The sequence below is a fragment of the Diadema setosum genome, chromosome 2, assembly GCF_964275005.1.
Source record: "Diadema setosum chromosome 2, eeDiaSeto1, whole genome shotgun sequence".
NCBI lineage: Eukaryota > Metazoa > Echinodermata > Echinoidea > Diadematoida > Diadematidae > Diadema > Diadema setosum.
In genome coordinates this window covers 7,736,574-7,808,662 of record NC_092686.1, presented here as the reverse complement: position 1 = coordinate 7,808,662, position 72,089 = coordinate 7,736,574, and the positions used below count along the sequence as shown (strand labels likewise).

Genomic DNA, 72,089 nt, shown 5'->3' with positions numbered 1-72,089 from the left:
TTTGCAAAATCACATTCAGGTTAAAGGGCAAGTTCACCTTCATTAACATAAGGATTGAGAGAATGCAGCAATATTAGTAGAACACATCAGTGAAAGTTTGAGGAAAATTGGACAATCGATGCAAAAGTTATGAATATTTAAAACTTTTGTGTTGGAACCGCTGGATGAGGAGACTACTAAGGCTTGTGATGTCATATGAGTACAACAGTATAAAGAAAATGTAAAGAAAATTCACAGTTTTTCATGTTTTTCACATAATAAAAGAGCACTTGACTTGCCTCTTTCTAAAGGCAATGAGAATAATATTACCCATAACATATGTCAGTAACGAGTCAAAGGAATGTGTACTTTTTTCAAAAGATGAAATTTTGTGAAATTCTCTTTATATTTTCCTTATATTGTTGTACGCATGTGACATCATACACTGCAGTAGTCTTTTCATCCAGCGATGACTGCACAAAAACTTCAAAAATTCATAAGTTTTGAACGGATTGTGCGATTTTTCCTCAAACTTTCAATGATGTGTTCTACTAATATTGGTACATTCTCTCAATCCTTATGTTAATGAAGGTGAACTTGTCCTTTAAGATTCAGAGACACAGACACATGCACACACACATACACACATGAAGAAAATAAAAATGCAGATGAAAAAAAAATCCAAACTTGGGCAACTGCTGCCTGTCTGTGAATGTGGTGGCAGCCAGCCATAATGGACCACTTCCTCGCTGGTCCCTGGATATCACTTACAATCTCTGGCTGTCCTATTATCATTGGCAAAGTCCTTCAACCCATCTGCCTTTCTCTTCTCATCCCTCACCTTCCTCCCTATTGCTACCCTTCTAACTTTCATATAAATGCATATTTCTTCCCTTTCTCTCTCTCTCTGTCATATATATGCATCATATAAACAAATATATAAATATATGATTGTATATAATATATGTCTTATATATCCATTTTTCTATTCATTGGCATATAAGTTTCTCTCCTTTTTTACTTAGTTATCTTTTTAAAGTTCACATGTTGTCTACATCTGCCAGAAATAGGGTAAGCAGGGATGACATTTTGAATACATCACATATCTAGTCTCTCTCTCTCCCCCCTCTCTGTCTCTCTTTCTCCCAATTTCCTCATCTCTACCTCTCCTACATGCCTATTAAATCAATAAATGTCTGCAACTATCAAGTTATCAATTAAACTATCAAACCACATACACATATATTTCTCTAACCTTTTCAATTCAAATGTGGTCTACGTTATAAAGACATGGGGCTATAAGTCTGAAGGGGTGTATGCTCATCTAATGACCTATGTTATCAATTGACAAAAACGAATGCATCATAAATTACATCTTTATATACATATCTACCCATCTATCCATATTATTATCTCCAACATCTCTACCCACTGATCCATTCTCTCCCATTCTTGTTTCTCTCTTTTTAGATATATCTATCTAGCTACCTTGCTATGTAATATATTTACACTTTCATATACCCTTGATTTTCTTTATATGCTTTGTACAGTTTTCATTTCCTATGAATGGGCGAAGATGTGTGAGAGGTGTGTACACTTATCTAATCCATATGAATGAAAAAACTGACATCACAGATCTCCCCCAGCTTTCCCCGATCTCTACCCCTCCTACTTTTCTGTCCATACATAAAAATATCTCTCTCATTACCTTTCTTTCTTTCTGTATCTATCAATCTACCTGTAATTATACAAATTTATATATTTTCCCTTTCATCTGCTCTCTGCATTTTCAAGACAGGGTAATTTGGAAAACATGACAGTCATGAATTCACCCCATATTTCTCTCCATCTCCCCCCTCAGGCATTTATTCATCAAATATGTCTAGGACTTATCTTTCCAACTGTCTTTTTGTTTCTCTGGATATCTCTGAATCTACATATCTTTGATCACATGTGTTGCAATATGTCACAATACCATGTTTTGTCTAATTTTCTTTCTGTTTTCAAGGATGAGGACAAAGAATGTCCCAAGGATGTAAACTCATCCACAAAACGTGAGCACCTGACACCTATGCACATCAAAAGCAGTTGACAGCCCGATTGTATCAGTTTCCTCCCTCCCTCACCTCTTCCTCCGCTCCTGGCTCTTTCCCTCTCTTGTTTATCAATCAAAGAAATCTGTCCTCCTGTTATCCTGTCCAGCTTTTCTCCCTTTTTATGCTCTCTCTCTCTCTCCTTTCCTCCATTTATCTACTGAAACTCATGCATTTCATGAACCCTCTCTGCTCATATGTTGAACACATTTGCACGAAACAGGGCAAAGAAGAATGACAGGGTTGTGCACTCCAATATGCCAAACGTCAAGTCTAATATTTGGTGGATCATATCACATCCTCTCTCCCTCTCGAACCTGAATGGCACTCTCCCCCCTCCCCCCAACTTTCTCTTTTTTAATCTCTTGTTAATATTTCCAAGACATGGGGTGAATGTGCACCAGACACTGATGAGCTGTTACTCATCATCTTGTTGTTCATACAAGACATTGTACCAATACCTGTGACCCTCTTTTCTTGGAATACTCCCTTCCATATGTTATGCTTATGGCTTTGTTTTTCTTCTACCTCTAAGATTTCTGTCATTTTTTTAATGAATCATTCCTCAATAGTTCCTAACAGACCACAGAAGCGGTACTGAAACGCTCAGCATTTGACACACATCTACATGTAATTTCATCACAACACATGACGGCATCACAAAATGACCTTTACATGATCGCTTTTGATGTTTCTCACAAGTGAGGCCCTTCCTTTCTAAAAACTTTTATTAAACCTGTGATGAGGGATTGAAGGATTACAACAGGTATTGACATTGATCAAAATGATGAAGGCGCAGTTATCAAGAAAACTGAGGCACAATCCCACATATTGTCCATCCTTGGCAACATTTTGTCTACAGAGGGCGCACATACTCTCCCTGACTGGTGCAATACCAAGATAATCATACTGATACTTGCCACAGATATATTCTAAAGCACATATAAGGGGACTACAGCATTATGAAAGTAGTTGAATTCTCATTTTTGGTACCACAATTTCCTTGGCCTAGGTTTGAACTCATGATTCTCCTGTTTGTGTGCAAGCATGTTGGTGATATGAATGGTTACTTTCCCATACATTGTGCACCCATTTGGGAAGTTCGCACATCTTATAATGAGGAGTGAGAAATGCACACCACTTATCCCCACAAAATGAAAGTTTTGCAGGCAGACAAATTCCTACTATTTTTCTGACAGTGCAAATGGGAGAGCAAAGAACAGACCCCTTGTGTTTAAACATTTAGTTTTGTCAATGCTGATGGGTCTATTACTAGATTAATTAATACACTTATTTCTGTTTTCTTTTTAAAGTAGGGGGATGGATGGGTTTGACATTAGTGACTGGAGAGCTAGTCCAGTTTTTCCAGTGAATGATGAAATAAACAATGGATATGCAATCGATATTTGCTGCAGAATGCAATGATAAATAGTTCAAAACTGCTCATAAATTTTGAATATTTTTCTTTTTTTGTTGGCAATAATAGGCTTCAGTTCAGTACCAAAGAAGTGCATTTGGCCTTTGCAGAGTTATGGGCATGGTGCCATTGGAGAAATTGTCTGGAAAATGGAGGCAGTTCAACATTCACATTTGTCCTTCCCAGGATCCTGTGTACACTTGATACATTATTATATATCCGTAAACAAAATAAGAACTATTCCCTTTTATGGAGGAGCAAATTTCATTCAAACAAGGAGCAATTTCCCTGTGTAAAGTGAGCTTCCGAATTCCTGTTTTGGTGCCTTCCTGTTTTGGCATTGTCCTTCATAATTGAGGCATTAGCACATTTAGGCTCCCTATTTTGCCTTGGTTACTATGCAAGGCAGAAAACAAGAGGTATACAACCAGGTTGTTGTTGCTTTTGTTTGTATTTTTCTGTGTTGTTTTGTTTTTCTGTGTTTTGTTTTTTGTTATATCGTCGCTGGGGTGACAAGACCTCGTATCTCAAAAATGTCAATTTTTTTTTTTTTTAGCTTAATGGTCAAATAATGGGTCAAGTGATGTCTTGGCCAAATCCTAACTGTCTTACTCCAAAAATGAAGCCACCATGACATGTCAAAGAGAAGGCTTTCCCATTCACTATAGTGCTTTGGCCGCCATGTTTTTTCGCTCTCCTGAACATTTGACAATTTTGAGATACGAGGTTTTGTCACCCCAGCGACGATATATGGTACTGACCCAAATCTTGCTAGTATGGGCTGATTTACACATCTTTGATATCGGCATCTTCTTACTTGTTGCACAACAACGTTCCCATGTATGTAGGCTCTATGAATATCAGTCAAAAAGAATAATAATAATAATAAAATGACAGCTGTGTCAATGTTATTGCAAGGTATTATTGTGAAATTATGAATTACAATTAAGCTCTACCCATGAAATGATATCTTATCAGCATTCTCAATGTTACATTCATGATTTTCTATTTTTTTCCTGCCATGATTTTGTGTTGATTGTCCTGACAAGTGAGAATAATTAAAATCATTTCCACTTAAGATCTAAGAGGGTTCCACTCTCTTACATCTAGATGTACAAATCTAATTTTGTTTGATGTCACAGAAAATGATAATCCATACAAATGGATCAAATCAGAAAAACAACATCAACAGTGTCTTTTGAATAGATAGTAAAGACACAAAAACTGGCATAAGTGTAATTACCTTTCAAGGAAATGACTTTGAAAATTAACACGTGTCACACTTTCCCATATGACATACGCACATCAGTGACCATGAGAACTGTAACCTCAAGAGCACAAATTTCACAACACTTGTTTGGAGGCCATGTAGCATTTACGTGAGGAATGAAAAAAAAACTTTTTTCCCTTCTCGGAATCGAGGGAAATAAAACAGTTTGCTGAGCAAACATATTGAAATTCCTCACATTCAAGTTGGCATAGAGTGTATTTACACAAAACTGTGAAAAACACTAGCGTTATCAAATTTAAAATTCAGAGAAAATGATAAAAACTAGGTTTTTGATCCTAACGTTATAATAAAAGTGTACTCTTCTTATGCTGCTAAAGCAAAGTGATTCCTTTCCGAAGTACCGTTCCTTCTCAATGTTTTAAGAAACAACACACAAAAATGCCTAGAATTCTTACCTAAAAATTACAAAATTACAATTATACAATGAGAAATGTCATAACCAGTATACGGCATCTGATTGACACAGAGTGTGGAACTTTGACTGCCTTAAAACTAATGCAAATGTAGTTAACTGGAAGTTGCATAAAGATGTCCAGTAAATTCCAAAGACAGAGCTTGACATGTGATTAACCAATTCGCTCTCAGAAGCAGATTTATCCATAGATCTTTCACAGCAGCCACTCAACTATAGTAAGCAAGAGTTTAGACACAGTGCACTTCCTGTTATAACGAACACAGTTTTGATATTTATGAATACATGTGTTTGCTGTCCATGCAGGGCCTCAACAAACAACAGTGATGAACTCACTGATGGAGCCATCCTGTGAAAACAAGACTAATAGATTAAAAAACAATGAATAAACCACGGTTATAATGAAATTCCAGTTACAACAAAGTAAAAATTCAGGTCTAAACATTATCTGCTCCCTATTTTTCACTGTTTATTTGTTTGATTATAACAAAATTTTGATATGACAAAAGAAAACTCAGGTCTCGAGGACTTCATTATACTAGTAATGGGAGTTGACTGTACTAGCATGAACCATTCCACACAATGTCCTTCCAGGATTCATCCATTAAAGGACAAGTTCACCTTCATAACATAAGGATTGAGAGAATGTAGCAATATTAGTAGAACACATCAGTAAAAGTTTGAGGAAAATTGGACAATCGACACAAAAAGTTATGAATTTTTAACATTTTTGTGTTGGAACTGCTGGATGAGGAGACTACTAAGGCTCGTGATGTCATATGAGTACAACAGTATAAAGAAAATGTGAAGAAAATTCAACATATTTTCACTTTTTTCGCATAATAAAAGAGCACTTGAGTTGCCTCTTTCTAAAGGCAATGGGAATGATATTACCCATAACACATGTCAGTAACGAGTGAAGGGAATGTGTACTTTTTTCAAAAGATGAAATTTTGTGAAATTCTCTTTATATTTTCCTTATAGTTGTACGCATGTGACATCATACACTGCAGTAGTCTTCTCATCCAGCGGTAACTGCACAAAAACTTCAAAAATTCATAACTTTTGAATGGATTGTCTGATTTTCCTCAAACTTTCAATGATGTGTTCTACTATTATTATTACATTCTCTCAATCCTTATGTTAATGAAGGTGAACTTGTCCTTTAAGCTGATTTGAGCGAAATGCTTTGCTTAGAATCGACGACAGGAAGATTATTTTAGGGCATCAAGGCTGAAATCCCAATTTGCTTATCTGCAGAGGGAAGACATGGTCTGACCCGCAACAAATACTTTAAGATGCTTTTCAGTCAACCACCTCCTTCAACCGCCATTCTCGTGCCGGTCGTTGTCCTGACAATCGCTAATGTTCCTCCGCTAGTGTCTGATTGGGCAGACTGGTATCTGTGAGTGGGTCTTCCACTGTCCTTGACTTTGGAAAGCAGTTCTCGTGTTGTTTCCTGTTCGATTCTGGCTCGTCTTGTGTCATTTTGTGGCGGGTCAGTGACTTTGTCACAGATAAGAAGGATGACACAAACAGGGCCATTAACAAGCGATTTAAAACATCCACCATTTCAAACTTTCAAGAAAATTCAAGACTTGAAAAATGCTGAATAAAATAGTGTGTGATGTTTACAGTGTAGACCAACCTCCTGAAAATATTTAAGAGTCCTGGGGGGGCATTTCATGAAGCATTTTGTTTGACAACTTTGTCGGACAAATTTGCTCTCAGCCAATCAGAGGCAAGGATTTCAGTAGCTTTTAACAGTTTGTCAGACGACTGACAAAACGCTTCATGAAATGCCCCCCTGGAAATAACAAGACAGCCTATGTATGAATTAAGCTCCCTTCATAAAACTGAATGTTTGACAATATTTTGTCAGACTTAACAGATACTTTTGATAAAGACCGATATTGTCCCCTAATCTTCCCATTGGTCAATTACTCAGACCTGTAGAGAAACACAGAGTGTCTAGACACTAGTTTATCAACATGTTTGTTCTGAAACTTGCAGAGTAAGGGTCAAACACTATCTTGATTGAGACGCTTTTCCAGTAATATCGGAATTCACTTGTTCTGATGTCCTCAGACCATTGACGTGATTATGTAATGATAAAGGGGAAAAAGGTTCAAACATGGGCATTGCGTCACTGTTAGGGAAACCCATCCGTAGAAGTAGCACGAAATGAGGAAATAAGATTATGCAATGATACCAGCACCAGCTCCTGAAAGGCAACTTAGCTCTCGCTTCCACTTAATTTCCTTTTACTTTGGAAATCAAACATTATCAGCTTTTTGAGCAAAATGCTTCATTTTGAATAATCTTGACCATGCACTGTAGTGCAAAGGTGAACCATCACTGAATTCTTAATCTGTTCTCAGACTGATGGCAAATTTCAACATTCTACATATGGCGTTTACATAAGATTTAATACCAAATAAGGTAATCTCTAAAATCTTAAGGTGACAGGAAGACAGCTCAGGAATTTAAGGAAAATTAAAAATCAAATCTATATCATATTTCACACGATTTGAAATGTATGAATCAAAGGATGGTAACATCACCACACATAAATGTTCTGATTTTACCATTTCCCATTAAAAAAAAACAGAGAGATAAAAGCTTATCCATGGTTGAGCGATTCTCCCATTTAATGTCTAATGACTTACCATGCTGGAAAAATAAGAAAGAGAAATGGCTATAAGAAAAATGCAGTTTGGGAGAAATTGACTTCAAAGTTTAGATGCAATTGAGCATGTAAGAAATTAGGCATTTGAAAGATATCAAATTAAAAGACAAAATAGCATGGCAACATGCCTCAAAAAATTGAAAATGTTCATACTTCGAGCCATACTTGGATCATGAATTTGAACATAATCTAGGCTTGCTTTTACTCGATACTCTCCATTGTTTGACTCTGTTAAATTTGATTCTATAATACTTTCTTCTGTATGCACTAGGATTAAATTGAAGATACAGATTATCACCACACCGTTGATTGGACCCCCTGAGAAAGGGAACCGATAAATTCATCAAACAATTATCCCTCTTCATCACCAACCTGTTGGGCAATCAATATCCACTTTTAAATTTTTGTTTAGCAGTATTTCATTCTGAACAAATAGCCCAAATGGAATGAACCAAAGATACCTAATGACGTAAAAGCCTCACAGCAAGCCAGCTGAGAGTGAGAGTATTGTTGCACAGTTCCTGCTGTTTGGTGGTTAAAGGGGTGGGGGTAATCTCTCTCGGCCGTCACAGCTGTATATTTCTCACCTAGTTTTGATGTCTGAAAGGCATTTGAGAAGTATCAGACTTGCCATCCATCATCTGTCTAGATAATTCTGTTTCGTATCTGGTTTCAAAACTTTTTTTTTTTCTTAATGTTAATCCTACCCTCCCCGAAATATACTTTTTTCCCCTTTAAACTTTTGTAGTTAGCCATAAATGGTATCAGGTATTTTTATTTCCTTTATGCATGTTTGTGATTGTAAACATGTCAAACATAAGCGAAGTGTTAAATCTTGATAGAAAACTGAAAAACTTTAGTTGGAAAGACCATTTTTTTTTTATCTTCACAATTTAGCCTTTCTTCAAGGTGATGATTTCTTCTTTTTCTACTTTGCAAATAACCAATTGCTACATTATATTTTCAAACCAACAGCTCATTTCTGCAAACATATGATATATACATATTTTCTATTCTTCATTTTTTTTTTGTCTATATCCTCTATTGTGGCAAACTCTTCAGGATAAGTGGTAGTGAAAGGTATATCTCTTGTGTGATACCTCCTTGGTATGTTTCTCTACATTTCTTTCTGCCTCTGCCTCTAGTATCTTATGTAAGTATCAAATCATCATCCCCAATCCAATCACACTTTTATGTTTTTTTCTTCTTTTCCTTTTTTCCTTGGGTTATGCTGATAAAGATGACAGGTATCATCAACCTGGGTAAAATATGCATCCCAGACCTTTAAAAAATAATCAGGTTTATGAAAACAACAGATGTAGATATCCTTGGGGGAGTTGCATTGTCCACCTTCTCTACAAATATCCTGTCTACATGTCCATATGCCACTGCAGCATTCACTGGACCTGAACTGTGACTGAAGAGGTTTACAGATGTAGTCTACGACACATCTTGTGCGGAACTTGAGCTCCCAAATGGAATAAGGCTATTATGATGACCGGAATCCAGTAACTATTTCAGTAAATGGTCTTTTCTGTGTTTTTGTACCGGAATAAAGGCCATGTTTAGACAGGACCAGGTCAGTCAGAATTAGACCACTCAAGGACTTGGTGATTGTATAAGTTGGCGACTTGGGAACATCGTTCAACTTGAAAGACATTTCAACTAATGACTTGATTAGGACAGTATTGACGAGTTTGGAAGCTTGTACTCATTCTCTTTTTTGTTTTTGTTTTTTGTTTATCTGTCCTATTGACAATCAATATTAGTATAGTATTATTTTATTCAGAGTTTGCTTTGTGAAGAATCTACAAAGACATTCAACACAGTGTAAGAAATGTCACAGCTACATGTCCTTTGTGTTATTTACAAAAGCCATGTCATTTGTCTCTAGTGTCCATATGTTTTGGGAGTCTTTAAAGGGACTGTACAGTACTGGTTGAGGTGGGGATTCATGTTTTGAACATTCCTAAGTAAGATAATGAAAAGCCTCATATGAAATATGAAAGAGCATGTAATTTTAAGAAGGATTCAACATTTATTTGATGAAAATTGGTTTTCAAATGGCTGAGATATCTAAAAAAGTGCTAACATTAAAAGGCGATATGCCACAACTTTATTAGGATCTCTTTGTTTCACCTTGTTTTTGGATATCTGAGCCATTTCAAAACCGATTTTCATTGAATAAACTTTTGATACCCCTTAGAACTGCATGCTCTTTGACATCTCATAGAGTGGTTTCTGAATATCTCGCAAAACGTTAAAAGCTAAATCCTCACCTCGACCAGAACTGAACACACCCTTTAACCTCAAGAGGACCAGCTGGTTTTGCTGCAACATGCATTTGCAATAGAAAACTGCCGAAGTATACTTAGGGCTAGTTTTCAATGGGTTAAATTTGCTTAGCTTACAATCAGTCCAATTTGGTTAATCTTTTGCTGATCCAGCATTACTATGTCACCAGATTTATGTGGGTGTTGAGCAATCTTTGTAGGCCTATTCTCTCAATAATGTTGTCAATAACCAGTAGAATGGAGATATCTCACCTCCTATCCAATACTGAGCTGCCAGTTAGGGATGCATGTTCTAACCAAAATCATATGAAGGGTTTGTTTGCAAAAACCGATAAGTCCATTTTTGAAGATTTTGAAGTACGATCTCTGTCATAAAGTACAAAATGATACCTTTTAAATAATATATTGGTCACTACATAAAAAGGTATATCTTTTAAGTTATGGTCAAAAGAAGCGAAAATTTTCTTATTATTCTCTTTATTTTTCTTGACCTTTAATCGCTAATATCTCCATTTGGCAAATATGGACTTATCGGTTTTTGCAAACAAACTCTTCATATCTACTTTTATAGTGGGTAACTTTAAATGGGTAACTTGGATATCTGTAATATGTAATTGTGACTTTGATTACTTTAAAGGATAACTTGAACAGACCTACTTTTGACCTTCCTGTAAAGCACTGAGATGAAGTGAAACGAAATCTGATTGACTACACATCTTCGCTGCAAGAACTCTGATATTTCCTTTCACGTCTTCCTACTCCACTTGGGCTTACACTGTTGACGCAAATTCAAGTTCCTCTCTTTTTCTTTTCTTTTTCCATTTTTTTTTTTAAAAACCAAGATCTCAGTATCAAGAGCAGCCTACATATTATTGCTGTTACGGCTTCCTTTGTATCACTCTATGGCTTCTCTGAGCTGACTGTCTTTGATAACAAAGCATGTTGAGAGCACATTGAGGGCTCTGGGTGACATCAGCCAGGGGAGTCTGAACTTCCAGACCACAGAATGCGTAGGTCGCTCAGAGTGGTTTGCAACCCCATGGATGCAATTTCAAGACATACTTTGTCAATTACAAGTAAAATAAAGAGAAATACAGCATTACTTGGGGCTCGATGAGAGGAGGGCATGAATCTCTCTTTTCTGCAAATCCTGCTGGGTCTAAAACTGGGAACCGCATGACTTAACCAGAGTGGGCAGAATTTTCCTGAAAATTGCAGCTCAGTCACTCTTAATAATTCCCGACTGCCCATGCATCATTGGGCACTCATCTAGTTCACTTGCAGTCCTCTATGAAGGCACAAACTTACTCAAGTTTGCTAAAGAACTTTGATTTGAACACTGAAAGTTTCTGATGACTTAAATTGATGACCTTCTATAAGTGGAAAAGAACACTAATCTGGATTCAGTAATGACTTTAGGGTAGTTTTAATTCAATTTGCATATCATTTGAAAGCGTATTGCACATAGTGCCATGAATATGAAATATGAAAATGAATCTAAAAAACTGATTTCAATCGACAGTGGACAAATAATTTGTTACTGAATAAAAAGGCATCTACAAGAACATTAAAAACTGTCCATACACCAAACTCCTGTAAGTGGAACGTAACTCTTTACATACATACAAATTGCTGCTCTTATGGAATTTGTGTGTATCATATGGTGCAAATTGCAACTTTGGCAAGCTAAGAGTTGATGAAATTTCTGTCTACACTAAACTTCTGCAAGAAGTACCTGTCAGGACAGAAGCATAACAATTGTTTAAAGGTACTATCTACCACTGTAAAAATCTTGCACTATAGCCTAAAATATGAAGGATATATCACTATTTTTCTCACTAAACCATAACTGTAGACTGTTTAGTCTAAAAGCAATTTTATTATACCTATTGTTCATATTTTGTATATTCAACAATACTTCACATTGATTATACTGATTAACATTTTTACACAGGAAATTTCTACCCCTAACTCACATTTTAGAACTATTCTAAAGCACTAAAGTTGGGCTTTTGTGTCATCTGCAAATGGTAGATTATGCCTCTAAATAAAGAATGAGAGGTCACTTTGGGGGGGGGGGGGACTATTTGCAATGTATAAGATCCAGTGTTTTTGCTCTTAAAGGGTGTGTACAGTTCTGGTCGAGGTGAAGATTTAGCTTTTAACGTTTTGTGAGATATACAGAAACCACTCTATGAGATGTCAAAGAGCATGCAGTTCTAAGGGGTATCAAAAGTTTATTCGATGAAAATCGGTTTTGAAATGGCTGAGATATCCAAAAACAAAATGAAACAAAGAGATACTAATAAAGTTGGGGCATGTCGCCTTTTATTATTAGCACTTTTTTGGATATCTCAGCCATTTGAAAACCAATTTTCATCAAATAAACGTTGAATCCATCTTAAAATTACATGCTCTTTCATATTTCATGAGAGGTTTTTCATTATCTCACTTAGGAATGTCCAAAACATGAATCCCTACCTCAACCAGTACTGTACAGTCCCTTTAAGGCACTAGTATAAGTAAAAAATATTTTGTTATTTCATACCACAGCTTTCTTCAACTGCCTTGTCACCCCCTCCCTTCTCTTATCACTGCTGGTTTCTGTATACTATTTCTTACTGACTGATGAACTCACTACAAATATTTGACATTTTGCTCTTTTAATATGAAATTCCATGGAATTCTTGGTGGTCTCAAAAAGTATTGCAACTTAACTTTTGATATTTAATACTTCAAAACTGCCATCCATTCCTAGCATTTCCTCAAAGGGAAAATGCGGCCTGTGATAAAAAGTAATATCCTGGCTCCTTGTGCAATTCTAAACATTATCATACAGCTGGTGCATAAACTATGTATATTTTGGATGTCCTAATGAATGAAAACACTGTGAGAGAGTGGTTGAGGAATGGGTGTTTTGTATGAATTAGTTGGACCCTGATTCAATGCCCAGTAGAGTTTTTTTTTTTTTTTCCATCCATTTTGGTACACATTAGGCATGTGAAAAAAAAGAACAACAAAAAAAGAACAACAAAAACAAACAAAACCCAACAACAACTTGATCAGCATTTTTCTTTTTAAGTTTGAAAAATGATGATCTAAGAAATGAGAGAATAAACTTAAACAAAGCAATATCACACAATATCACTTTTTGAAATTGCCACAAATGCAGGTTTACTTACTGGTAATTGTACTAATAATGACAACAGAAATCACAAAAGGATTTTGTTTATATTAAAGTGTATTGCACCTTTAATTGCAGCAAGAATAACTTGGACACCATGACCTTTCTAATTTGCCCATGGTCATTCCAAATTCTTGGTAGCTACAGGTCACCATGAATGCTGGGACTGACCACAGGGTAAATATCATATTGCACTCAATGTCGCTAGTGCCCTGGGTTAACCATATTATAAGCCACCCTTCAATAGGGCGCTTAATGAATTTTTCTGAAATCTGCAAATGGGTTGTCAGCTCCCTTTATTTTCATAATCATTTTGAAGAGGCATTTTTCTCTTGAACTTTTCATCTACTTTGTGACAAAAATAATCAGAAAATGTGTGTCTGGTTCAGGCATGTCTTTATGGGAACCTTTGACAAAAGAAGAAGAAGAAGAAGAAATTATTGTTCATTTGCTTTATTTGAATTCTAAAAATAAAAAAACAACAACAAACAAACATAAAGATATATATGCTTTGATGCATAGTTTTGGAAAAATATACAGTACAACACAATCCCACATACTTGCATGTAACATCAAAACATAATGCTGTTTGATTTGCATTAATTTATATTGAAATCTTGTAGTCGTATTGATCTCTTGCTGGGTGTTGATGGTGGCTTACATACCAAACATTATTATGAAATAAATTATGGGCACCTATGTTGAATAAACATATATTAAAAAGATGTATAGCTGTTAAAAAGATAGTAGCAAGTGAAAAAGAGGAAATGCCTTAGCCACACAATTATGAAAATAATTGTCATTATATTTTGCAATATTTCCTTACAGTTCATCAAAGTGACATTTAGCTGGTTATTAATCATTCTATGCATGTAATGCCAGATGCGTTGTATTTAAATAAACAGTGTAGAAGCATCACAAATTAGACATATAGGTTCTAATTATTATGTTCAAAGTACAACAGCAAAAGTCTCATAATCTATATGCATTCAGTCAGAAATTCCTTTTTTGATAACTTTGAAGGAGGAAAAAAAAAAATCATAACATGCACAGATTTCTGGGTATTGATGTCTGTCCTCTACATATTTGCCTCCGGAAGAAATCAGAAGAAAAGAAAAAAATATAGCTCTTTTCTGAGAAGTGAGGAAAACTGGGGGTGAGGCAATGGAGAGCTTGACTGCATCCCAAGTCTACCATGAACCTGCAAGCATGAGGACGATTTGGCTCGGGTGAACACATATACACTTTCCCTCTTCCTCTGAACTTTTGGCAGTCCCATGTCCAAATATAGCCAGGACCCATTTGACGTCACGTACAGACCAAAACTACGTATATACACACACAGCGGTCTGCCTGTTGGCTGGACGGTTGAGTTTCACCTCCGTCCAACCTGTCTAACCTTACTATGCACCACCCTCCTCCCCCCCCCCCCCCCCCCCGAATTCTGAAAGAAATACCAGGTTTGATCCTGACTGTGGAAGTGTCCAGCAGACAGATCTTTTCTTTTCCAAGTTTTTGTTCAAGGTCAGATCCCTTTCCAGTGACGCTTGTCCGACTGTAAATTTTCAGGAAATCGGTGCTCGGAAGTGAGAGTGAATGGAAGAGATAGACAAACAGAAAGATAGAGAGATAGAGAGATATAGATACAGATAAAGAGGAAGACAGTTGCAAGAGAGAAAAAAACAATACCACAGACTATATACCACCCTGTTCAACATATATCCTTTTCCTCAATAAGCAACAAATCCATTTCCTTCCATTTGTGATTTTTCAACAAATTGTCCCCAAACTAGCGACACCAATCAAATCTAAATACAATAATGGACAAAATGTGCATTATTTACTAACTTGCATTTTACTGTCTACTTTCTGTACATTAATTCATTTTTTTCTGATCTATATAACCACCTTTAATTCACACCATGCCCTGATAAGGGTCGAATATTTGAAATGTCCTTTACTTTGTCCTTGAGTAAATTATTGTTTCAATTAAAATATTGATGCTATGGCTTCATTGCTCAAGGTTAAATGTAAAAAAAAGAGAACATAAAAGAAGACTAACATAGAGCTTATCCTTATCTTACTGTTAACTGCATTAGTTCATCTTTATTACATAAGAATAATTAAATAAAAAATGACACACTGTAACAGTTAAAACACCACTTAGCATGTAACAAAGTCATTTATCTTATACCAGAGTTGAACGTTCAGCAATGCAATCATACAGTTATGATGTATATTGTTGTGGCTACAACAATAAGTAGGAAAATCGTCATGTGACCTTTTTTTAAATCTTCCACATTACATCTATTCATATTCAAAATGACAATGATAACATCAATTTTTTTTTTTTAAATAAAAGTACAATATTGATGTTGACATGGATATGAAAACTTTTTGGATTTAAATAGTTAGGAGATATAATTCCAAAAAATCAGTTTACATGTAATGAGGGCACATGTTATATCCTCATCTGTTTGACAAACATCACATTTGGGATTATTACTTATTTTCCACTTAAACAAAATTCATCTTCAGTGGTAACAAATTATATAACACTTAGATGCCTACAAAACATTTTCATTCCAAGTTATCTTCATTCCAGATACACTTTCCAAAAGAAACAACACTAGGTATATACTCCTTCTTGGTTTATCAGTTGGTTATAAAAATATTTGTGTGTTATACCACATAATCTCTTTACATTTTTCCCATTTCTTAAAGTCTGGAGCAGTTCTCGATAAAACATTCTGTTCTCTATCAATGGATATTCATGTCAACCAGACTTTGAGTATAGCCTGGTGTAGTTTCGAATATCAAAAAAATTGCCCTTCTTTTACTATTTTAAAACTTCACTACTAATAAAATTTGTTCCACTGTTTGTATCTCCTTTCCATTAGCCTGATCATTTTTTTTTGTCTATCTTTACTTTCGATTTCATTAAAATTTTGAAGCTTACATAAAGACAATGACAAAAAACCTATTTGTTTAAACCATGTTCCAATCTGTATTTGTGATTTTGCAATGCTGGAAAAAGAAAAGAAGAAAATTTTCTAAAACACAGAATAAATAACAAGGAAATACATAAGACCAGGAAGCTTACTGTATCCTGGTGTTGCCAATTTGTGATGCATTAATGTCATTACGACTGCCTGAGAAAGAAAGATACCGGACCGCAACATTAATATAAACACGGAAGGGGTTAAAACTGCTTGTGAAATATCCTTGTCTGACACCTAATTATAGTTCTCTTTCACTTTTTTTTATTGGGGGATTTTTTTTTTCTCTTTTCTTTGCCATAAATGGCAACAATTTCTGGCAGAAGTTTGTCAGGAAGCTTGGGTCAAGCTTGGGCAAACTTTGCTGGCGCTGGCGCCTTGTAAATCACATTTTCAGATACAAAACAGGTTGATAATGATGCAGAAGATTTCAAAAGATCCCGAACACTAAAGAATCTATTTACAAACCTGCTAAATACAGACAAGATTTTGTTTTTTCTTATCACCAAGCTTTCAGGAATTTTTACAGGATATTTATGTTACAAAACCAATTCATACAAACAACCATCAAGTTTCCTATTATATAGTCCCACATCTCATATTTCATAATCTATCCATTCTTATTATTGGCTGCCTGCGGATCACCATCAGCAGGTCTTTCATTTTGATTTCATCAAAAATACTTTCAAGACAACCGTATCTAGTGCAGACCTGGAAGAAGTTTTTTTTTTTTTTTTTTTTTTTTTTTACTGCTCACGTGTTACTGCCTGCAAGACATTAGACATTGTAATTCTCCATAAGGGTGATGGGTAGTGTCCTCAGCTCCAGAAACTATGGGTTGACATTTTTTAATGTTTTGTTTGTTACCAAGAAATCACCTCAGAATGCTAACATTACACTCTTCTTTTATTTTCCTGACATTCAGAATGCTTACAATGTCAAGAAATATCCTTAAAAGGAAAAAACAAAAAACAAACAAACTCATAGACACTGATTGATTATGACTTGCAAACACTTTCACATCCACCATGACCTAGGTGTCGTAAAGTGCATTCATTACCCACCAAAAATATACATGCAGCATTAGGATCACTCGAAGAATCATTTTCGCAGGGCGAAAGCGAAAGGGTCTTATCAGAATGCAACATACTCCCTCAACAGGTGTTTCTCATTAAAAAAAAAGATGATGTGGTTTGTTGCCATGGTGACAGTTTGCGTGACATCATCAGAGTGGTCACGCTGAGCCTTGTATGGCATCAGGCCCCTAAAACGGACATTAATTAGAAATGCATTTGAGAGGACACGCATGGTGAAGTTTGACTAGCAGGAGCATTCCATGTCCCTGTCATTTTTGTTTTCATCCCTTTGAGTTGCAGGCTGGATTGTGAGCAGCTTGAACACATTCCTTCTGTGGTTTGTTGCCCGACATGACATCGTGAATGTTCAAACAAATGAAATTGATTCTCTTTTTTTTTTTATACTCTTTTTTTTTTGTAATGAAACAAAACCTTTCCGATGCGATACGATTACCTAAATTTGACAGCGAGACAATAGCTTGAGAATAGTCACAAATATTTTGTAAGAAACATACGGGGAAAATTCAAGAGAAGTATGGAATTGATGTCAACAAGGAACAATTTATCAAAAAACTTGATCAATGACAAGTATATCACAGCAAATATGGGCTAAAGGTGTGTATATATTTTTTTTCTTTGTGTATGTACACGGAAACTTTTTATTTTTTATTTTTGTGTGTGTGCATGCGCATTTTTTTAAAAAGATTAAACACCTTACTTTTAACATAGAGAACAAAATGAGATGAAAGCCTGTTTATTTGGAATATTTGGATGGTGTCTTTGCCACAAATATGAGACAAGAATGCTGTCCCACTGTGAACATACCACATGACTCCCAATTAGAGTTCAATTGGAATGAAGTGCAACCGTCTTTTTCAGTAAAAAAAAAAAGTCAAAAAATAAAAGAAGACAAGTTATCATGCATGATCTTGTGGCTTTTCTGGTGGGTTGTTTATCACAATTTGTGATGAAACAAAACCCCATGCACCCGTAACCACAAGTCGGCAGAGGACACCCACTCTTCAACATATCATTCACTGCAAGATGTTTCTCGAGGTATGCACTCAATATACCACAAACGCCAGTTTGGTCAGCTAACCCCTTTTAGCAGAAAATCGAAACTTTTTGGCACAGCATGGGGGAAAAGGTGGACATTGCGTGTCTTTGGTCAGACAGAGCAGGAAAGTGAGTGAGAGAGAAAGTTCTAATATCAAGCACAGAGAGGGACAGACAGACAGACAGGAAGAGCTGGCACGGACGGACTGTCCCCTCAAAGCGTCGCGGTTTGGAGCTGTTGTCCTACGCTGGCTAAAAGTAGTTGACAGCCCGCTGGCAGTGGTGGGCTTGTTTTCTGAGACAATGAACCAACGAAGAGAGATAAAGGAATAAAAAGAGAAGAAGGGGGTGGCAGGAGAGAGAGCAAGAGCTAAAGATAGAGAGAGGAATACTGTAAGAAAGAGAGAAATCTTGGCACAGAAGGACAGACATCAAGACAGTTTCCTGCATGCGCTGGATCGAGTTTAGTGACCGGCTCGGGACAGGAACTAATCATCCGAGTGCTCTTTTCCTCATTTACATGACTAACATTCCCATTACAAACAATGCAGATTACAAGAATGAGTGGTGTCTATTTTTCAACCACCCCCATCATCCTATCAATCAACATTACTCCATACCTTCATTAGTCTTTTTGCCATCCATTATGCTTTTACACCTGCAACCATATTCTTTAAAAGCATTTCTGGTTTATAGGCCATTGAAATGTGTGGAAATTATTAAAATAATATGATATTTCTATTGTTTTTCATGTTCTATATGATTTTGAAGAGGATAGATTGAGTTTTTTCACCAATAAAATTTCATTTTGATAAATTTCAACTGATATTATAATATCTCATGCCAAACTCAAGATTTCCTATTGAAAAATGCCTGTCTTTTTTTTAGAAAATATGAAAAATTATATTTTTCTAATTTTACTGTTGTCTAGTTTTTCAAATTTTCTACCTAATTGTGTACATTAGTATCTTAGGAAGTGAATACAGAAATTTCCGGGTATTTATCTCTTCTCATCGCTAAGATGTTTGTGTAATTATGAAGCATGTCTGCACTGTCCATGTATGATATGTGACCGGCGACAACGGTTTCAGGCAAAAGTCGGGAATTTTGAAAATTCATTTTTTCGCTGAATTACATTGCCCATTTCCTAAGCTTTGCATTGATATAAAACACTTGTATTCTTCGGCACCATAAGTGGGCATAGAAAGAGAAATAAAATGTACTTTTTAAGTTGTTAGCCTGACAAAATTGCGAGAAAACAGGCTTTGAAGATTCACCTCTTTCTCAAAGACAATTCCGAGCGGCGATGCGAGGGGAGAATCACCCATCCGTACGATGGTGCCAATCGATGTTAAGCTCCGCCTCTAGCAACCACATCGCCTTCTGATTGGCTCACTGAGAGAGTCAAATTTCCCGGGCACCTTCCTCGGAGCTCAGCGTATGGAGCCGAAAAACAATGCGTTTCGCTCGGGTTTGTTTACAGTACGTCTTTCAAGATGGCGAATACGATAATTGCACGTACAGCTGTATAGTGCACATGTACATGTGTATTTGGTGTACGCATTACGCAATGGCATTCACACGCCATGACCGTGTGCATGTATAGGAGCGGACGGGTGGCAAATCCACACATTTACAAATCGCGTTTTCATTGTGGTTGATTTGTCTTTATCATTGGCGACCCTTTTGAAGGGACAAGATTGCTAGTGCTGGCAAGGGTCACGCTTCCTGTTTGTTTTGCTTTTACAAGACATGCATATGTTGCTTTGTTCGGTGGTGCTAATTAAATAAAAACAAACAAACAAACAAACACGACTCGTTAGTTTGTTGCGATCTTGACGTGTAGTATTTGAATATAATTAGTCACATGTGACCGCTCCTTTCCTCTTATCTACCTTCCATTGGGTCAGTCTGCTGTCATAATTTTTACTACATGTACAAGTTGACAAATTTGAGAATATCTAGTTTTCTTTTCATACGGTTATGTCATGCTACATGATTTTTGTTTCACTTCCGTTGTCGAACATTGCGGTAGAATAGTTTGGAGAGAAAGCCAAACGAAGAGCACGCACTACAGAGCGAGCGTATAAACCACTATAGCAGGAACAATGGAGCATGTAATCGTGCACACGTGGACAAAGCATTCCCCAAACGCTGCAACTGGTGTCTCTGAAAGCCGAATTATGTAAATGTATGCGACGCACCAGCCAATCGCATGCGAGACCCTGCGCCGTAGCAACGCTGGGGATATTGGCGCGGCGTTCGAAAGAAGCTCGAAACTGACAAGTGCGATCCAACATAGGGTGCTTAAAATTCCATTTTCGATAGGAAAAAATTTGTCTTATGCTATGAAATTTAGTGTAGATGTAGAAAAAATATCAAAGATTCGATTTCTGCAAAAAACCTAAATCGACAAAAATAATGGTCAAAATCTTTGTACCCCGCCTAGGAGGGAATTTGCTCTTGCGACTTTTGCCTGAAACCGTTGTCGCGGGTCACATATTTTCTTTTTCCTGTGGTATTTTGTGCAATAAATGCATATTTTGAAATCATTTGTAGCAGCGAACCTTTTTTCTCATGATTAAACTCATGTCTTCTACATTGCCTTGATGAGAATAAATATGTTCCAGTAAAATATCATGAATTTTTGCCAGTTGCCAGCTGATATTGTCAAAAAGGTATAAAACATACCAGTTTACGGGATAAGTACAATGGCATCAAACAGACATGTGGAAAAGCACTTTGGTTGCATGGTAACTTTTTATCCCCCTTCCCTGGTGATGGAATACACAATGAACTTAAAGGGATCTACAGTTTTGGTTGAGACCTAATTTCAGGTTTCTAACATTTTTTTTTTGGTGAGGTAATGAGAAACCTCTTATGAAATATGAAAGATCATGTAATTCTATGACGAATTCAGCATTTATTTGATGAAAATTGGTTTTGAAATGGCTGAGATATCCAAAAAAGAGCAATTCTAACAAAGTGTGGGACCCACACTTTATTACGATTGCTTTGTTTTACTTTTTTTTTTGATGTTTCAGTCATTCCAAACCCCATTTTCATCGAATGAATATTAAATTCCTCTTAAAATGGTATAATCTGTACTATATCATAAGTGTTTTCTTGGCATCTCGCAAAAGTTAAAAGCTCAATTCTCATCTTCACCAATACTGTACAATCCCCACTGACTATTGCAGTCAGATGCCATATCCATCACTTTTTGTTGAGTTTCTGATCAGAAACTTGTGATGTAATGAAGTAAAATGAAACATGATATTTTGCTTGATACTGCAATTTCACATATTTTCCCCTATTTTGTAACGTACCTCAAAATTTGTCCCATTTGTCACTGTTAAAATTGTGATTGTCTACCATGCAACCATAACAAGAGCCAGAAGAGAGACTAAAAAAATGTGTTTACATCTTATCTTTGCCCTCTCGAGCAGGCAAGGGTAACTTTTCATTACTTTAGGCCATAGCAAGTCTGGCACTTGTTTTTTTTTAATGGCATTTTGTGGGGGGTAAATTTTGCCCCACCCCCAAGGGGTCAGATCCCAACCTTGAAGCATCAAGGTCATTGTTCAACAACTGTGCACATGTTTGATTTATGGATAATGCCAGAAATCCTCCTATCAACTGCTGGGCAGAGGGGGATAACAATGAACAAACTTCCTTCTTCAAGATTGCAAAACAGAACTGTTGCCATGGAAATAAGAGTGCATTTCTGATGGAGTAATTAATGGTATTTACGTCTTATCGTCACTGGCTGAAACTCCAAATTATTTCAAGTATGCCAGGGGCAGACGAAATGAACCTCATAAAAATTCCTTTGAAAGAATGTGGACAAATTTCCAGTGAAAACGTGCACGAGTGCACAAGTGTCACTGGACAAGCAAATTACGGAAGCCGCAACTCCATTTTCTCTTTGTTCAGAGAGAATCTGTTTCACAAACACTTCTGCTACCAATAACATCAAGGATACTGGAGACTATTCAATCAGAATGGAATGTACATGATCTTGAAGGAGAGACAATCAAAAAGGAAAGAAGAAATGACAGAACAATGCAAAAATTTGGACTCCATCCTGTATCTTGACAATAAACCTTGACTATAAAATGGGGCATGGATCCATAAAATGTGACGTTCACAGTAAACATCTGTAATGAATGTGGAGAACACATTACATGAGAACACATTACATGATTTGGGCTGTTTCTGTGCAAAATGGGACTAAATTCATGTATTCTTATTTTGGATTTCAGATACTTAAAAAGCAACCAAATCTCCAAAACAACTGATTTGGAAAAAAAAATGTTTGAATATCAACTAGGACTATCGAATAATTAGTCACAATGGGTAGGTGAAAAAATAGACATTTGAAATATTGTACATCCTAAACTGCATGCATAATGTTACCAACTGGCAGAAGATTACCCTCTTTTTTCAAATACATGTTAGCCTGATATAAGTGATTAAACTGAGGTTATTAGGTGCAGTTTGGTGTGTCAAAATGTGGGTAAACAATTATCTGATTTATTCGGCCACCAAGGACACAACGGACGGAGGTGTGTCTCTGCAAAATGGGGATGTTCCGGTTCCGTGGTGCTCACACCCTAAAAGGTACGTTGTAGTTGAAATGAGTATTTACGGAGTCATGATGCAAAGGTGGAAGGCAATGCTAAGGAACACACAGATATTGGAAACAACTGATTTAACAATGCACAGTTCCTGACAGAAAAATCCCCACCAAAAAAAAAAAAATCTTATATAAATATAAAACAATTGACTTGACTATTAAAACATAAAATGCTTAAAGGCGCACCTTTTTTCCTGTTCTTACTTCACACATCATATATAACATCACCATCATCTCTATACACTTACTATCACCATTATGATACTGCATCACCAACCGATAAAGACTATCATTCGTAGAGCTATGATCAAAATTTACAGCATTGCATGTCCTAAGTGAATGAGAAGCCTACATTAAAAAAAGACCATCAAAACAGGACAAACTACTACAAAAATTAGAAAAAAGATAACCTTATTTTTGGGAGCATATAGGTTCAAGAATGTAGTATACTTAATTATAATCAACAATTTACATGAAGACATCATGAAGATATCTTCATTTCTTTATAAACACAACATTTACATTTGCATTGCATTTTTGTTTCTTTTACCTTTAAAGGATAAGTTGTTGAGAAAATAAAGAGAAAACTTTTTTTTTTCATGGCAGCAGTCACATAATCAATATGCTTCTTTATTCAGTAATGAAGTATGCTAATAAAAGTCAACAGGTGCACAAAACATGACCCAAGTATTTTTTTCCAGGAAGTTTGTGGAATCCATTTTTCATATCCTCAATATTTGGGGGAAAAGCCAACCAAAAACCCACAACACTGATCCTACCTTGACAGAACAGATCACCTTTAATCTGTTTAATCCTTTTCAAGTGTGACGCTTCCCTGACTTTTCGGCTAAAATGGTGTGTGCCCATGACAAAACCGACCTAAACCAACCTAGTCATCCTTTTGTGTTCCAGTCGTTGCCATGGGTGACGGTGCATCGGCGCTTAATACGCAAAAGCTGCTCATCCTTGATTCCCTTAGCTTCTTTCAACACCTGTGGAAGTCTTTAATGCAATCAAAGGATTGGAAACGCATTATATATGTAATATCCATCCAAGCTTGTCTTAAGAAGGTCCCCAAATAGTCCGAAGGTTGATGGGATTTTGTCAAATTAATGTTTAAAGACACTGCATAATCATCGATGCCAAAAGAACACACCATTTCCGATTGATATATACACGTGTTCTGTCGAAATTCATCTAAAAATACTTGTTGCTCTGTGTGTCAGCACTATTGTTTTCTTTTCATGGCAGGTTCTTTGCCAGAGATGTAATTGATAATCCTAATAAGCCGACAAGTCTCTGTCAACAAATTAACATTGTAACATGACAGACATTTGGAAGAGCAACATCTAACCACAGAGAGATGGACATATTATCTGGCTAAGAGTAAAAGTGTTGTTGAATTTATTGTTTGTCTGTTTGTATGTTTGTGTATTTGTTTGATTGCTTTAGACAGGGGTAGTTATAAATATTACAGGACACAGCATCCTCCTGTCTCCATTACAGTACAGAATGCACTGTTCTGATTTTTGTGGGAAAATGAGACTTGTAAACATGCAAAGAAAGACAAAAATTGACAATATCACTACTTACTAGTCCCTAGGAATAAAAAAAATATTTCTGAAGAAAACTTAACTATGGCAAGATTCTGCAAAATCAATCTATGTCAGTCATACAGACAAAAATCAATGAAAGGAAAAAAAAAAAAAGAATATGGACATGACAGCGATGAGTGAAAATACAGACTACATTTCCACAGATCTGATAAAAAATAGTCTGGGAGAATAGAAAAAATTGGACACTCCCATGAGAAATTCGTAGTGAAGAGGATGGCAGATACGTTGGGTGCTCGAAACAGATCTGTACTCTCATCTCTGTCTTCCTTTACAGGATCTCACTTCTTGAAAATTCCCGAAAGTTTGTGGATATTTCGCCATGACGATTGAAGCGATAAAACAAGGCCAGCAAACCATATCACCATTATCAGCTTCTCAGTGAGTTCGGGGAAATTAGGAGTGACTCAGTTTAGAGCGAGCAGCCCTCTGCAACAATTGGCCCTCCCTTTTGACAACATTAGTGTTGACAGTCTCAGCAGTGTTCAACAAAGACAAGCTTTGCCTCCTTTTCTTCATTGTGAAACCTTGCCTTCAGATGTCAAAATCCTTCCAGCAAATAGCATTCAAAAAGTTTAGAACCAAGGTTTAGATTTTCTTTTCCATCCCATTTTTTTTTTCATTTGCTCCGTGCATACAACCTTTTTAAAGTTGCATCCAGCAATCAAAAGACATGAACAGTAATGATCACTGAACAAATACCACAAATATGTAATTGTTCTCCCCTTTATTCAAGAGGGGCAAAAGGAATTGCACAAATAAGCATTGTCTTTACACTGTTGTTTTTAGGGACAAAAATATTTGTGCATTTTCCTTATACATGCAAGTAGAAAGGAGAAGAGTTTGTTCTCCAAGTTAAAAGTTATCTTGAAAGATTTATGTCCAAGGAGCAATGGGACAAATGTCATGTCATGCAGTGTCAACAAACAGTGGGAAAAGAAAGTAGCAAGAGAGAGAGGAGGGGAGGAAAGGGAAGAAGTGAAGGAGGGGAGGTGGAGAGGGAAGGGGGAGACAGGAGGGGTGAGATGGGGATGGGTGTGGAGGATGTGGTAGAGTAGTCTACTGGCCAATCTTTGAAGATTTCCTTTCATCAATGTCATGTTCAATTTACATCTAAACTATCAAGTAATGATTTTGTAACTACCCTCTTTACTTTCCTGAAGAGATTGACAAAACAAAGCCCCCCCCCACAAAATATCAATTGATGTAAGATATCATGTACTATTGAAAAGTTAAAAATTATCGTACTTTTGTTCTGAAGTGTACTGACAATTTTGCTCGAAAAATTCCTCCGCATGTCATTGGAGTCTAATCATTACCTATTTTATGCATACTAGTGGAAAATAGAAATCTGTCTTTAAAAGAATTATTTGCTAATCTTACACAGAATCTAAGGAAGAGATAAAGTCCATCTTGATATAAAAATTTACTACACCAATGGTCATTATTTTTTGTTGAATACTTATGTTGGAATCAAAATGGTTGATATGATTACAAATCTGCCAGAGAATTGTTATATTTTACATCTTATTCATGATTTCTATCTTCATATTTTTTATTTCTCTCTCAGGGAAGTGATTTTGCCACCTAAAACACATCTGAGTTTTGATTTCACAGCTCTGGTTTCCGTCAAAGTAACACTGTTTTGATATCTCGGTGGATTGGCCAAATTGGGTGTCTGCAGGAAATCCATGTCTTCCATGTTGTTTGCGTGGTGTGCTCTGTCAACTTCGGCACACAGGTAAATGACTTCCCCCCTTCGGGGATGAAACAAACATTTTCAGCATCGACGGAACAAGATGATAGAAGACTAAGAGTAGGACAGAAAAGGAAAGACAATCCCCCAAGCCGAATGTTTTTAAGGGCATGACGCTTCTCCCATATTAATCACCAGATAGACATGGAACGCGATTGAAAACAAATTGTGGGGGTACTGCACTGTGATACCCACTGCCCTACCTGCGGATATCCTAAATTTAGGTAGTATTGTCTGAGTGAAAAATTTTGGTGGAGCAGTGTGCAACAAAACAAGTGATGCTCAGGGCATTTTTAGTGAAAAAAGAAAGAAAGAAAGAAAGAACAAAAAATGAGATTTATGTACCAGCAATACCTTCCTCTTCGGTGTCTTTGGGAATGATGAAAACAGAAAACCAAGCAAACAAACATCACAACGGAATACTAAACCGTCTAGACATCAGATGGAGATAAAACAGGACAAAATCACAACCAAGGAATAAACAAAACTTTACAGCAAAATGCTTATTTTTTAAAGTTTCCTGTGACCTGCTATAAATAGTCTAAAGCATGAGAAACTGGAAACTTGGACCATTAGTTTGTGTCTGTGTATTCTCCACCCGCTGAGACTGCAAGACAAAAGAAGAAAAAAAAAAGAGAAAAGAAATATGGAAAGCAAGAGCGAGAGAGGAAAGATGTGATGTTAATCCAAATATGGAACAGATTTAGCCCTGCCCATTTCATAGATGGGTCACTTTACTGGAGAGAGAGAGAGAGAGGGTATGGGTATCACCCCAAGGCGAAAGGCAACACCCACGCGAAACTTACGAACTTAAAAAGTTGAATTAACATTCCATTCTTGTCGTTCACCTACTCATTAGTCCAGCAATGTCTCAGACTGACCTCTCTGCTACCGGATCAGGTTTTTTAGTTTTGAATGTTTTTCTCCTCTCACTCTCTTTTAATGCTCATATGTTTGTTTGCATGTCTTTTTGTGATGACAAAAGTTCAGATGAACGGGGACAGGAAGGTGAACAAACAATGTGTAACACTTTCCTCGGAAGCTAGACAGCCCCGGTTGAAGTGGCTGAGGTATGTACGTGGTGAGAGTTATTGGGGGAACTCGTGAGAGAGGACGAGAGAGAGAGGAAAAGAGAGGGAGACTGCGTCACATATGAGTGTCTGTCTGCACCCAGTGGTACACCAGTTGAGGAAAAAAAAAAGAAAAAAGGCCCACACACTTTTTTATTACTCTCGTCTTTTGAGTAAACCCTAGACAGCGTGTGTGAAATGCGCCGAGGAGGAAGTGCCGAGTGTCGGGGCAAAACTTGGACGTCACAGCGCGTCCGGGGGCTCTGTTTGGCTGGGAAATTTTGCATAAATAAGGATCGCCGAGCTGCAGTTGGCCAACAGTTGCTTGCTAGCAGCCAACCAGACACAACCAAGAGAGAGAGAGAACAGAGCAAAGTGGAGTAGAGAAACCAAAAGGACCCAGGGAGAGAGAAAAGCTTGGCGATCTTCACATTCAGCTCATCAATTAAATTTCCTGCTCTTACTACAAGGAGACCTTTATATAAAACAACCTGTGGCACATCCTCATCATTTGGAAATTCAAAGTTGCAATCTGCGCTCAACTTTAGACAACTGTGTGCTATTTGAAAGATTATCTTCATCTTCGAAAAAAATAACTGTGAGACAACACCATCGACATGGCTCCAAAGTCTGCACTCATCAGCCTCATCCTCTTCATCATGGGAATGATCTGTGTTTCCACGGTGACGGCCAGTTGTGCATCTTGCCCGATCCAGCATCCCCAGCAAAAGTTCTGCTCCGCTCATTTTGGTGAGTTTTCTTACTTACTTTTGAGAATTAAAAAAAAAATGCATTTTTGGTGACATATTTCATTCTTACTATCAAGTCTATTTTCACATTCTTGTGTAATTTGGTCCATTCTATGACTCTTCAGCAACTCCTCTTTTTTAACCCAATATATGGCCATTTGATTTACAATGCGACAAGTAAACAAAATTTACTCCAGCATTGAATGATCTGAACAACTTTCAAACAATAATGGAAAATAATTCTGACATGCATTTCAGTTGTTTGATGCAATGGCAATATCTTGCAGATGTACTTTTGAAAAAAAAAAAAACCCAACAAGTTTCTTTACCAAACTATTTTATCTATCATATTCACGTCTTGTGGAATGCCTGGGAATGATGGAAAAACTCCTATCTAATTGCTTTTAACTTGACTCTGCACGCACACATACAAACACAAACTGATATTTTTGCAATTTTTTCAAATGATAACGGAGAAGAATAGCACACATTATGTATACACACTGTGTCAATACTCTGTGAAAGGGAGAAAAGAGAGAGAGAAAGAAAAGAATAACATATCTCACTCAGCCACCTAAACAATAACCCCTTTTTTCCCATTCATTCCCACAGTATTCAAGGTGAGACCCAAGTCTGTTCAGTACATTGGTCTGAACGGCAAACCTGTGCGCTACTCCTCCCATGCCTACGATGTGGAGTACCAAGTAAAAGTGGAGACGATCTTTAAAGGGGAGGAGCACATCCCGGGAAAGACTCGCACCGTATCCATCTACTCACCAAGAAATGTTTGCAACATTGACACATTGGAAATGGGAGTTCGATACCTCATCAGTGGTGAGTACAAGTTTAAATTGTGACCTTTTCTTTCCAAAATTATTTGAAATATAGTTTCAAAGATGTTCTGTTTCGTCATTAAGAGAAGAACTCTATGAAACATAGGAGGGAACAACCCACACAGTATTCGACCTCAACAACCCTTGATCAATACAGATTAAGAACATATAATCATTATGCAAGAAAGTCATAATTTCTGTTGAAAGGTTGTTATCTTAATGCATTAGATTTTTATTTTTTTTTTGTCAAAACAGTCATTCAAAACTTTGTCAAGTTTTGAATTTGAGTTCCTTTACAAAAGTATTTCTTTTTTAATATCCAGAAAGTATACCTTGTTATTCAAATTCTATTTCATCATTGCTTTTAAGGAATGGCCATTTTTAAACTTTACCTGATAATCATTAAAGAGAGTCAGCTTTGTTTTGTCATAAATTGAAAAAAACAAATCAAAACAACACAATAAAAAGATTGACAAAATTAGCTTTAAAATAATCTCATGAGTGAGTGAACTTTCAAAGATGTTGTGGAAATTTTTATGGGAATACCAATGCTTGCATTTCAGTGCAGGAAGTCAACTCTTTGATAAGGTGTACGTACATTGTTTTCAACAATTGTGGAATAGTCCGTTGATCTCATCTTTATTTTTGGTATTTGTCGTTGGCTTGCAGGTAGGATGCGGGGAGACAAGATGGAAGTGACCACCTGTGGCATGGTAGAAAAGTGGTCTGACCTCACCCCAGCCCAGCGGAGGGGCATCAGGGGAGCTTATGGCACACAATGTTCCAGCTGCAGGGTGAGTATTTCTCTCTCTCCTTACCAAAAAAAAAAAAAAAAAAAAAAAAAAAAAAATCATAACAATCCATCATCTAAAAGTCCACCTCTTCTGGCATTCATTTTTAGTTAAAGAAAGATTTTAATTCGTGACCCCCCCCCCCCCAAAAAAAAAAAATAAAGAAAGGTATTTTCAAGTATCAAGAATATTTCTGAAACTGATAAACATTTGAGTATCTATTAAAGTGAAGTAAGTTTCCTCAACTGTTGATTTCAAATACTAATCATAATTCAGATAACTGCACTTAAGATGTCTATATCTGCAGATGTTGGATGCTAGTTTCTTGCAACTCTTTTCTGGAACTGTAACAACCATTCAATAAATTTGATACTCTTTCCCACAACAGTTGAATATTTCAAATACCCCCCCCCCAAAAAAAAAAGAAAAAAAAAGAAAAATACATTTTTTTTTTTGCAATGAAGTAGCATTGCTGTTGGTCACTCTATGCTCTGAAAGAAAAAAAAAAGGTTTAATGAATGATGCCAAAAAATATCAAAGATGCTCAAGTCTTGCTATTCTTTTCCTCTCTTACTCTCACAGATCCGAGGATCCACTGTCATGAGTTATTATGGTGGCAGCGAGATCATTGACGAGATGAGCTCCGGCCTCTGGAGCAAGCAGGATTGCTTCTACAACCCCCTGGCTTCTGTCACATTTGGCAGCGAGGACTGCGAGAACAAGCACAGCTTTTGCATGAAGCAGGCCGATGGCGGGTGTGCCTGGGAGGGGCTCGAGCCTTACAACGAGTGCTTCCGCCAGCGCGAGTACAAGTGGCAGCTAATGCAGTTCGCCGAGGTTGGACTCGCTGCTTGGACCTGCCCGGAGCAGTGCAAGAACCTCTCACCACGCCGCCTCAAGTATAAGTGCAAGAAGGCCACGAGGAAGCTTCCCCCCTGCAGCGAGACCCGGGAGGCCGTCCGCACTTTCGCGCCGGACACCGCCAGGGAAATCGTGCGCACGGTGGACCCCTCGTCCATCCAGGAAAGTGCACGGACGGCCGCTCCATTGTCCAACGTGGTGACTCAGTCAGCTTTTGTTGCAGACGAGTCCCCGGAGATTGTCAATGCCTTGTCTCCCATGTTTGACAGAGAGGCTTAGAGATTTTTTTTCCTGACTCCTCTGAACTGACTGATTGATCCTGCCAAATTATTCTTACTTCCCACATTGAAAACAACAACACCAGAAACGGGTAGTATGCTTTGTGTGTTTTTTCCACATTCCCACTCACACGAGATTGGTGACAAAAAAGGCCTTTTTTTAAAGCAAGAAAAGATATCTGCCTGGAAGAAAAGAACAAACATGCAGCAATGAAAGTTTTGGCCACTGATTTATTGAGAACAACACAAATGTTCAGCAATATTCTTCACAGAACTTAGAGCATCAACGAACCTCAGTGCATTGCACAAGTCTTTTTAATGAGACCATTGATTGATAATTGGTGGCCTTGTTACTTCAAACCGGCCGGATTTGTTTGATTTCATCTAAATTAGTTTTGAGTATTCACCATGACTGTGAGGGGAATTGATGGAACTATATTGCATGATCTATTTTGTTTTTCAAAATGCTGCTTTCACAGCAATGGTACCAGGGTATTATGTCATATGATCTATATTTGTAAATATTGCTCAGACTTTTTCCTTCACTTTGTGCTGCAATATTGTCACATTACAATATGTTTCATTGTGATTCATTATGTTTTATCATGTTTTCTGTCATATTTCATGCACACTCAAAGTAAAAGAAGTGCAAGGCGATGTCGTTGAAATCACAGAAAAGTGTGAAATGGTTCCATCCAAAGTATTCTTTGAACTGATAGTGAAATGAGTGGAAAAGTGAAGAGTCTTTTACATTGCTTTGTGTCTCAACTGGATTAGCTTTAACCTAACATGTCCACTAAAGCCACAGAGACAATGCCTAAACGACATGTTCATGATAGGCAATACAAGAAAATTGAAAAAAAAAATCTCAACTATTAGCATGTGTATAAATGACAAATTTGTACTGAGCAAGACACATTGTTTAAAGATTCAAATTATATGAAAAAAAAAAAATATGTAACAATATCTCAAACTAATCCACATGAAAAAAATGAAAAAAAAAAGAGGGAGAAAAATGAATATCAATGATTTATGATTTTTGTTTTCACAGTTTATGAAGGAAATTGTTTTTCTTCTCTACTCTGACTTGTCTCTACTCAGTGATGTGTAAATAGTCATATCTATCTTCCAATGTTGTAAATAATGATCTAACCCATCCCTTCTTCTATATGTGTTATTTATTACTTCTTATAATTCTCTTTTACTTCACCACTTGGCAGCTGACTGTATTGGTGTATGTTCTTGTCATGTTTGTATCTGGATTAATAAAGAATGATATATCTTCCTTCAAATTTTCACTTTGAATATCATGATTGTTTCTTGCACATCATGCATGGCTGTGGTTCATGTGAATGTCGTCAGTGCTTGAGAGTCTTAATGATTCTTTTTTGTATGGAGAGAGATGAGAGATTGAGAGAAGGAGAGAGGGAGGAGAAAGAGAAGAGAGTAAAGAGAGATAGTCATAGATGTATAAAAAAAAATGAAATAATCTAAAAAAAGTCAAATAATCTAAGTGTCCAATTCATATGAATATATAAATGTAAACATACATACATGCATACTATATGCATATATATATATATATATATATATATATATATATATATATATATATATATATATATATATTTGTGTGTGTGTGTGTGTGTGTCTGCAGTGAGTAACTGTATGCACAGAATGTGTTCAACATTCCTTTTACCTATTTACCACATTGAGGAGGGGCTGATTTTGCTACAAAACACATTTTCCATAGACACCTGCCCAGTATACTCGCGACTAGTCTTCAACAAGTTAACACAGACTAGGACTTGATAAATAAGTTTTTTTTCCCCCTTCTTGGTTGCTTGACTAATTGAAATTCACTCCTGCAAGTTATCAAAAATCTTGCAAAACGAGCAGGCAGAACTGATTTAATAAACAAGAGGTACAATTATTCTTTAAATTCAAATTTCAGAACAAACACTGGCGCACAGTGATTACTGAAAGTATGACATATAAAAGTGCTAAATTTGACATTTACTTTGACCATTTCTTGTGTATAATCACCAGCAGTCAGTGAACCTGACAACATTATTTTGGATTAAAAAAGTGCGTTTAGCCCTGACATCTTGCAAAATATTAAGTCAACACGTTGTGACACAACTGCACAATCATGTAGAACCATAACAAGCAGTCGGCTGAAAGAGTTACTAGTAAGTGCTGTGTAACACAAACACACAAACAGGGGGTCCTGTCTCAAATGCACCCGTCTCTAAGTCAATTATTTTCCCTTTAGCATGATAAACATGGGTATGAACTTTGATCCATGACATGTGCAGGAGAAAAGGAATAGCAAAACACGAAAAGAGAGAATTATATCAGGTGATTGAACTATTAAATAACTTTTTTTGTTGCTGTGGAGAAGCCTAAAAGCACAGGGAAAGTTCTGCAGGCTTGTTTCTATCTGCTTCTAATCAAGCTATTTTCAATATTTGACAAGTTTGCTAAAATTGTGCATAATCACATGTAAAAAGTGTGCCTTAAGCATCCTTGGTGCCATGGTTGGTATAGAGGAGGAAATATAGTCTAGTCATTCCCTGTACACAGATCATGCCTTAAAAAAAAAAGAAATGTAGGTTTAGGACCACATAAGTGCATATGCAAAATATGTACAAGTATCCCAAGCGATTTGTTTTCTAATCATACAATATCAATGCCATGTCTAAGACTTTAAAGGTACTGTTTACCATTGTGAGTAATGAATTAAAAGATGTTCGAGATATCACGTTTGATGAATATGTGTAGTTCAGTTGTATCACAAAACATCCTACCACATAGAAATTATGCAAGAAAGTCTAAAATATAAGGAGATATCACTATTTTTTTATAAGCCATAACTGTACACAGTTTAGTCTAGAATCATTTCTATCATAACTCTTGTTCACATTTTGTATATTCAATAATACTACACATTGACTATACTGATCCAAATCTTTATATTGGTAATTTCTTTCCCTTACTCAGATTGAAGAACTATTCTAAAGCACTAAAGCTGGGTTTTTGTTTCATTTGCAAATGGTAAATAATGCCTTTAAGAATGTTATATTATGTACTCTCTGGTTTCCTGCAGTATGAAAAAAAAAGATTGTTAATGCTCTTCTTATGAAGACATACAAAAAAAGAACACTAAATACAAATAAATATTATGAGGTAATATTTGAGATGAAAGATAAAACTTGGAAAGCAATGGACAAATATGATCTGGTAGAATATCTTAAAACAAGCAGTATGTAATTATTTTGTCAAGATTATGACAAATATGATCTGGTAGAATATCTTAAAACAGGAAGTATGTAATTATTTTGTAAAGATTTTGACCATCACTTTGATGACTGATAAGTTCACAAACAAGGTCAGTAATTATATCATCTGACACAATAAATATCATGGCAATTTAAAGTCCTGCTCAAATTTCACTATTAAAATGCCCCAAATCACTGATTTATGGCTATATAGATCTCTTTTAGGAATAGACAGATGGGCCAAATGTGACAGCATCTGCTTTCTGCTCAGCATGCATGCTGACGTTTTTCTTTGCTGACTGGCACAGGTATCTGGAAACTACTCACCAGTGAGCTGATATCCAATTCCCGTAATCTTTATTAGGCCCGTTCACAAACAACGAAAATCGAAATTTCAATCGCGATCCAAATTTTGATTTTTTTTTCGACCGTTCATACACAGGGAAAAATCGCACTTCGTAGCAAGGAAAGAACGATCAGTGGCCAAACTGCGCATGCGCGAATCTTGCATGACCGAAGACTGACCCCGCCGCAGTCCCAATAGAGTTTCGCACGCGCTACGAACGATGGGATTAAAAATACCGATTTCCGAATCTCGATCGCGCTCACACACACGACGCTTGGCAAAATAATCGCGATTATTCTGAAAAATCGCACTAATAGTGCGAGTTGGATCGCGATAAGGATCGCGGTAATTAGTGAGATTTTTCTGTCCACACTGGAAAAAATTTCGAAATTTTGATCGCGATAAGAAAATCGATTTTTAAATCGCACTTTTTCCCTTGTGTGTGAACGGGCCTATTGTGTCACTATGGCCTTGCTGTTGAACTGAGGCACATAGCTACATCTGGTCCCATTTCATAAAACTTGTTATCGGTAACAACTGCCACATTTCTATGACAAATTTGCTCTCAACCAATCGGATGCAAGGATTTCAGTAGTTTATAACAACCATCATAACTTGCTATTGATATTACGTTTTATGAAATGGGGACCCGAGTGGGCTTGCTCATTTTATAACTAAGTCAAGTTTGGATAGATTACTGGATGTTGCTGGAAAAAAAAAGAAGCTTCGCAAAATAAGCTAAATGCCTTGGCACAAAAAGGGTTAATTATCCATTCTCTGGGGATAGGAATATCACAGATAATACTCATGTTACATTGCACACTAAACTTAGATTTAATGCAAACAAGAGAAGGAGACTGATTAGATATGAAAAAAAAAAATGACAGGCATTGCAGAAAGATATATGATCCATCCAGAAATATATCGCCCAGGTGCTACATAAATTATTGTGGATGAGGAGCCTGATCTGTCAATTTAATGGGTAGGGGGGTTTTACCGGATGATTTATCAATAAGCCTATTTTGCGCAATTTCATCAGGGGATAAGATAACCAGAGAGATGTTGACACACAAACATGTTCTTTGGGCAAAAGGTTGAGGGCAGTGTTTTATGTACCACTTAAACAGAGGCTTCTAGTATGTTTCATATCTTGTACATAAAGATACTGATACCCCTATACATTCCTGCTTTTTCCATTTTATGTGTACAAAGAAAAAAAAAAAGAAGGAAAACCAACCCTCAACATGATAAGGCAGAAGATGCACATTGCATTTGCAGTAGGACAGAAAGTGAGTCACCCCTTTCAACATCAAATCCACCAGCTAATCTCACCTTCAAGTGAACCAATACCCTGGAAATCAAATTTGGGTTCAGCTAGAATACACACACACACACACACACAAACAAACAAAGCAAAACCAAACAAAACAAAAAACCAAAACAAAAAACCAAAGTCCCCAGCCATAATTCACCTGTGATAGCCCCTGAAAGTATCATTTCGATAAACCAGATCATATCTCTATAAAAATTTGGCACTTGTGCTCCGTGCATTAAAAGGGGACCCAAACCCAAAGAGCAATATGGAGTGAGTGAAAGCAGCAACATTAGTAGAATACAACAGTGAAAGTTTGAGGAAAATTGGAAAATCAATGCAAAAGTTAAGAATTTTTAAAGTTTTGGTGTTGGAACCGCTGGATGAGGAGACTACTATATGTTATGACGTATGTGTGGACAACAATATAAAGACAATATAAAAAAAATCCACAAAAATTCAATTTTCTAGCATTATGAAAGAGCACTTGACTAGCCTCTTTTAGAAAGCATGGGGAATAATTGCTACCCTAAACATATGTCAGTATCAAGTTGATGGAATGTGTAATTTTCATTAAAAAATGATTTTTTTTTTGTTGTTGTTGTGGAACTAAGGAACATTTGGTTCATATGATTGCATAAACCATCTCTTCCATTTTTTTTCCTATTTTTTTTTTTCTATTCATCTATTCTAGGAAAACCTGTTTGACTTCCTTTGATTCTTTTCATTTAGATATGGAGAGTAGAAAAGGATGCACCAAGGGATAAATGGAAGAAGTCCATCTATCTCACACTTTATGTAAATACAAAACAGCTAAATCCTTTTCCGTCTTCCTATGTGTAGTAAGAAGCTTAGGTATAACTTCCCTAAATCTATCCCCTTGGTTCTCAAGGTACCAGTATTCCTTTTCCTTGAAAAGGAGGGGACCTTCATGCCTAAATGATATCAAAATCCTCTTTGCTAATCCAATGAGAGGGATGCACTGGTCTGAGACACCAATTGTTGGACAAAGCTGTTGACAGTGGAGTGCCCATAGAAAAGCCATACAAGGTGATCTTCCATGCATATCAAACACTGCTTCCCATCCCTTTTCATCAATGCCCTGCTGGGTGGACAGAGACACTTTCAATGCTCATGTTATTCATCAAGATCCCCCTTTTTTATGCAACAGGGGTCTATACTTCTCAAGCTGAGGGCAAAGTTTCAGCTTTAATACAGGCAAGTGGTGGTGGCAAGACCCACTGGTTACCCGCCCATATGCTGTCGTGAGTGTACAAACAGCTCGGGTAAGTTGTGAGATTCTTTTATGTGAATTATACTGGCTTACCCTTTCTACATTTGATGTGGAACATCGAGCTTTACAAGTTTTTGTCAGTGATTCTAATACTGCGGTTAGTTCTACAAGCTTTGTAGCATTAAGACATCCAAGACCAACTAGGCTAATGCTTGCTTACACGCATGGCTGTTTGTCACACAGGCAGGAGTAACAAATGTGCACAGACTCAGTGCTTGTCCTAGAAATTAACATTAAAAAAAAAATCACTTTTCATTGCAAAATCATTTTAATCAAGGAAAATTGCAATGTCTTAACTTTTTAATGGTGGTATAGTCCCTCCTGATCCTAACTTACAATTATTCATGTCTACATCTATATGCATTGCACACTTGAAATTGATACCAAGATAAGGTATTGATGGGAACAGGACTTGGATTACATAATTGTAGAGTCATGAGCACATATATTGTTTCATTCATGTTTTCCATAAGTTTTATAATCTTGTGGTATCCTTAATATGTACTCACATCACTCGCATCACTCAGCCACTATGGCCTGAATTCACGAAGGTGGTACAAATGAAACTATGGTTTAAACCATGGACAAAAACCACGGAGCGCCAAGTGTCCCACGGAATATTTTGTCACGAAATTGGTCATTTTGTCGACAAAATGACTGTTTCATTAATAAAATTATCATTTTGAGGACGAAATGTTCATTTAGTTCAAATGTCATTTCGTTACAAAATAATCATTCCATCCACGAACTGTCTGATTTCGTAACGAAATATTCCATGTGACACTTGGGGCTCCATGGTTTTTGTCCGTGGTTTAAACCATGGTTTCATTTGTACCACCTTCGTGAATTCGGGCCTAAAAGTGTAATCTGTATTTCATATCATAAGTACTGCCTGTCTATACTGCACAGACACTCACTAGTCCCAGAGTGATGGATCCTGCAAGTACTGATGCAAATGCAGAAGACAAAGTAACTATCATAACAGGAACCTGCAAAATCTTCATTAATATGCAACTTCAAAGATTTTTTTTTCTATTGTCACATGACTGCATTACCACTTAGTGTAAAAGTTGAAATTTTTGTGGTGTTGAAATTTTCGCGAATTTGGCACAACCACAAACTAGCGCGAAAATAAAAGCATGCAAATATTTTTGAATGCCTTACATTCCAGCAGTTCATGTCTTGATTCCGCGGAATTAAAAACAAGCAAAACTTATCTTACCTGACCGAGTACGAAAAATTACTCGCGCAAAAATATCCACTTATACAATAGTGCATTATATTTCAATGTTATGTCGATAAAAATCCTTGCATCAATATCTGTGTGTATGCACATGTGCACACACATCCATTTCCAGACTGAAAGGCATGCACAGTAAAATCACCATTTTTACTTCAAATCAGCTTTCATTTCAACAGAACATTTTTGTCCTGTGATAATGACAAAAATATGCTAGATTTGGAACATATCTGGACTTGCCAGTTCAGCTGGTACCCCTTGCCAATGCGAAGAAAGTCCAGTCACTTTGAGTTCAGCATGTCCTCTTGTTTTTAATCCTTATTTTTAGTAACAAAATTCTTTAAAGGGGATGGCTAGTAACTGATCAGTGGGAATGCTGGAGGATGATTGTTCCAGTCCTTGTGGGATTCATTTAAGAGTACATTATATATCTATTGTTGTGTGATTCTTTTTTTTTTTGTGCTCAGAATGGTCTCATATTCAAGTAATGTGCAGTTTAATGTTTCCAGGTTAGCATGCCTGTACAGTGACAGGGAATTAAACTGCGCATTACTTGAATATGAGACCATTCTGACGCAAACAATTTTCACACAACAATAGATATATAATGTACTCTTAAATGAATCCCACAAGGATTGGAACAATCATCCCCTAGCATTCCCACTGATTCCCACTGATAAGTTACTAGCCATCCCCCCTTTAAGATACATTTTTTTTAAATGCCATCTGTGAAAATCAACCAGTTGGTGTTCTTTTTCCTCTTATTCTTTCCCCTAGCATCACCACATCCAAGACTGCATCCCTCTCACATCATGTTCACCATGGCAACAAAGATGCAACTCCTCCCCCTGTGCATGCTGCTCCTCCTTGGTTGCCAAGCACCAGTGGATGCTCGTGCTCTGACACCATATGACTGCAAGGTCTGCCCCACCCAGCACCCCCAACATCTGTTATGCAGTGCCAATGTGGGTAAGTTGGGAAGAAGACTGCTTTCTTTAATTTTTCCTTTGAATTTTCCCAAGGCATAAAACAAATAAAATACAATCCCATCCCTCTAATTAATAATGATATGCTATTCATCCACCAGCCACCATCGACACCTAACCCATGTAAAGTCCTTTACATTCCTTTAGTTCACAATTCTTTCAGGGCTCCACACTAACTTTTACTTTTGGTGGCCCAAAGGCAGACATCCGACCTTTTTTGGTGGCCCGATCAGGCTACCACATTCTTAATTTCTGAAATTTTGGTGGCCCGACGTACGTTTTTGGTGGCCCCGGGCCACCGGGCCATCGTTAGTGTCAAGCCCTGCCTTTCCATATTTCTTTCCTCTCTCTTCTATTTCGGCCCCCTCATGTCTTTACAGGAATATGAAGAAGAACACATCATGTGAAGTTGTTCTGTTATTTTGGACATTTCTGGCCCAAGTAGCTAGTGATGAGCTTCTTAATTATTTTCATGCCCACTTCTAATGCATGCATCAAAGATGTGCAAGGACTCAATGTCTTAAAAGCCTACAAACAAGTGGATTTCTTCATCAAAATAAACTGTGCTATCTATTTCAAAAATAACAATGCAAACTGTTATCAATAATAATTGTACATTCATGCATTGACTTGCATTTGTCTATAGATACATGTATCATCAACAGTGCCACACAATTTGAATGACTACTAAGCGAAACTGTGGATTGGTCAGCTAGAAATTAATGTTTGGAATCAGTATCACATAACAATTCTAACAACTGGAATACCTGGTACTGTAAGTAAGGGGATACTGTGTGTGCATTTGTGGGTGGGGGGGGGGGGGTGGGGGTGGGAGAGGAGGAGAAGGAGAAAGGAGGTACATTGTGTGTGTATTTGTGTGTATGTGTGTCTGTCTGTCTGAGTCAGTTATATAACTATTATTTTTATGCTCTTTGTCAGCCTTTAGGGGGTCTATACGAGCAGTGGATTTCCTTGATGCCAACGAGGATGTTGTACCCTCCAACGTGAGCACACAGGTGCGGTACCAGGCCCGAGTTACTGTGCCCTACAAGAACACCGTGTTGAACGGATGGGTCACATTCTACAGTTCACTAAATGATGACTGTGCCATCCCAACCCTGGACTTGTGGAGGCATTTCCTCATAGCAGGTATGTATACATGTAGAAACATTTGAGGTACAGAACTTTTGTAAATGAAATGGCTAACCATGAAAAAGAAATACAAGTTTATGCCATATAAACATGCACTGTGTAGACAAACATTTTTGTGAGTCTCAGCTCATCACAAAATTCATGCAAGTTTCATCTACATAAGAATTAATGGTCTTACATTAAGTGCGATGCAGGGCATTGTGTCTTTGTGGTTCCATACTGAAATCTTGTATTTCTCTTTGGCAACTGATGATATAAATACTGAAATTGTGGAAATCAGACAGAGATTTACTGTAAAAAGATTTAGTAATTTCGAGGCTTTTGTAAACTTGGAAACTAAAACAACTGTGTATCAATATCAAGTGGTTGAAATGGATGTCAGGTATTTTTCTTTCAATTCTACCTTTATGGAACACTAACAATGAATAGTACAATCATGACACAAAGATAATTGTAATAAACCAAGCCACATACACTATGCGGTATCTGGGACTTAAAGGTATAACACAATTTTCAGAAGGGCTGAAAATTCATCATCCACTCTTTGAAATTTGCCCTGTAATACATCAGAAGGGTCGACCATGAAACTTTGTCTGATATGCCAGGATAATTACCCCATTCAGGATGAGTCTCATATATACAGTACTTGTGCAAATGTCTATGGAAAATGTGTGTTGTAGCAAAATCAGCCTGTACTAAATGGGTTTATTATTTTGGAGCATTTTTGAGATTTAAAAGTGTAAAGTAATTTTATCATTTGCGTATGACTTAGTTCCTAAAGCATCTTCCTCCATTCAATAGTTGGTAGGTAGAATGTTAATAATCAATTATGAAAAAAAAAATGTACTAACCACAACTTGGTATGCTCTGAGACTATGTGGTACTTCCAGCAAACCTTTTTGGCTAATATTTTGCATTTTTTGTCATTACCCAGTTGAAATCGTGCTATGACTGCATTGTACAGCATGTTTCCCATACAATGTACATATGTATAGGCCTACAATTTAGAGGAAAAATTGACAGCTCTGCAAACATATGGCAAGTATGATTATCTTTATAGTCAATTTAAAAATGGAGTGGTATTATTATTGCACTTTCAAGAACATTTCTATGCTCCTATCTTTGCTCAATTCAACTTGTCTTCAGGCATCATGAGAGATGGTCGACTAACCCTTACACCGTGCGACAGCCTGCAAATAGTTCTTGCAAATTTGACCGACTACCAGCACAATGCCTTCAACGGAGGGTACCTGCAACACTGTGATTACTGCAAGGTATACTGGGATAGGTGTCACTCGAACCACTGGACAGGAATTGAGTTTTATTCTTACTGAATTATAACTTTTTTTGTATTTTTCCTTTTTCTTGGATGCCACAGGTCAGTTGATGAAATGTAGATAATGGTAAATGAGGAAGGAATATAAGGTAAAAGCATGAAGAATTACTTTTGTGCTTATTGAAGTGCATGTAATGAGTTCGATGATACCAGGATGAGGCTAGAGTACCATGGTAGTGCTTTTTATGGAAGAAATATACATTTCCACCTAGACTGATAAGTCATGAACATGTAAATACACAAAAGGGAACTTTTCATTACTTTGCATGACACTTGTTAAAACAGCATGCAGATAGCCAATGCTGGTGCATTATGTGAACAGTCTTTAATCAATAACTTCTCTTAGAAGACAATTTAATATTGCATTTAAATATCAAATGCCATTCTGCCATAAAAATTATATTCAAATTCAACTTTTCTTCATCTGAATAGTATGAATTCTCTGCTTTTAGATTCAAGGTGCCGACAGGACCAAATACATTGGAGGGATATTGGCTGAACAGGGTCTAGAGTCGGGCTACTGGAGCTCCCAGACCTGCTTCTACAACCCAGCGCCATCACAACGCTTCGGCGGGGAGGACTGCGAGACCCGATACTCCATGTGTCGCCCCCATCCCCAGACGGCCAAGTGCCAGTGGGAGGGCGGGGATGACTACTTCAACTGCTTTCAGGAACGTGAGGATGCCTGGTTCAGACAAGAGGGGGCGCTGTCTCCTTCAGGCTACACCTGCCGCTCAGAGTGCGACTCACAGCCCCACCTGCTCTTAAAGCTGCGGTGCATACGAGAGACAACCAAGTTGGAAGATGAGGGCAATGACCCTTGCTAGGTGGTGGAGAATCTCTCTCTTCTCTCTCTCTTCTTTTACTTTTGATGGCTTTTAACTTTACTCACAAAACTTTTGAGACAGGGAGCTTTTGACATAAAACAAAAATATCTTAAAAGCTTGAAATAAAAGATATAACACCAGTGGTTTTGTAGTCATTAAATTCAAAAGTTCAGCTCTTTATTTTAGGGTAATCCCAAATGCTTCACCGAGTCAAACAGAAACTGACACAATTTCATTTCTACCTGGTAAGTTGAGAAGCAGTTCAGTTATATGCTTGACAATTGCCCATTAACTGGCAAAGGCAAAGTATACATTACATTTGGATGATATTGAGAATTACTGCCAGAGAATGCTACCAACTTTTTGAACAATATCTATAAACAAATAGAATTGAAGGGGTTTTTAAATGAAACCAGTAAAAGAATAACTATCACATCATCATTTGATATCCCCTCTCACACAGCAGTTCCTATCTTGCAATCATTCTCTTGTGTGCATAGAGACTTAAAGGACAAGTTCACCTTCATAGACATGTGGGTTGAGTGAATGCAGCAATATTAGTAGAGCACAACACTGAGAGTTTGAGGAAAATTGGACAATCCGTTAAAAAGTTATGAATTTTTGAAGTTTCTGCTCAGTCACAGCTGGATTAGGAGACTACTATAGCTTGTGATGTCACATGAGTACAACGATATAAAGAAAGTATAAAGAAAATTCAACATATTTTCACCTTTCTTGCATAACAAAAGAACACTCGACTTCTCTCTTTCAGAAGGCAAGGGGAATAATATTTCCCTTAACATACATCAGTAACGAGTCGAAGAAATGTGCACTTTATCAAAAAAAAAACCAAAGTTTTGTGAGATTCTCTTTTTATTTTCCTTATACCGTTGTACGCATGTGACATCATACACTTTAGTAGTCTCCTCATTCAGCAGTGATTGCGCAGATGCTTTAAAAATTCATAACTTCTGAACGGATTGTCGGATTTCCCCCAAACTTTCACTGATGTGTTCTACTAATATTGTTGCATTCACTCAATCCGTATGTATATGAAGGCGGACTTGTCCTTTAAAGATGCTCCTTTTTAAAATCTTATGTTTTTGAAGATATACATTACGTTGTGATATGCCTAATGCATCTAGAGCTACACTGTAAGTTACAAAAAAATGTCTGCAAATGGTGGTGGTGGCGGCAGCAGCAACAACAACTCTTGTAATTTTCTTCAGTTTCTTTGGTCTGACTGTAGCATCTTAACTCATGTCATTTAACAAAACTCTGTCTATTTTTTGAAGTATTACCATTTGAAAATTATCAGTAAGATGACTCCTTTAAAAAGACATGTATCGAGCCCGATGATATTTGGCAAGGCTACTTCAAAAAAGCTTCAGAATGGAAGCATACTGTAAATGACAAGTATTTGCAGCAAATATGTTTCAGATATTTATATAATATATATATTTTTTTTTCTCATGCTTATGCGTATCTAAGAAATTACATTTAGTCAAGAAATGTTTATTCATTTATAGGGAGAATATGACTTATGTAGTAGGTTTTTGATATGTTAAGCTTCTGTTGTTCATGAATGTGAATTCAGCTGATGATTAATATCAAAACTAACATATCAGTAATATTGTCGAGAGAATGTTAATGAATCTTTACCATTCTTCTTCATGTGAATTTCTTATTCATTTATACATATCCTTTCATCTACTTTGAGAGGTGAACCACATGAAAAAAATGTAAGATAAAATGAAGCTACGAATGAATGTTATCAAAGGCAATGTGAACAGAGAATGTCGAAATGAGGACAATATTTAATTCAAATTTAGTATTCCTGCACAGATAACATTCGATAGAAAAAAAAAATTCCTGAAGTCAGTACAAAAACTGGTCATATAAATAAAACTGATATATGTGTGGCGCTCCGACAAAATGAGTCATAAGTCGCACGGGGAGTTTTCCCGTAATGAGCCGAAAATGAAGGGGAAGCACTACTCGGGTCGAAATTTTTTTATGACGGATTTTGATTCCTTTATGTTTTATCTGTTTGTACAGAAAATTTCAGCGTGTGAAAATGAGTACAAGTGTCCCAAATCACCGTTTTTCTGAGACAATTTTTTTCGGTTACATTTTTTTCGAACGCTTGCCTTTGCGTTGCGTTTCGCACCTATTGTTCTTGCCAGATCGAGACTCCGCCTCCGTTGCTAGGGTGTATGCTAATGAGGCATTGCTCTTGACCCCTTTGAAGACAAAACAAAGCATGGTGCGCGCGGCGGCGTCGGCGGCCAAGCGGCGAGGGCTATAGAATTACGCAATAATAGTGAGCTGACCAAGGCTATTGATTGCATGACCAGCGAGTTTCGTTTGATACTGTGATGCGCCTTGAACAAGGCTAATACCAATAAAGAGGTCCGCAGCAAGTTATCGCTCTCAGATCAAGACATGGCTTCCCAATCGTGGTCTTTTGCAACGTTGTAGTGATGGTTTGGGTGCGATCTGCCAGGAGTGGAGCGGAACATTTGATTGTCATGATGTGGTGATTGGGTTGAGTCGTGACAAATTGGGACCTTGTCCGGGAAAATGAACAGAAAAGCCGTTTTCTTTCGCATGCTCCATGCGGATTGTGGTGAGGATTCTCACGTCTGGTTGTACACGTGTGCTGTAAGTACGTAGTGTATAGCGTCGATGGTGTATAGGCTCATGTCGTATCGGGCCTATGTACCTGCTTGCATGTAGGTTCTGTTAGGCCTCATGCGTTTTGGTGAGGACTCTCACGTTTGGCTGTACACGTTTGTTTTTAGTATGTAGACAAGTGTATAGCGTCGATGACAGGCTTATGTATTGGGCCTGCATTGTTTGCATGTTGGTTTTGACAGGCCACATGCATTTTGGTGAGGATTCTCACGTTTGGTTGTGCACGTTGTGTATAACATTTATGCTGCGTAGGCTTTGGCAGTCATTGACTGTGTTTGTAGTTTTCAGACTACATTTTGTGTGAAGGCCTAGTGCAGATTTTGGTGAGGATTCTCACGTTTTGGACGTTTGTCGTTTTTGCATGAAGGTCTTTTGTAGACCGATTTGGGTGAGGATTCTCACGTTCAGTTGTGTGCGTATATAGTGCATAGCGTGGGTATTGCGCATTGGGCTCGCACGTGTTTTGTAGTCGCAGACGGTCGGTCTAGCGCGTCGTGTGTAGGGCTAGTGCAGTTTGTGAGTGTGCGTATGCTGGATGTGTATGTGTGGGGGCTTGCGTACACAATGTGCGTGTTTATACAGGAGCCTCTCGCATCGGCGCGCATGAGCCGGTATTTTACCTCCCGCATGAGCGCTTATTTCTCGTGTTTATACAGAAGTCAAAATACCGGCTCATGCGAGCCGATGCGAGCCGATGCGAGCGGACCTCAGCTGAACAGGACCTCTAGAATTTTGGGGTCAAGCATAGGTCACGTTCGCAGTGCAGTTTATTGCATGATGGGAAAATATGAAAAAAAAATCAAGATGGCACCGGCAAAGTCATCAGGACCACCAAGCTTTAAGGTCATTCTTGTAACGTTCCTCTTGACAACCACCCGGCCAAATGATCAATTGAAATCCAGTTTTTCAGTAAGAAGGAGAAGACGTGGTTCGATCATGACAGATATTAAAATACACGCTTTCCGGTTACCTCTCGAATTTCGGTCGTCTGTATAAACACACAGCAAAATACGCGAGGCTCCTCTCGCATCGGCCACCTCAAAAGGTGGCGGACGGAACCTCTCGCATGAGCCTGCATTTGGCGGCGTATGCCGGCATACGCCGTGTTTATACAGAACAAAATTCGAGAGGTCCTCTCGCATGAGCCGGCATGAGCCGGCATGAGCGCGTATTTTGCTTCTCTGTATAAACACGCTCAATGAGCGTGTTTATACAGAGAAGCTACGGGTCACGCCGAATTTTCTGGAAGATTAGCCTCGGTTAAAGGCTTTGATATATTTTCCTTAGTTTGCACAATCGTGCTATGTGGTCGTTTGTAGTGAGTGTGTATACTCATTCTATGTCCTTAGATCACATGCTAATGTGATGCCGTGGTGTTCTGATTGTATGCCTGATTCGAAGGCTTAGGGATTTTGATGTTTTTTGCTTATCGTAGAAAATTTTTGCCTGTTCTGTGCGTGTGACTGGGTTCATGCATACATGTGTACTCATATGCAGTGCATTTCTTTTGTTAAGGCTTTGTAGTTTTGTGAGGATTTGTGACTTCTTGCAAGTTTTGATTTTGATATTCCCACAATGGCTGATGTCGTGCAGAGCTTTGTTGATGAACCCACTCAGAAAGGTTTTGATAAGGCTCATTAAGTTTGAGCTTGTTTATGTGAAGAATCCACTTTAGTGTATGAACACACAATTGTGCATTTTTATGTATCGTGTTTCGGAACATGTTTGTAACGATTGTTTGCAGTTTGACTGGAAAGTTCTTCCATAATTTCCCGTCTTAAGGGGGGAGATGTGATGCGCCTTGAACAAGGCTAATACCAATAAAGAGGTCCGCAGCAAGTTATCGCTCTCAGATCAAGACATGGCTTCCCAATCGTGGTCTTTTGCAACGTTGTAGTGATGGTTTGGGTGCGATCTGCCAGGAGTGGAGCGGAACATTTGATTGTCATGATGTGGTGATTGGGTTGAGTCGTGACAATACATGCACTCCATTTCAATGAGTGGTGATTAACATGACGCACAAATAGCACTGAAAAAAATAATTCCAACGAACGATCACGCAAAATTTATGATACTTTATCTATGAGCTAATACAATGATCACATATCGAACTCGAAACCTTTTTTTATGCGTGTGTGTACTTTTACAACGGTTATTGATTGGCCTCATTAATGAATTTGTTCAAGTAATCATAACTTTCGTTCTCTGGTATGTGACTTGCTGTTTAAAGTTCATCTCTGGAGATATAGTAGGGCCTAAGTTGTCAATTATTCTCGTTTTTATAAAGTCGACAATTTATGTGATAATTCGCCAAATGTATGTAATGCGTACTATTATTTCCCTGGTTAATGAAACTTATTGCCTTATTACTTATGATGGTTTGGGCCGTGACGGCATGGAGAGAAATAGGAAGACAAACATTATTAATGCCCAGATAGCTCGTGTTCCCTTTGGAGGATATTCTGACTCTAGTCATCTGTGTATTTTTTTAGAAGTAGGACCTATTTGAGAAAGGGACAGAAAGCTGTGTCGCTACTCAAAAGTGTGCTTCTTCATTTTGTTTTGTTTTTTAATCAGAATGTTTGTAATGAAAGCTGTTTGCCGTGTATTGCGTGTAGCTGACATGTGAGAGGTCAAGTCTGCAAAGAATTGGGACAATTGGGTTGGCTAACAGCTTTGCCAAGTAGCAGCGCTAATTGCCCATTGAATTGCGTATTCTGAGGAATTTCGAATGAAAGAACTCGGACGGCAATGTTCACGCCTTGTATCCGAGTAAACCCCGCATCAACGAAGCCTTAAACAATGAAAGGTAAACTTCCTGCTATCAAGGGGTGGATAATCACGCAACCAGTATTCTTTCTTCGCCATTGATAGCAGAATCAATGACGGAATGGAGCAACAGTGTTGGAGGATCGGCATTATGTCTGCTAATTTGTAAAGGAATTTTTCAGTCTCCTTTTGTGTTCAGAACCACAGTCAGTGACACTAACTTACTCTATCTCCTACAAGCTATCGTTACCATCTTAAAACGTGAATTTTATGAAAGGCTAAAAGTGATCACGGAATCAGTTCTTCCGCGTGACACATGCAGGCTTTTATAATACTAGTAGCATACCAAGCTAAAATCGTTTACTTGTATAGAAAGGGCGGGGATACACACTTATCGCAATCATCCGGATTTGAGAGTGATACACTCTACTACTTTTCTTCATCTTTCCCCCGACAAAGACCATGGTAATTCAAAACAAACAAACAAATAAACAAACAAACAAACAAACAAGCAGTTGATTTACATCAGAACGTAGAGATTTTTTTTTGTGTTTCATGTATGTATAGGTCATCTCTTGATGTATAGTAGGCATTTGTTGTCGTTTTTACAGCGTTTCCTAATAAATGCCTATAGCGAAAACCCAACAAAACTCCTATAAAGGAGGGAAGGGAACTTGAATTTAAATATCACATATTTTACAGAAATCAGACATGTAAATAAGGCAATCATATACATCCGCACGGCCGAGTGTAATCTCTTACTATGATTATCAAACATGATCGCCTGCATTTACGTGCTTTTTCTAATTTCTTGAACTTTGCCTCATTTTCTCTCTTTTTTTTTAAACAATTGCTCGAAACATTTAAAAATCGTAACACAGTCTGCTATCCAACAACATAATATTCCATTTGATTTGTCACTTATTGTTGGTCGGGTGACGCCAAATGTTGGAATCTCGAGCGATGATACACGGCATTTTGTTTGTTGGTTTTCGTCTCATCGCTCAAAAGAATTTTGACTACGATTACAAGACATAACTGATGGTTTACAGAAGTGATCATCAATTCAGTAAGGATTAGTCAAGTCATGAATTCACTTTACCCATCATGACTGTCTAATCGAACTACGACATTGTTTGGGTAACCGCGCCTTTTTATTCTCATAGTTCAAACTAATTCTTGACATAATCAAAACAAATAATTCTTTATTAAATTTCTCAAAATACTCAATAGACGGCCTAAGTCAAAACTTTCTACAAAGATTGCCTATACGGCAATCTTTACTAGCCTAAACAAGTTTTCTAGAGCTATCAGTTCCCCCTATGACAATGACTTCGATCGCGTTTTGAACTTGTATCGAACTACTTTCAAAACAGCTATTACCTTTGTAGTTCGATTAATAAACCAGTCTTTTGAATTCATAACCAACATTCGTAATCGTAACAATACAGTAACATAGTACTGCATGTCAATAAAAGTTGGAAAATGTAAATGCTATAATAGTAGCGAAAAAAAAATGAGTAACGATTATCTTCATACATTCTAATTCCTAGTGATGTCGCTACGAAAATGACACATGGTTTGGTTCAAGCAAATAAAAGTAAAAAGGAATGGGATATACTTCTAATGATAGTACCACGCCGTACAATGCATTTCACTGTATTTTGTAAAATTTGGTTACGTTTCTGTGCGCTTTACGTATACGGAAAATAAAAGGCAGATTGGTGCTATCAACATGCTAACACGCAACGCATTCAAAATGTTTTTTGAAATACACCGTATACAATATAATGTTTTAGTATACGGTTTGAAACTTTGAATTTGCGAGTCCTTTATGAAATTATGAGCAGGGTTATTACATTATCAAGCAAAAATTAAAGTATTTAGGGATTCGGATTTGCGCAGGAGACTAACAGTGCTATATATGGCGATCGTTCGCAACAGAGACAATCCTCTTCAATAGATATACAATGTAATTCTGTTTTCATGAATTGAAAGAGAAACGAAAAGAAGTCAACTTTTTAACTTCATTTAGCTTTCTCACCAATTGAACTTGATTTGATCTGCCATGCATGATATCGCTGTGTGCTCTATCAATTATATTAAATCATTTAATCGGCGTGCTTGTTTTTTATGCAGAATATCACAGGTAAGTTTAATTCATTGAAGTTCATAATGTTTGTACATATTATGGCGTGTTCGTTGTTTTCTATTTTCATTTTTATAATATATCACGTGTCCATTATCTGATTCTGACCACGAAAATATGGCGACTGTTTAAATGCGGAGCATGTACTGGAAAACTGTAATGTCTCCTGCCAGTATAGACAAACTAATTTCTAGTCTATCCCCGCTTAAAATTGAAATGAAATTGAACAAAAAACAAAAAACAAAACGAAGTTCGACTTTCAGTAGATTTCAACCGTTTTGTATAGTGCCTGATTCATGTAATGGACACAATTCTTTAGCACATAAGCAATCACACAACTTTCGTGAATAGATGTGTCTTAATGATTGCATCTCATGGAAGAAAACTCGTCTCCTTGCCTGAATTTTAGCTTCTTCCTGTTCAAGCTCGCGTGAAAGAAATAGTTGAACATCAATCGCAATCATTAAGAGAGGCACATCCTTAGAAATAAGCACAGGAGTACTGAGACACACTACGAAATAAAAACGGGCCTTTTATCGCTAATGACAACGCATGACATTGAAATGCTTTTTTTTTTCCTTGGGGGAGGGGGGTAATACAATTGATTATTCTGAAGGTTCGTTAATCACACAATGAAATATGGTTTGCTATTAGCTTAGGTTCGTTAACAAGAAAATTAAATGCGGTTCCTTTCCGGTAGTTCCTTTACCCGAAAGTAATCAAGCAATCATTTTTTTTTTTTCTGATAAGGTTTGTGAATACAAAACGAAGTGAAGAAGGCCTAAGTATTAATTCCGAATATTTTTCAGTTTTATTATTTATGATCCACTTCTCAAACGCAGAAAGATTGTAACTGCACATGTGATGTAAAAAAAAAAATCCGCTTAAGCTACAAGTTAATTTTTTTTTTATATGCTATGCTATTAGAAAAGTGACTGAGAATCATTGTAAACCCAACGTGAAGCTGTCAAGCCTACATCAACCTTTGCTTCTGATACTTCTGATACTTCTGTTAAGCGATAATTACTGTGCACGCAACGCCTATAAAGGAAATGTGCCTTTAATATGGCGGGAATTCATAATGTTACGGCTGTATACAGCTGCAGCAGAAAAGACGCGAAAGCAGTTTTTGATGCTCTGCAACATTACGACCATGTGCGTAATTTGAGGGTTTTAAGTACACGCAAGGAACACAATCTCAAAAGACGACTATCGTTAATCAACTTCATTGACTTTTTCTACCGATGCTGTCTTTTGAACCCCCGCTTAGAATAGGTTCTCAGGTTCTATTTAATAGGTATTGGTACTTGCTAAACGCATCCTCTTTAGTTTCCATTGACAACAACATGGGAGGAGAATGGAAGCGATGAACGCCCTCGCTAAAAGACGCTTCTCGTAAGACGCATTGCGTGCCCGCCTACAATAGGTTCTCAGGTTCTATTTAGGTATTGGTACTTGCTAAACGCATCCTCTGTAGTTTCCATTGACAACAACATGTATGGGAGGAGAATGGAAGCGATCAACGCCCTCGCTAAAAGACGCTTCTCGTAAGACGCATTGCGTGCCTTCTTTTCTTTCTACTGTTTCCTATTGTTTGTGAGTTAAAAATTGCGGCAAACCACAACGCAGCCGACACACAACGCGTACCGACTCATTCATGCGGCGGCAGCGGCACGGACACAAACGCGCCGAAGTTTACATTCGGGCTGCCGTATTGGTCAGAATCGTTAATGATAGACCTGTCCTGCGATTGGTTGATTATCTTACATACCCAAGCTATCGCCTTATACGGTAGTGCGTGCGATGGAGCGTAAACGCCGTCGCTAAGCAGGACAGTTGTATTGTTTCGTCCCGTGAAAGAAACAGGTTGTGAGCATGAACATAGCCTGAACTTTGAGAGCGGTTTTCTCCGTTATTTAGAAAATCAACTGACATAACAAACGTGGTTAATATTCGTTTTTATGATCTATAGGGATGTCGAAATGAGTTGTATTACATATCAGTGTAAAGCTTAGAGTCTGTAGAATTCACTTATAGGCATAACTACGATTTCATTTTTTGCGACTTTTGACTCATTCCGACGGAGCGCCACACATATGAGTGATGTTTGAACTTACAGCATACAATGTGTGTCTTTCTTCTGTTTATTCGAAAACATGTCTAACTGGAACTCATTGCACTATAAAACTGACAGAGCATTGTCTTTCAGTTACAAGCAAAAGCAAAAGAATATACATTAAAAAAATAGCTCAAAAGCTTTAGACAACTTTTAAAACGCAACACTGAAACTGCATAGTTATTTCATTACAAACACACACATGCACAGACAAAAATGCTGAAATATCATGAAAAGAGAAAGAACAGGAAGTGGGTGATTTTGAGTACAAGTGGCATATAAAGTATGAGAGAAAGGGATATTAAGTGAGAGACTACTGTATGCACCAAATTTTTTGTGAGGTTTTTTATTTTTCATGAATTTCGCGAGTCAGGTGCTATTCGCGAAATTAAAGACACGCGAAAATATTGACACTGATCCCGCTGTGAATGTAACGTACGCGTGTATACATTTGAATTTTTCTCTGTTCAGTACAGGACTCGACGATCGCGAATTTAACCACTCGCGAAGTCGTCGGGAATTATCGATTCGCGAAAATTAAGACTCGCGAAATATATGGCGTATACAGTATCGAAAGTGTGAACATGCACAGATAGACCAAACACACACATAACATACAAAATAACCACTTCAGTGTAACCAAAATGCACTTTAACAAACAGAACATTACCCTTTGCCTGTATCCACAATATTACAAACCCTCTGTTATGTCGAAAGGAAAAGGGAACCTTCAGAAATTTTACAATGTATCAAAATCTGAAACAGTTCTACTACTCTGTGAAAAGCTTTTTTTTTGTTTAATGCACAGCATCGCTGACACCAAGAACTAGACTCCATCAAACAGAAAATTATGTCACAAACTACCTACAAACTATATAGTCTCACCAACCTATGCAGAGTATGACATTTACCTGTTACTGTGATAGAACTGTTGTATTCACTTTCATGGAATATAAGATTATTAATCATACCACGAATGCATAATGATGATTTATGCCTGTTGCATCAAGACAAACTAGAAATGTCGCTACAGCGACTGGTTATACCCCCGCCAAACAACATTTCATAAGCTTTGGTCAAAACAACATTTCATAAGCTTTGGTCAAAAAACTGAGGAAGTAGTTAAATCCGCAAGATCTTTCCTTGATCTTCTGCCATTAATATGCCATTACCATGGCAACGTACTTTTGGGTACTGTCGAAAAATGTGTCTTGCACATCTACAACCGAAGGCACACATCTGTACCAAGTTTCATGGAAATTGGGCAAAAACTGAGGAAGTAGTTTGCAACACAAAATTTTCCATCATTTTGGCTCATAATATGTGAGCTGTTACCATGGCAACATACTTTTTGTCACTGCCAAGAAATGTGTCATGCTGACCTATATCCTAAGACAAACATTCAATATGAATTCCATGAGAATTGGAAGAACACTGATGAAGCAGTTTTGCCATGAAGCATTTTGCCCTATATTTTACCAATAACATGCTGTTACCATGGCAACGCACTTTTTGCCACTGCGGAAATATGTGTCTTGCACATTAACATATTCAGATGAACATCTGTACCTAATTTCATAAAAATTGATCAAAAACTGCGGGAGGAGTTCGCGACGCAAGATTTGTACCCATTTTTGCCCATAATATGCCGTTACCATGGCAACATACTTTTGGGTACTGTCAAAAAATACGTCTTGCACATTTACAACCCAAGGCACACATCTGTGCCAAGTTTTATGGGAATCGGTTGAAAACTGAGGAAGTAGTTCGCGACGCAAGATTTGCAACGGACCGACCGCCCGACCGCCCGACCGACCGCCCGACCAACCGCCCGACCGCCCGACCGTCCGCTGATTCCTATATACCCCCTTCAAACTTCGTTTGGCGGGGGTATAACAATTCAAACTAGAAATATCACTGAAGGTGACTAATACCCCCGCCCCGTGACGACAGTCTTACCCAAGGAATGATCTTTCCTTGATCTTCTGCCATTTAAATGCCGTTACCATGGCAACGCAGCTTCCGACACGTCCGAAAAATATGTCTTGCACATCTTCCCACCAAGACTATTGTGTGTGCCACATTTTATAAGCTTTTGTCAAAAACTGAGGAAGTAGTTCAATCCACAAGATCTTTCCTTGATCTTCCGCCATTAATATGCCGTTACCATGGCAACGCAGCTTCCGACACGTCCAAAAAATATGTCTTGCACATCTTCCCACCAAGACCAATGTGTGTGCCACATTTCATGAGCTTCAGTCGAATACAGAGGAAGTAGTTCAATCCGCAAGATCTTTCCTTGATCTTCTGCCATTTATATGCCGTTACCATGGCAACGCAGCTTCCAACATGTCCGAAAAATATGTCTTCCACATCTTCCCACCAAGATCAAGGTGTGTGCCACATTTCATAAGCTTTGGTCAAAAAACTGAGGAAGTAGTTAAATCCGCAAGATCTTTCCTTGATCTTCTGTCATTAATATGCCGTTACCATGGCAACGTACTTTCGGGTACTGTCGAAAAATGCGTCTTGCACATCTACAACCGAAGGCACACATCTGTACCAAGTTTCATGGAAATTGGGCAAAAACTGAGGAAGTAGTTTGCAACACAAAATTTTCCATCATTTTGGCTCATAATATGTGAGCTGTTACCATGGCAACATACTTTTTGTCACTGCCAAGAAATGTGTCATGCTGACCTATTTCCTAAGACAAACATTCAATATGAATTCCATGAGAATTGGAAGAATACAGTTTTGCCATGAAGCATTTTGCCCTATATTTTACCAATAACATGCCGTTACCATGGCAACGCACTTTTTGCCACTGCGGAAATATGTGTCTTGCACATTAACATATTCAGATGAACATCTGTACCTAATTTCATAAAAATTGATCAAAAACTGTGGGAGGAGTTCGCGACGCAAAATTTGTACCCATTTTTGCCCATAATATGCCATTACCATGGCAACGTACTTTTGGGTACTGTCAAAAAATACGTCTTGCACATCTACAACCCAAGGCACACATCTGTGCCAAGTTTGATGGGAATCGGTTGAAAACTGAGGAAGTAGTTCGCGACGCAAGATTTGCAACGGATCGACCGCCCGACCGCCCGACCGCCCGCTCGACCGCCCGACCGTCCGCTGATTCCTATATACCCCCTTCAAACTTCGTTTGGCGGGGGTATAACTATATATGACCATGTAAAAAAAACAACAACAACAACAAAATAACACAAACCAAAAGGTTAAACATGATGCCTCAGATGAATAGTATGGAAATTGAAATTTTCCTAGACCGTAACAGAAAAATGATTAATCATCACTCGTTATTGCCCGTCTATCGCTTTGACATCATGATAAAGGCATAACAAAAAGCAGGTGCTTGGTAATGAATGACCTTGTATTATTCAATCCTTTTCCACAGTAATTTTGAGCACACATACACACACAAAAAAATCCCAAACAAACACACACACACACACACACACACACATACATACACAAACCCCACACAAATCAAACAAACATACAAACAAACAAATACTGGGCTAGCCTTCTTTTCTTCGTAACTCTTTATGTGCCATGGTGTAAATCCCGTGTGCCACATTATTCTGAGACTGCAACGTACAAATGTAGTCATGCTTTTGAAATACATTTTGTTCTGCAAAGCAATGCTACTTTTATGAATTCTTGTTACCCAGGACATGTAAGAAGCAATGTTGCACGGAAAATGCCAAGCTTTGCTTTGATGTAAATTGTATGACAAATCTATGATTACTTTCTTTTCGAATAACCAGTAGCTACATTATTATAAGGACATGACTTTTGCACACAAAACAATGATAAAAATGTAAAGTTTACTTGCAAATCCAGAAGGAAGCACCCCTTGATAGTCAATCACCACATAAAATTCAAGATAAACACAACAGGAATAGAATCGCGAAAGATGATTCCATTGTACTGAGGCATTTGGCGATTTATCGATCGGTGTGGGCGGGTTTGTGCGTTTGAGCAGAATATGCGAAGTTAGCACGCCGTCAACTGAGTCGGACGTGCGAATGTGGCACATAAAGAGTTAACTGCCTGCCTACAAACTATCCTTGATTATGTATGCATTCAGCCTTCCCCATCTCCCTAATTTTCAGTTCTAGGACAGTAATATCAATAATACTAAGGTGCCACAAAATATAAACTTGCACTTGAGATCCACATCTCATATACTGTAGTAGTTCTACACATCCATTTTGTTCGTGATCAGTCTGTTTACTGATTTATCTTTTTTTCTTTGGTTTCTAGGCTCTATATTTGTTACACAAATTTTGAGCTAATTATTTTGCAGGTATTCAAAAATGATGTGGGACACACTATACTGTGTATACTTGGAAATTTGGAAATTTAGGAGTTGTCGAATCAATGTATGGCAGTTTAACCTGTTGAGGACAGACTGATTTTGCTACAACACACATTTCCCATAGACACCTGTTCGAGTATACTCGGGACTCGTCCTCAATGGGTTAAGCTGTGGAAAGTGGTCATACACATAACAATGATCTTCATAGGCACATATCTCTTAGGAGGGATGCTACCATTACAAGAGATCGGGTATGATGGTCAAGAGTATTCCAATTATGTTTGCACCTGCGTTACTTCAACTGGATATCAAGTGTCATTCAAAGAGTGGGGTAATATGATATAGGAGGATATAGGAAAGATTAGGAGATATACTGTAAGTAATGAAACTGAAAGTCGATATCAGCAATGAGATTTATGCTCGACAATGAGTCACTTGGGGTCACACTCTGTGTGAAGGGACATTTGAAACTTGGCAAAGAAGTCAATTACTTGTAACTGACCACTGACCATATGATGTCGGGCAGTATGGTCATCCATCATTGTCACACAGCTGGCATTAATTGCATTATTATGATTCAACAACAAAGCAACCACATACATGTACACCTGTCATCTAAGTGCGACGAGTAGGGTGAAGAAGATATGATAGTGGTCTCAAGAATCACGCTCTTAAAGATTGGGCGTGTCCAACACGATGAAAACACCTTAAAATGATTTATGCATCATGTACAAAATCTCAGTGGAGTGGGTACTATCCAACCACGTCATAGATATCATGGAGAATTTGGTATAAGAAGAAAAATATGCAGTGTGAAAGTACTTGGAAATGCAATGAAGTGTTGAAGAACCTTCAAACCTTCACATTCCCGACATCAGCAAAAATGCTGACATGCTGTCTTATAGTAATAGGCACAAACATACTGAAATTGTACAAGACTGTCAGTGAACATGGATTACGTTATTAACTAATTTTTGTTACATAAACCAGACATTCAGAAGAAATTGTGACACCGTTATGTTTAAGACCTGCATGCTCACTTGAAAGTTTCATACTTGGCAAGTTACAATAAACAAAGTTCTGGGCACATAAATCTTAATGTAGAACCCTTTTCATATTTCTTAAAATGCCAGCTAAGAAAAATAATGATTATGTTCTAGAGAAAGAACAACAAATACAATATGCAATCATGAAAAGAGGACTCCCAAATGCAACATAATAAACATTTCATTTCCTATTGTCAAATTGCAGGCAGATTTTCACAATTGAGCAAAATTTGACAGTCTCTTTTCCTGTGCAGATCTCATTGTTTCTACAATTTACTTGGAAGAACTAAATGGGAAATATTTTCATTAGAAATGCACCCACGCCTTCACCCACACCTTCACAAATGGAAGGTGCATTTACATGTATCTCTAATTGATTTACAATCTGCCCACTCAAGTTACATCTAAGAAGCGTCAAATCTCTCAGACGCCATCACAGTTTCAGTTGACTACCTAAAACCGACAGCAGCCAGGTTCACGCAGTCTAATTAAAAGGTGATTAACGACATATGCCCTCTTGATTTGATATTCCAAATGGCTTATAAACCCATCCAGTAGATGATGCAAACATGAAAGAAAGAGAATCAATGAACAAGGCAATAAGTGGCTCTCAGTTTACTGAAATCAGATATGGCAAGTCAACGATCGTGCTGTCGTTAAATAGCAATAAATAAAATGAAAATATATTCCTTGGAGAGAAACATCATGAAATATGAAATCTCTTGAACCTGTCTTTTCAGTAGGCTGGAGTGTGACTTGATGAGAAGCACAAGAGGGATCAGGGCTAATTACAATTGCCACCTGGAAACATAAACACTGTGCAGGTGGGGTTGACACCCCCCTTTGGAAAACTCAGCCGCTCACTAAGATGTCTGAGATTTAAAAAAAAAAAGAGAGAGAAGAAAATGGATGAAAGTGGATAGCATATCATAAATGAGCTGTAATAAATGACAGCAGATAGGAAAAATGTAGAGAAATTTGAATATGATATGATATTTTTCTGGAGGGGGGGTGGGGGAGGGAGGGAGGTCGGTAACAGTAATGGCAGCATATTTTCAATAAAAGCTGGTAGACAAGACATTATCTCAATAATTTCAGAGGGACCGCCAAATGACATTGTCGAAAAGAAGGTAGCTCTGTCAGTGCCCCCATATCACCGACCTCCCCCAAAATCTCCTGGACGTTCCTTTGCTCTTTGGAGATATTTCACATCAGCAACACTCTTGAAAGGCATCATGCATCCACCACGGTTCAACCTCCACCTCCTCCTCCCCTGTCTCACTGCTCTGGCTCTTGCCCTTGTGACTGTAAATGCATCTGGGGACATCGTATGTACGCCATCATGCCCAGTCAAGCACCCGCAACAACACTTTTGTGATGCAGACACTGGTACGTACACCAAAATAACAAGGCTGTAATGTGACTAACAAAGTCCTGCAAATGGCTATGAAATTCTAACATCTCCAAAAATCTCCATTTGCTTGAAAATCAATCATTGAAGCTGTATATTAATTAGCTGACAGTAATACTTTGGCAGCAGCCAGAAAAAAAGAAAAAAATCTGTGAGCATCTAGTCATTGTTACGTCAACTGTTATTGTTCTGACATATATAATCAGTTTGAAACCGTATAACATCTTGTGTACTGTATATGTTTTTTAGTATTTTTTTTTGTCTGTGCAGCTACTGACATTTTGTAGTCTTGACATTTTTTAATCAAGCAAGATTCGATACTTGTTTGTCACATCAGATAATCAGCAATCTCTAAGATGTGCAGACAATTTGCTCTCATGTCAGACTACACTGGTCGATGTCATTTTATCATCTTTTCCCAGTTTGAAACGGCTTTCCATACCCACTATCAAAAGTTGTTTCCAAAGCCCTTTGCAAACGCCTTCCAATATAAGTTGTGTTTATCAACTCATCGCCAACATGAAAAATGGCCTTGCCACTGCACAGCTGCATTGCTCCGTTTGACCTGAGGAGAAGGGGTCTTATATACAATATACAGTGTACAGCGTGTGTGAAGTACAAAGCTGTTTCAAAACGGCTTTGTGTTTATCTCGCTTCTAGAAACACGTTTCCGGCTGAAACCTGTTTCGGAAAGCATAAAGTTGTGGTTTTCAAAAAGGCTTTCCAAACCCCATAATCAAAACAGCTTCGTGTTTATCATCTCTAAAAAAAATCCTTGAAAGCCGTTTGGAAGACCTCTTTCTGCCCAAAAAGAGTTGATAATCGCACCCATTGATGTTCGGAGCAAAATTTACTGATTGAGTCTCTGACATTATGTTTTGTGATTCTTCCTCCACAAACTGCACAAATTGAAATAGCTTCTTTCCTCCTGTTTTAATTCTTCCCATTATGATACTTTAATGATTTATGTCTTGCATCAGAAATTCAAAGTGACATAATGACCATTGCAATATATAATTTCTTTGAAACAGTTGTCCAGTTCTTAAGAAATGTCTTTCTTTTCTGTGGATGTTTCGGCCTTGAGATGGCAAAACAACGTGTCTACATCCAACCTTATTTCCAGTAAATCGAGCTTGAAGTTTCGCAAACCTACAGCTCTTATTCTGTTTTCGTTCAACATTTCGTATCTTACCCTGGAAGGACCAACAATACTATCATTAATACAGTGCATGCAAATTGATTTCACAAGACCCTTTATTCCTAGAATAATTTGCATCTAATCAAAACATACGTTGTTTTTGCCATCTCAACATAACCACACTATTGCCATTAATACAGCAAAACAACTAAGTCTTGATCACTGGCGCGCATATAGTGTATTGCAATGCTAATATGTGTGCGCTTCTGTAGCCGCGCATAGCATGCAGCCTATTACTGCATAAACATTTAGATGGCAAAACAACGTATCGCATGTAGATACAATGTTTTGCCAAGTCCATGCCCGACGTGTGTTGAGCAGGGGCAAGTGTATCGCCGCTTACGTTGTTTTGCCAACAAAATTTGAACAATTCTCACTGGGAGGGAGCGTTATATCTCAGTAACAGAATAGGTTCTGATTTCAAGACTTGGTCAAGAGTTAGATTATGCTTAAATAAGCTGAAATATGTGACTAAGTCAATTTTCATGTATTTTTGACATACGTTGTTTTGACATCTCAAGGCCGATTTGCTGTCATTACCTTACTACCCTTTGCAGCTTTCAAGTTGTTGGTCACGGAAATGTCATTCGTTGATGACGACTTCCAGAAAGTGTCCCACTACGAAAGCACCAACATCCGCTTTCATGCAGAGGTCATCCGCCCCCTAAAGGGTGCTTTGTGGGCAGAGAAAGGAACAGAGATTCAGTTTTACACTCCTCGCTGGACGTGTGCCATTGCAAGTCCACAGGAGGACACTGAATACCTCATTGCTGGTCAGTTCATTTTAAATGGTATCAAGAATGGTTCCATGACATTTGCTCCTGTGACAATTGCTCCCATGAAATATCTGCATGCTAAGCCAAACATAAATTCTACCCACAATCTTAAACCCTCACCCTCATCCTAATCCTCACATCAAAGTAAACCTAATACCCTATCACAACCCTATACCTAACACTATGTCACTGGACAATAACAGCATAGTAATTGTCGCAGGAGCGATATGTTGTGTCATTACCTAGGACATTGACTTTATCCTTGATATTTCACTTGATAGAAATAAACTTCTTAACTGTGGTACAGAAGTAAAACAAATGGACAGAAAGTATGTGATCATGCTGCTGTGTTTACTGAAAATGTTCAAACTGTGAAATGCATCTGCTATGCTCTTCAGGTGCTGTTTATTAGGCCTATTCTGAAAATTTGTTTGTCTGAAATGGAAATGAGGTTAATTATTATAAAACACACAAAGTCCCTATACTTTACTGTTTTCATCAATCCAAAAAAAAAAAAAAGTAAAAAAGAAAAAAATACTTGTAATCTCATTCCACAAAAGATTGTTATTCCAAAGGTTTGTAATTCCAAAAATGAAAAAAAAAGATATCTTATTTCGGTGTATTTCGAAGTTTACTTATCAAAAAAAAAATCATTATTCCAAAGGTTTGCTAGCCAAATATGAGAATAAAAAGTTTGTTATTCCAAAAGTTCTTTAATCTAGATATAAAATAGGATTCATCAATTCGAAAATGAAATGATGGTGCATGTACACTAACAAACATTTATGATTATGAATCTTATTTTGATTTTGGATAAATGAACCATCAGAATAATGAATCCTAGGAATAATGAAATGTAACCATACTTTTCATGTCGGTTTCTGTCTATCTCTCTTTTCGATATATTCCCATCTCTTGCTCTTATTTATTTATTTTTTTTTGCAATAACTCCTTTTATCTATTTTGGTCTCATTTACATATTTTGCCACTCATTTATTTTTGTCTGTGCCATTATTTATCCATATGTTTCTGAATCTGTTTTTTTTTTCTAACCATACTTCTATCTCCTTCTTGATGTGTCATTTTTCCCCTCCCTCTCTTTCTCTCCTACAGGGAAAGTTCGTGATGGTATGCTAACCGTGACGCAATGTGACGGTCTGGCTATTAAGTGGTCTGATTTGACCTCTGAGCAGAAGGCCGGTGTGAAAGGTGGCTACAGTAGGCAGTGCGAGTCCTGTCGGGTAAGAGTGGGGTTATTACTGAGGATGCATTTATCATCTTTTCCATGAGTGAAACCTGTTTCAATACCCACTATCAAAACACGTTTGCAAAGGCCTTTCAGATCACATTTCTCGAGTTGTTGTATTCATCATCTCTGTAGTGCATCGAGAAGGAGGCCTTGTCACTGTGCAGCTCCACTGCACAGTCGAACCGAGGAACACAGATGCGTAATTGGCAGTGGTTGCCATGGCCAGGTCCGAGCTATAAACATATTTCAAATTGACTTTGCATTCATTAACTCCACAGAGAGGTGTTTTTGATTGCACTCTTTTGACATTTCAGTAATGCATTTCTAACCCATCATCAAAACAGCTTTGCATTTATAAACTGTCAAAATCTTCCTGGGAGTTGTTTGGAAACCTTAACTCACGCGCCAGAAGTGAATTGATAAACGCACCCTGGCCAATCCGAGATTCTGTCCTAACATTTACCCCCTGTTCAGATGCAAGCCAATTTATACCAAAACTCGATAAAGAAACGACGTATAAAGAATCATCGTATAGCCGACAGATAGTTCAGACACTAATCTCGACAATTCTGGAAAACATATAGATGTGCAATTTCCCACTGCGCATGCTGTTATGGTCACGAGTGACAGCTATGAGGTCACCAGTTCATGCGCGCTTTCATTAAGCCCCGCCCAGTTATACCGTTCCATGGTCACCATACGTTCAGACACACAATGGACACAATGGAATGCTGATTCGTTATTGAAATCCAGGTCAAAACGATGCTCTGACCCTTGTTTCGTTATACGTCGTTTCATTATACATCGTTTTGGTAGTCAGCGTTCAGACGTATAAATGCATTGTATAGCTATACCACTTTAGTATAGCTATACCGTTCTAGTATAATTTTTTTTTTTTGTGCATCTGAACACCATGTTGGATTGTTTAAAGGGATGGTACTGTATTGGTGGAGATGAGAATTGGGTTTTTAACTTTTTGCGAAATACCAAGAAAACACTTATGAAATAGTACAGAGCGTACCACTTTAAGAGGAATTCAAAGTTTATTTGAAAAAAAAATCGGGTTTGGAATGACTGAAACATCCAAAAACAAAGTAAAACAAAGCAGTCGGAACAAAAGGTGGGTCCCACTTTTTATTAGTATTGCTCTGTTTTGGGTATTTCAGCCATTCCAAAACCAATTTTCATCAAATAAACATTGAATTTCTTATGGAATTACATACTCCTTCATATTTCATAAGAGGTTTCTAATTATATCACCCAAAAATGTTAGAAACCAGAAGTTAGGCCTCAACCAAAACTATACGATCCCTTTAAGCTGTTGAAGACTAGTCCCGTGGATACTAGGGCAGGTATTTATGGGAAATGTGTGTTGTAGCAAAATTAGTTCATCCTCAATGGGTTAAGCATACACATACTCTTACATCACACACACACACACACACATTTATTTTATCATATGCTGCAGATTAGCTCAGCCGGTACTACAAAGCACATTTGGAGCCCGGAGGCTGAGGCGGGTCTTGAGTCTGGTTACTGGAGCCCAGAGGGCTGCTTTTTCAACCCAATCCCATCCACTAAGTACGGAGGGGAGGACTGCGAGACCCTCTACTCTGTCTGCACGGCAGGGCTGGCTGAGGATGGTGTCGGGTGCGAGTGGGACCAGAATGAGTCTTACCAGGAGTGTTTCTCCCGCAGGGAAGACGCATGGTTCTTCACAGAGAGAGCCGAGCCAGCTTTTACTTGCCAGTCGGACTGCAAAGCCCAACCCACCAAGAAACTGCGCTGGCTTTGCGCCAAAACAGTCAGGAAGCTCAAAAAACAGGGAATGTGCTAGAAATAATCAGCAAATTACTCGAGGAAGTCTCTGCTGTTGGACGTAGCATCATCTATCTATCATCCTTCTCTGTCTTTTCGCTTTAGATTTGTTTGTTTTTGTTTGTTAGTCACTTGTGATTGAAATCGTTAAAATATACCTCATCATTATTCATTAAAAAACCCCACAACAAATTCAAAAATTAAACAGAACTGCACCCATTCACATTGCACCCTGGTTAAGGAAATGCAATAAAAATACTTTGTTCAGTCTCTTTCAAAACACCTATAAGAGACCTTCAGCCCTCATAAAGAATTCAAAGATTCTAATCTAATGTCCTACTACACTACACAAACGTAGTTCCTCAAAATGAAAGTGCAGAATTATATGTCAGTACCATACAGTTTATGTGCTTTAGAAATGTATGCCTTCTCATTATTATTATATATGAAAATAAAATTAAAAAAATGTGAAATATGGCTGTAGTTTTACAATGTCTTAAACTAAACACGTCACCAGAACCAAGAAGGCAATATGAAAGTTAAAAAAAAAAAAGAAGAAAATAAAAATCACCAGTCATTTAACATGTTCCATATACTTACATGTACATAGAATTTCATCAGATTAGAATCAAATAAGATGATATTCTCCATTCCATTGATTATGTATGTTGTTGTGATTGTGCATTGCTGGCCTGTAGAAAGGAATTTTTTAAAAACATTACAAATTTTCTCCTCTCAAGAATCAGACTGATAATGTTGGAGATTTTGAACATCACCTTGAAATGCAACAGAAATCAGGCCGGATGATAGTGTGTATGTTTAAATGTTATAGAATTTTGTATTAAACTACCCCATATAACTCTTTGTACACTACAATAAGGGAAGTGCAGTGTAGTGTAGTGTAGTGGCATAGTGTAGTATTAAAGTGTAGTGTTAGTAGTGTAGTACAGTGTAGTGCAATGTACACACTGTAGCATAGCAATTAGCATAGTGTAATGTTGTGTGGTAATGTGCAGAATTGGTATAAAATAATAGTAATGATTTACAGCACTCTATGTCTGAGTAAGTATCTATACTTTCAAACATCATCTGTTGCTTTAATTCTTCTGTTCATGTATCCCATGACAAGTGCTGCAAATAGTCAATTTTAATGATAAAATCAGAAAAAAAAAAGGATGAGAATAGAAGTCACATTTGAATTGTTTTATAATCATTTCTTACTTTTACATAAAACACTACCTTTTTTGCCTAGACATCCTCTTGATAAGATGTGGTTACAGGCTTGTGTGACATCACAAATGACAATAAACCAGTTCAGAGTTTCACTTTGGGCATGAGCAGAAAAAAAGGTCATTCATACCATGGACCTAGTGTAGGTTCATGTTCATACCAACATGCAGGCATGTTGGTTTTTAAATTAAATATGGGATAAGCATTTGTGTTTAACTCTTTATGTGCCATGGTGGAAACCCCCTGTGTGCCACGTTATTCTGAGACACGAAGGTAGTCATGCTTTGAGAAAGAATTATGTTTTTCCAATCTATATAACTTCTACAAATTCATATTGAGCTGGACATGATAGTTAGCAAAGTTGAAGAGGAATGCCAAGCTTTGCTTTGATATAGATTGTATGACAAATCTACTTATATTTATTTTTTCTAATGACCAGTTGCTACATTACTGTAAAGGCGTGACTTTTGCACATGACACCGTGAGAGAAACTTAGAATTTACACGCAAATTTAGTTGGAAACACCGCTTAATAGTCAATCACCACATAGAATGAAAGCTGTATGTAAAAGGAGCAAGAGCGCGAGAAAAGCTTTCATTGTACCACAGGATTAGCGATTTATCGATCGGTTTAAGCAGATTATTGCGTTTGAGCAGAATATGCGAATTTGGCACGCCGTCGACTGAGTCGAACGTGCGAACATGGCACATAAAGAGTTAAGGATTATTCACCACTGTTCACATAATCCTAATAAATGCTGCTTGCCAGCACATCCATTCGACAGCAAAAGTGGCATTTGGAAATGTCAATAGAAAGAGTTTGTTGATATATTCAATTCAAAATAATGAAATGGATACTTTCCCACGTGTTAATCGATGGATCATTCTGGTCATCTGGTCTACGCAAGTTCATTCTTTGATTGAACAGGATTGATGAATCCAACAGATTGTGACATAAAGCATATGCATTATGTCGCTCTGAAAACGAGTGAAGTGCCCGTAACAGGCTGTGAAAAGAAGAAGAAGAAGCAGAAGAAGAAGAAAAAGAAGAAGAAAAGAAAGGTCATTTGGGCCAATGTGCCCATGAACTAACTCCTAACTGGCTTATTTTTTTTTCAGTGTGTTTTTAACTGATTACCACAGTGTCACAGCAAGTTTACATTTCTTTCTAACACATGAAAGAAGGCTATGTATCAAAAACTTATCATATCAATTCATAAGCATAATGCATCAAAGGTAGAAAGCAGACAACATACAAGACTACAAAATGAGATATTTATGTTCCTTGCTTTCAAGAAGACTTTCATCAACATATTTGATACCAGCCTTTCATGTCATGGCCTATCCTGTATTAACTGGATCAATACTGGAAATGTCCCAATGTCCCAATAAAACAAAAAATGTCATGTTAGTTTTGGTTGTATTTCACCTTGTTCAGTGACAATGAAAATATTAGGTCTACGGATGGACTGAAATTGAGGTTGAGAAAGTGATTGACACTAAGAATGAGACTGAGATAAAAACTGACGACACTGAGATTGAGAAAGAGATTGGGGTTAGGAAACAAGTCTGAGTTTGAAATGGACAATGGAACTGGGGTTTGGAATGAGATTGAGATTGAGACTGAGCTTGAATGTGAAAATGAGACTAAAATGAGATACATATTGAGTTTGAGATTGGAAATAAGATGGAGAATGAAATTGATATTGACAGTGAGATTGTGATAAAAATTAAGCAGAGAGATCAAGATCAGGTCTGAGTTTCAGATTGAAATTTTGAGACTGAAATTGATATTAATATTTGGTTGAGATCAAGATTGAGAATGACAATGAGATTGAGATTATCATAGATATCTCACTAAGGGGCCAAATCAAATCGAAGGCAAAAATATGTATTCCTCAACATGTAAATTATATTCACACCTTGTACAGCCTTATATACAAACACTGCATACATGGGACCATGCAACTTCTATTTTTTTCTTTCTATTATATGTGCACACACATACGCGCACTAGTAATGAAGTAAAATAATACAAAGAGAGGGATGAAATATGATGATTAAATACTACCAGAGTAACAAAGGTGACACTTTTTTTTTAGAAAGATGGTTTCTTGCTACCAATGTGTATTTACTGTGAGCCTCAACTGCAAAACACATGAAGACTTTTGCAATTTTCTTTATATACCTTAATTTCTCTACCTACACCTACTGACTACAGTGTACCTATGTATATTTGATTGAATCAAGATACCCAAGAGTATCACTCTGCTGTAGATTCAGAAGATAATTATACAGACAACTTAAGTAAAGTGTGAATAACAGCCATTATGATATCTCAACAGTGGGAAATTTGTATGTATCCTCAAAAGTCAGTGCAATGTATTAGTATCAAAATTTAATTGAATAAAGCTTAACATTTGATTACAATCATATTCTGTTGAAAAGAAAGAATGATGAGAGAAGCATATATAATCTTATGTTTTACTTTGAGTGTTCAATCTATAACCATTTTATTCCCTCATTCTACATGTATTTGAATATGATAAAGCAATTAATTGCTTTGGTTACACTGAGATTGTGAATGCTGGTAGGATATTAAAGGAGAAGTCCGGACGATTTTGATTAAATTTCACCATAATCTACATAAATCAAAGACCAAAATGACTAAGTTTCATTAAAAAATACCCTCCCAACTCGTCACAATCGATTTTTTCGCATCACTAATTTTGAATTGTAACTGTTCAATTTCTGTACGCCGGCTAGAAAGATCACGGGACGGCGTGACATATTAGCCCCACATTGCTCTGTGTTTGGAGCGTCAGCTGGCTCGGGGAGCCCTGCATGAGCAACGGCGATATGGGTCGAGCAAGCGGTAGCGTACCGCGTGGTTCCGGCCATGCAGCGGATCCGCCGATGCACGCGGCATGATCTACATGTGTATGTTATTGCTTCTGATGGTGGTAAATTACGACCGTATAACTTTGACATACTCAACAGTCTCGGACAACAAGAGAGGCAATAATTCTGAAATTGACAGACTGAACTCAGATTGTTCACACTCAGAAGTCAAAAAAAAAAAAAAAAAAAAAAACGATCGCGGATTGTGATAGCATTTGGCAGCAGCAGACGTACTTCTGTAAATGTATGCCTGATCACTGTGATGGCAACAATACAGTAGCCGATGAATGTACATGTAAATGATGGGATGGACACAAATAAGTACGGCAATATTACAATTATACATATGATATTTCAATAAAATAAAAATGTCATAAAATTGCGACTATTTTATATTAATCTTTGACGGATTTTAAATATATATGTGACCCGCTACAACAAAAAGGTCCTAAAGTCGCGCACGGTCGAAGCCGTAAAAATCGAGTTTGAAGTCGGAGCATTAAAATTGGTCAAAACTTACGATTTTCTGATTTTGATATATTATTGGAGTCTAACATGTCTTCTATCATCTGTCAAAATTTTGAGGCAAAATGATCAAAGGAAAGACCAAAAAATAGCGTTTTTCTGAGCCATGTTTTTTTGGCGTTTCAACGAAGCAGAAACTGGTTCAAAAATTTGGATTGAGCGCCACAGATAGGTTCCGCCCCTAACAACGACCAGAGTGATCTCATTGGTCAGTTTGCTGCTTGCTGCTAACCGAAGCGTGAAGCTCGCACACTGCCCAGTCGACTGGTGCGTGCGGGCGGGGTGCGCTATGCTCAGCCGCTTCTCACATCCTGGTCACTGATTGGTTGGTGAGAAGACCGCCGACGCTGATGTGCTTGAATGAATTCTTCGGGGGTTGCTAGGGCTTACCTTCTATTGTCCAGAGGTGAAAACTGACTTGCGTGTCCCTTGATCGCGATTGCGTCGAAAGGAAGACTTTTAGGGCGCTTTTCTCGAAACAGTGATTTTCCGGACGTCTCGACATGCTCTCTTTTAAACATCGATATCTCCGCAGCCGATTATCTTTATAAAATGTGTTATATATCAATTTAAAGCAGAAAGATTAGGGGATTATATCATGCAATTTTCAAATAATCGACCTCGCCCGACTTTAGGATCATTTTGTTGTAGCGGGTCACATATATATATCGTCGCTGGGGTGACAAGACCTTGTATCTCAAATTTTGGTGAAAATGACTTTTTTGCATTAGTGGTCAAATAATCGGTTAAATGATGTCCTGTCCAAATCCCAGCTGTCTTACCCCAAAAATGAAGCCACCACGGCATGTCAAAGGAACGGCTATCCCATTCAGTATAGTGCTTCGGCCGCAATGTTTTTTGGCTCTCCTGAACATTAGACATTTTTGAGATACGAGGTCTTGTCGCCCCAGCGACGATATATTGAAAATGATTTGAATAAAGGAATACAGCGCTTGGCAACATTACTCCTAAACGGTGTACGGACTCTTGCGGTAGCGCCTAACTAGGCAGCCCTTGGCAGGCATGCAGATACCGCGCTGCAGTCAGCAGTGCAATTGGAGATCGATGCGTAGCTGGGCTGCGCTCGCGATGCTCTCAGCTGAGGAAACTGAGCCCGATACGTCACGCGCAATGCATCCTGGGACAGATAGTACGAAGGACTGCTCGTGACGGATTCGAACACGAATAATTACCTTATTTTTTCAAAAAATCATAGTAAATGTATCTGATGGTCTTTTCTCATCGGGAAAAAGGTAATAGGTTCATGAAATATTGTTCTTTACACGGGAAACTGCTGATAATTGTCCGGACTTCCCCATTAATACAACGGTTAATATCACAACAAAGATAACTTAGCATTTTCATCCCTGATGAAAGAGGAAGTCTCCCCATTTTCTTTTTCTTTTTTAACAATTCAATTGGGATTTATTTCCATCAGTAACCAGGATGCCATGCACTGATCAATAAGACCACTCCTTCGTTGCTGGGGACGGAGTCTATCGGCAGTGCTAAATCCAAATCTTTGGACACGTTTCTGTTCCACTGAAAGTCGAAAAATCATGGCCCAGAAAAAAACTTTAATTTCTTGCCTTTCCTTTGACAATTTAGCCTCGAAATTTTGGCAAATGATAGAAGAAATATCATAATACAACATTTTGCCAAAAACAGAAATTTGATGGTTTTGACTGATTTTGATGATTGCATTTCAAACTCAATTTTCTCAGCTCAACTGTCAGCGACTCTGGGATCCTTTTGTCGTGACGGGTCACACAAGTATATGTAAAGTAAGCATTATACAATCATAATTTTATCATATATTGTCACGTTTTAATAAATACCCATTGGTGATAAATGCATTTTTCTATCATGTCATTCCTTATACATATACATAAATGAAAAAAAAAATGAAATGAAATGAAAAACAACACACACACACATATGCATCAAATAAGAGTAATACACCAGGCAAACATATCAAATTCTGACAAAGGAAATTTGGGAAAGTGATAACTTGATTGGTGCAACACAAGAAGTACCTATTTCATCTCATTTGTAGTTTTAAGGCTTCACAGCATGCCACCATGAACAATCCTTTTTAGTCCATGATAAAATGATTGTTTTAATTAAAACATGATTGATGATAAATATTGCCTTGAATATTGTGTTTCTCAAACTTCTCATTCTGTATCATCGAATGATGACAGCATCTGCACATTGATATGTGATGAATATATCAGTAACTGTATTGCTCATTTGTCATATGCCAGTGATTTGGTTGTATTATCAATAAAACATCAACATCAGCAAGAAAAACTTGAGATGGGGAAATAAACAAAACAAAAAAACATAGAGACAAATTATCTGTAACCAGTGGTTTCTGGGAAGCTTGTGTGGCACCATAGGTAGCTCCATGGTGAAACTTGATAGGATTATTAGCTATTTAAGTAGACACGTTGCGTAACGGTTACCCTGATACGAATTTCCTTGTTCTTATCAGTTTTTCCCTTTTGTAGGAAACCAAACCAGCTTCTGGTAAATCATTACTTGGGTTGAGCTGGCGCCACTAAACCTTCAGACGGATATGATGAACACATGATTGAAAAAGCAGACTAAGAAAACATAGAAGAAATACAACGGAGGATGTTCATTTGTCCACTTCGGCCATCTCAGAGTTACAAACATTGGTAGACTTTATGTGGCCCGACATCTGATAAGAAATAATGAGTGACTGACCATGTATGGAAGAAATAGCTTCAAGATAGAAAAAGAGTTGGTAGCTCAGATAACATTATCTCACCAAGTTGTGTGTGTGGGTGTGTGTGTGTGTGTGTGTGAAGAAAAAGAGAGACAGAGGTTGAGAGAGGATAAAAAATTTGTAGAAATGATTCAGATGTTCCACACGTCTCTCGGGTATAAAAAGTTAGTAGACAACATTGGCTGGTCAAGTAGTGCAGGATAGAGTGGGAAAAGAAAGACCATCTTGAGAGCTAGTTT

General features: G+C 37.6%; 3 protein-coding genes across 3 annotated transcripts; all 3 read left to right on the top strand.

The window, feature by feature from the left end:
• Window positions 1-27,914: 27,914 nt before the first annotated feature.
• LOC140239435 (metalloproteinase inhibitor 1-like) lies at window positions 27,915-31,239 on the top strand. Its single transcript, XM_072319277.1, has 4 exons — window positions 27,915-28,318; window positions 28,930-29,151; window positions 29,820-29,944; window positions 30,524-31,239. The coding sequence occupies exons 1-4, from the start codon at window positions 28,186-28,188 to the stop codon at window positions 31,079-31,081; spliced, it is 1,038 nt and encodes a 345-aa protein (XP_072175378.1). The 5' UTR covers window positions 27,915-28,185; the 3' UTR covers window positions 31,082-31,239.
• An 8,135-nt stretch (window positions 31,240-39,374) lies between these two features.
• Window positions 39,375-42,854, top strand: LOC140238082 (uncharacterized). The gene is made up of 4 exons (XM_072318010.1): window positions 39,375-39,522; window positions 40,479-40,688; window positions 41,838-41,965; window positions 42,480-42,854. The coding sequence occupies exons 1-4, from the start codon at window positions 39,375-39,377 to the stop codon at window positions 42,852-42,854; spliced, it is 861 nt and encodes a 286-aa protein (XP_072174111.1).
• Window positions 42,855-61,556: 18,702 nt separating this feature from the next.
• On the top strand, window positions 61,557-64,986 carry LOC140238072 (uncharacterized). The gene is made up of 3 exons (XM_072317999.1): window positions 61,557-61,602; window positions 62,487-62,614; window positions 64,091-64,986. Exons 1-3 carry the CDS (start codon window positions 61,557-61,559, stop codon window positions 64,457-64,459), a joined length of 543 nt encoding a protein of 180 aa, XP_072174100.1. The 3' UTR covers window positions 64,460-64,986.
• The last annotated feature ends 7,103 nt before the right edge of the window (window positions 64,987-72,089 follow it).

Bases quoted from the DNA above. Each gene is read 5' to 3' on its own strand.
- LOC140238082 (XM_072318010.1), top strand. From the start codon at position 39,375: ATGGCAACAAAGATGCAACTCCTCCCCCTGTGCATGCTGCTCCTCCTT. The intron at 40,689-41,837 runs GTATGTATACAT...ACTTGTCTTCAG, and splicing joins GAGGCATTTCCTCATAGCAG to GCATCATGAGAGATGGTCGA. The intron at 41,966-42,479 runs GTATACTGGGAT...CTCTGCTTTTAG, and splicing joins AACACTGTGATTACTGCAAG to ATTCAAGGTGCCGACAGGAC.
- LOC140238072 (XM_072317999.1), top strand. From the start codon at position 61,557: ATGTCACTGGACAATAACAGCATAGTAATTGTCGCAGGAGCGATAT. The intron at 61,603-62,486 runs GTTGTGTCATTA...TCTCTCCTACAG, and splicing joins AATTGTCGCAGGAGCGATAT to GGAAAGTTCGTGATGGTATG. The intron at 62,615-64,090 runs GTAAGAGTGGGG...CATATGCTGCAG, and splicing joins GGCAGTGCGAGTCCTGTCGG to ATTAGCTCAGCCGGTACTAC.
- LOC140239435 (XM_072319277.1), top strand. From the start codon at position 28,186: ATGGCTCCAAAGTCTGCACTCATCAGCCTCATCCTCTTCATCATGGGA. The intron at 29,152-29,819 runs GTGAGTACAAGT...GTTGGCTTGCAG, and splicing joins AGTTCGATACCTCATCAGTG to GTAGGATGCGGGGAGACAAG. The intron at 29,945-30,523 runs GTGAGTATTTCT...TTACTCTCACAG, and splicing joins CACAATGTTCCAGCTGCAGG to ATCCGAGGATCCACTGTCAT.